Here is a 72,089-nt window from a genome sequence, read left to right as displayed (position 1 = left end):
TATTTTCTTGGGCTCCAAAATCACTGGAGATGGTGACTGCAGCCATGAAATTAAAAGACACTTTCTCCTTGGAAGAAAAGCTATGACAAACCTAGAGAGCATATTAAAAAGCAGAGACCTTACTTTGCCAACAAAGGTCCGTCTAGTCAAAGCTATGGTTTTTCCAGTAGTCATGTATGAATGTGAGAGTTGGACTATAAAGAAAGCCGAGCGCCAAAGAATTGATGCTTTTGAACTGTGGTGTTGGAGAAGACTCTTGAGAGTCCCTTGGACTGCAAGGAGATCAAACCAGTCCATCTAAAGGAGATCAGTCCTGAATATTCACTGGAAGGACTAATGCTGAAGCTGAAGCTCCAATACTTTGGCAACCTGATGTGAAGAACTGACTCACTGGAAAAGACCCTGATGCTTGTGAAGAACTGACTCACTGGAAAAGACCCTGATGCTGGGAAAGATTGAAGGCAGGGGGAGAAGAAGATGACAGAGGATGAGATGGTTGGATGGCATCACTGACTCAATGGACATGGGTTTGAGCAAGCTCCAGGAGTTGGTGATGGACAGGGAAGCCTGGCCTGCTGCAGTCCATGGGGTCACAAAGAGTTGGACACAACTGAGCAACTGAACTGAACTGAACTGATTGTTTTTCATCAAATGTCATCTACCTGAGGATGGGTCAGGGTGGCTCTGGACAGAACCTCTGAGTTCAAGGGAGGAGAGAAGATGATCTGTGAGATCTCTTCCCCTGCTAAGATTTGGCAGATGCTGCTATAGCCGTCAAACCCAGAACAAAGAGGAATGGGAAAAGGGGATGCAGGAAAGAAGTACACCTGACAGGAAGGGCCCAGTGTAAAACCACAGATGGCTTGGCAGCCTCAAAGTTGGGACCATCAGCAACTGACATTTCATTCACTCTACTTCATTACCTTCTTGTCATTAATTTGGGTATCTTGTGACTAGAGTTCTTTCAAAAGGGATATATTTCCCAACTCTCCTGTGGGGAACATGAGCCAGAGGAAGTGGGACACCATGAAGTGACTGTAACCCTGGAGTTCAGCAATTCTCCCCTCAGGGTTACGTTAGAGTATTCAAAGGCCAGCAGGCTTTTCCTGTTGATCTGCAGCAACAAGGAGACCACTATCCAAAACAGTATCCTAAACTGTGCTGAATAAAGTGCTGGTGAAACAGGCATCAGGAGGAGGAAGCAGAGAAACACTGCCATGCTTCAGCCGTACGGTCTTCCAGCCCGCATGCCAGCAGGTTAGAACAGTAAAGCCTGTTCCAGGGGAATGTCATTGCTGCAGCCCTTGGTGGCCATGAAAACTCAACCCTATCCTCAGTGGAGACATTTTGTATGAACAAGGCAGTACACAACTTCCAAGCTCCTGGTTCACTGGGACATTCAGCAGTGCAATAGGGAGGGACTTTGCAGAGATGAACTCAATATTATTGCAATATGCAGACTTTATTCTAAACTACCTTGACATGAGCTAAATCTCCCTTGTAGAATGCATGTGGCAAAATCTTTTTAATTGAGATTAAACAGAAAATCTGAGTAAAGGAGCATACCCTAAAATGTACCTGCATTATTCATAAGAAAAAAATTCATGATTAAATTGTTATTCTGAAAATATATATAAGTAACTAAATAAGGCCACTTAAGAAGTAGAGCTCTTCTTTCTAAGTGTAGCACCCAGTTGTTCCATTAGTCACTCAGTCATGTTTGACTCTCAAGTCACCCCATGGACTGTAGCCCACCAGGCTCCTCTCTCCATGGCATTCTCCAGGCAAGAATACTGGAATGGGTAGCCATTCCCTTCTCCAGGGGAACTTTCCAACACAGGGACTGAATCCAAGCCTCCCTCATTGCAGGCAGATTCTTTACCATCTGAACCACCATGGAAGCCCAGCAACCAGTATTTATTTATGCAGATTTCAAATGTTTCATTTTATCAATGAAAGCTAGTTCTCATTGCCCTTTACTAAAGAAAATCCTTGTTTAACTAATTCTCACTTAAAAGGAATAAAACTAAATTCGTTCCATAGGATATGAATCATACGTTTCACTTTTGGGAGACCATCTGAACACAACTAGTACAAATTGAAAAGGTATCACCATAGGAATCAAATATTGTAAATTTCTGCATGGTTTTGTATTTAGACTAGTTGAAAATAATCTCTGCTTGGCCATAAGTCCTATTCTAGAAACACAAAGATGACATCTGCTGAGTACAAACAGAATATACAAAGACTTGCTTCTTCAGTTCAGTTCAGTCGCTCAGTAAGGTCCAACTCTTTACAATCCCATGAACTGCAGCACGCCAGGCCTCCCTGTTCATCACCAACTCCCAGAGTTCATTCAAACTCATGTCCATCAAGTCAGTGATGCCATCCAGCAATCTCATCCTCTGTCATCCCCTTCTCCTCCTGCCCCCAATCCCTCCCAGCATCAGAGTTTTTCAATGAGTCAACTCTTCGCATGAGGTGGCCAAAGTATTGGAGTTTCAGCTTTAGCATCATTCCTTCCAAAGAACAGCCAGGACTGATCTCCTTTAGAATGGACTGGTTGAATCTCCTGGCAGTCCAAGGGACTTTCAAGAGTCTTCTCCAATACCACAGTTCAAAAGCATCAATTCTTCAGCACTCAGCTTTCTTCACAGTCCAATTCTCACATCCATACATGACTACTGGAAAAACCATAGCCTTGACTAGACGGACCTTTGTTGGCAAAGTAATGCCTCTGCTTTTTAATATGCTGTCTAGGTTGGTCATGACTTTCCTTCCAAGGAGTAAGTGTCTTTTAATTTCATGGCTTCTTATCCCAACGCAAATCTAACCCAGTTTAAGTGTATACACACCATGACCAAGAAACGATACAACAGATTCTCACACTTAAACTTGGTTCTAAATAGCAATAACTGCAAAATGCTATTAGTTGAGAAAACATTAATTCCCATTTCACAGACTTTACTTAAACACATCATTATTGGAATTAGTTAACATATATTAGTGCTTATTATATAGATCATATTTACTGTGTTAGTCTCATACTAACCATACAAAATAGGTAGTCTCATTTTACAGAGTAGGAAATTAAAGCTGAAGAAATTAATATATGGCCTAAGTAAAAGACAGAACTGGAATTCATATTGAGGCAGCCTAATTTTCAGGCTTATAGTTATAATTATTATTTGATTTCTGCTTCCCTTAAGCCCATGGTAGAAAAATACAGAATTCATAAACTCTTAGGTTTGAAAGAGAATTTAAGTGAGTCATTTAATCTAATCCTTCTCCCCTCCCAAACCCACCATGCAGAAACTTCTTCAGTGCCTTTAAAAGAAAGACCCGGCTCTATTGGCTATTTCCAAAACTAGAGCTTCCTTCTTTCAAGATAGTTCATTTCACTGCTGGATCATCACAATGGTTAAATAGATCTTCCTGAATGACAGTACAAAGATTTTTTTCTGACCTCTTTCTCTAAAATTCACTAGCAAACAAGAACAACAAACAGAAACAAAAACTCTAACATCAATAAAATCAGAAAAGTCAAATCCATAAACCCCAAACCACAATGAATGAAGACTAGAATACAAAATATAATGGTAAATGACCCCACAGAAAAAATGTGCTTGACAGAAATGGGATTGGGTGGCCATGGGGAAGGCAGTGAGAAACTGAAAAGCAAGCTAATTGCCCTGGCAGACTCTGAAAAGACTAAAGAATTTCAAGTTGATACTGAGCAAGTGGTGAGGGCTTCCCTTGTGGCTCAGCTGGTAAAGAATCCACCTTTAATGTGGGAGACCTGGGTTCTATCTCTTGGTTGGGAAGATCCCCTTGAGAAGGGAATGGCTTACCCACTCCAGTATTCTAGAATTCCATGGACTGTATAGCCCATTGGGGTCACAAAGAGTCAGACACAACTAAGCAACTTTCACTCACTCGCTAAAGTGGTGACACTATATCAAAAGTAGTAGTAAGGCATGGGACTATAATGGGATCATTTGATGGCTAGTTTTTTTTGTTTGGTTGGGTTTTGTATTCGGTTTTTAATTAGGAGAACACTTAAACCCAAGGGTCCCCAACTTCAAATCACTAAATCAAACAACCTCTCTCCACCTTTTGGAGATACCTGAGGACTGTTCTGTGAGAAACTTAACTAAAAGATTCTGGATTCAGGGATATGAGGCCCAGAGGAGAACAAGATGAGGAACAAATTACATATGGGGAAGGAGGTTAAAGACATGAGTCATCAGATTAAAAAACCCATTAAGTACCCATCACAATAAATGAAAAAGGGCTCACATCAAATTTTACTACTGTGAAACTTCAGAATATCAGAGTTAAAGAGAAGATCCTAAGAGGTTCCAGAGAGAAAAACAAAAGTAGATCTCACAAAGACCCAAGAATAAAAGTTTAAGAACAATTGTTGAGAATGAAAACATAAGGGAATAACGCCTTAAATACTCTTACAGAGATGTTAAAAAAAAAGTTTTATCCAAATTTTTTTTTACATTTTGTAAAAAGATTTATATCTAACCAAACTATTAAATACAAGAGTAGCAAAAAGACATTTGAGACATAAAAAATTTCCCATAAATGCCTTCTCAGGAAGCCAATAGAGAATGTGCTTCACTAAATGAGGAAGTAAACCAAGAAAGAGGAAGAATGGAAATCAGGAAACATGAGAGAGGTAAAGGGAATTCCCAGGATGACAGCAAAGGAAGTGCTAGGACCACAGCTGTGCAGCAGACCAAGAAAGTCACCAAACCAGAACAGAGCAAGAAGTCAAGACTCTCAGGGTATTTGTATGTGGGAGTGATATCACTCAAGAAAATATTAGAATGTATTAATATAGATTACCTGATAGATTTGATCTTGGATGACATTGCAGACAGAGGTATTTTACAGAGTTCTTGTACAGGTTGGGAAGACTGAGTGTTCTTAATACTAAACAAATAAAAATAAAAGGTTATCATTAACTCCAAGAAAAACAGAAAGCTGCAAAAGAATGGAACTATAATCATAGTGTTCTATCTGATTTAGCAATGAGTTTTATTTCAATAATTAAAAATAGAATATGAATTAAAAATTGATTTGTAATTTTCTCAAGAAATAGGGAAAAGGACAGCAGTGTAAATAATTTAATTCTTCATATATCATTATGGGAAAATAAGAGGTAATGTCAAAAACTGATGTATGGACATCAATATAGGCATATGACAGCAATATAGCCATCTTATTCACAAATGAGAAAGTAAATCACAGAAGCAATATCTGTAATAGTTCAATATTTTTACCTGGGGAGCTTTGAGAAGCATGGCAAAGTTAGAGGAAGGGGTAATGGGGAGAGCAAAAAAATATTGTTTCTTGTGATAAGCTTTCTAGTATCATTTGACTTTCAACTATTTTCTTGCTATACTTACAGAACAATGTTATTTTCAAAAAATTAATTTATTCCTTCTATTTAATTTTTATTCTTCAAAGGTTGATTTTATAATACAGCACTGAGCTTTATTAATTTGTCTTTTTAGTTACCTACTCCAGTTCTTTGGGCCTCTGTCAGGTTACAGATATATTCTTGGGAGCCCTTGGTTAGCGTGTTTGTATTCGTTTTAATTGTAATTAATATATACAGGCATACTTCATTCTACTGACTTTTGCTTTATTGTGCTTCACAGATACTGCATTTTTTACAAATTAAAAGTCTGTGGCAACCCTACATCTAGCAAGTCTACTGGTGCTATTTTTTTCTAATAGCATCTGCTTACTTCATGCTTCTGTGTCACTTTATTTAGGTAATTCTCCAAAAATTTCAAAGTTTTTCATTATTATTATGTTTCTTACGGTGATCTATGATTAGTAATCTTTGGTGCTATTATTGTAATTTGTTGGAACACCACAAACCATACCCATATACGATGGGAAACTTAATGGATTAAGTGTTGCTGGTGTTCTGACTGCTCCACCAACCAGCTGTTTCCCTGTCTCTCTCTTTATCCTCAGGCCTCCCTATTCCCTGACACATGATAATATTAAAATTAGGCCAAATAATAACCCTACAATGGCTTCTAAGTGAAAGGAAGAGTCATATATTTTTCACTTTAAATCAAAAGCTAGAAATGTCTACACTTAGTGAGGAAGGCCTGTTGAAAGTCAAAACAGGGCAAAAGCTAAGTATTATGCAACAAAAAGTTATGAATGTAAATGTTCCTGAAGGAACTTAAAAGTGCTATTCCAATGAACATATGAGTGATAAGCAAAACAGCCTTCTGGCCAATAAGGAGAAAGTTTTAGTGGCCTGGATAGAAGATCAAACCAGCCACAATATCCCCTTAAGCCAAAGTCTAATCCAGAACAAAGCCCCAAGCCTATTCAATTCTATGAAGGCTGAGTGAGGTGAGGAAACTGAAGAAGAAAAGCATGAATCTAGCACAGATTGGTTCATGAGGTTTAAGGAAAAAAGCCATCTCCATTGTATAAAAGTACAAGGTGAAGAAGCAAGTGCTTGATGTAGAAGTTACAGCAAGTTATCCAGAAGACTTACCAAATGTAATTCATGAAGGTGGCAACGCTAAACAATTTTTCAGTGTAGACAAAAAACAGTCTTAGTTTGGAAGAAGATGCCATCTAAGATTTTCATAGCTAAGGAGTCAATGCTTGGCTTCAAAGCTTCAAAGGACAGGCCGACTCTCTTGTTAGAAAGAGAAGTTGAAACCAGTGTTCATTCAGCATTTCAAAAGTCCGAGGGTCCTTAAAAATTATGTTAAATCTACTCTGCCTATGCTCTACCAGTAAAGCAACAAATATTAGATGACAGCACATTTACTTACAACATCTGTTCAGTTCAGTCGCTCAGTCATGTCAGACTCTTTGCGACCCCATGAATCGCAGCATGCCAGGCCTCCCTGTCCATCACCAACTCCTGGAGTTCACCCAAACTCATGTGCATCAAGTCGGTAATGCCATCTAGCCAGCTCATCCTCTGTCGTCCCCTTCTCCTCCTGCCCCCAATCCCTCCCACCATCAGAGTCTTTTCCAATGAGTCAACTCTTCGCATGAGGTGGCCAAAGTACTGGAGTTTCAGCTTCAGCATCATTCCCTCCAAAGAAATCCCAGGGCTGATCTCCTTCAGAATGGACTGGTTGGATCTCCTTGCAGTCCAAGGGACTCTCAAGAGTCTTCTCCAACACCACAGTTCAAAAGCATCAATTCTTCGGCACTCAGCTTTCTTCATAGTCCAACTCTCAAATCCATACGTGACCACCAGAAAAACCATAGCCTTCACTAGATGGACCTTTGTTGGCAAAGTAATATCTCTGCTTTTGAATATGCTATCTAGGTTGGTCATGACTTTCCTTCCAAGGAGTAAGCGTCTTTTAATTTCATGGCTGTAATCACCATCTGTAGTGATTTTGGAGCCCCCTAAAATAAAGTCTGACACTGTTTCCACTGTTTCCCATGTATTTCCCATGAAGTGATGGGACCAGATGCCATGATCTTCGTTTTCTGAATGTTGAGTTTTAAGCCAACTTTTTCACTCTCCTCTTTCACCTTCATCAAGAGGCTTTTTAGTTCCTCTTCATTTTCTGCCATAAGGGTGGTGTCATCTACATATCTGAGATTATTGATATTTCTCCCGGCACTCTTGATTCCAGCTTGCGCTTCTTCCAGCCCAGCATTTACTAAATATTTTAAGCCAACTGTTGAGACCTACTGCCCAGAAAAACAGATTCCTTTTAGAAGATTGTTGTTTATTAACAAAGCACCTGGTCATCCAAGTGTTCTGATGGACATGCACTGTGAGATTAGTGTTGTTATCATGCCAGCTAACACAATTTCATTCTTTAGCCTACAGATCAAGGAATAATTTCAACTTTTAAGTCTTATCACTCAAGAAATACATTTTTAAGGCCACAGTTGCTATAGATGGTGATTCCTCTGATGGATCTGGGCAAAGTAAATTGAAAACTTTCTGGAAAGGATTCACCATTCTAGATGCCTTTAAGAACATGAAGTGAAGTGAAGAAGTGAAGTGAAGTCGCTTGGTCGTGTCCAACTCTTTTGCAACCCCATGGACTGTAGCCTACCAGGCTCCTCTGTCCATGGGATTTTCCAGGCAATAGTACTGGAGTGGATTGCCATTTCCTTCTCCAGGGGATCTTCCCAACCCAGGGATCAAACCTGGGTCTCCCGCATTGTAGATAGATGCTTTACCATCTGAGCCACCAGGGAAGTCCTAAGAACATGAGAAGAGGTCAAAATATTAACATTCATGGGAGTTTGGAAGAAACTGATTCCAGCCCTCATGGATAACTTTGAGGGATTCAAGACTTCCATGGAGGAAGTAGCTGCAGAGGTGAGACAGAATTAAAAATGAAGCCTCCATGTCCTGGCTATTATAAATAGTGCTGCGATGAACATTGGGGTACATGTGTCTCTTTCAATTCTGGTTTCCTCGGTGTGTATGCCCAGCAGTGGGATTGCTGGGTCATAAGGTAGTTCTATTTGCAATTTTTTAAGGAATCTCCACACTGTTCTCCATAGTGGCTGTACTAGTTTGCATTCCCACCAACAGTGTAGGAGGGTTCCCTTTTCTCCACACCCTCTCCAGCATTTATTGCTTGCAGATTTTTGGATCACAGACATTCTGACTGGTGTGAAGTGGTACCTCATTGTGGTTTTGATTTGCATTTCTCTAATAATGAGTGATGTTGAGCATCTTTTCATGTGTTTGTTGGCCATCCGTATGTCTTCTTTGGAGAAATGTCTATTTAGTTCTTTGGCCCATTTTTTGATTGGGTTGTTTATTTTTCTGGAATTGAGCTGCATTAGTTGCTTGTATATTTTTGAGATTAGTTGTTTGTCAGTTGCTTCATTTGCTATTATTTTCTCCCATTCAGAAGGCTGTCTTTTCACCAATAAGAAAGCTGTGGTACATATACACAATGGAGTATTACTCAGCCGTAAAAAAGAATTCATTTGAATCCGTTCTGATGAGATGGATGAAACTGGAGCCGATTATACAGAGTGAAGTAAGCCAGAAAGAAAAACACCAATACAGTATACTAACACATATATATGGAATTTAGAAAGATGGCAATGACGACCCTGTATGCAAGACAGGAAAAAAGACACAGATGTGTATAACGGACTTTTGGACTCAGAGGGAGAGGGAGAGGGTGGGATGATTTAGGAGAATGGCATTCTAACATGTATACTATCTTGTAAGAATTGAATCGCCAGTCTATGTCTGACGCAGGATACAGCATGCTTGGGGCTGGTGCATGGGGATGACCCAGAGAGATGTTATGGGGAGGGAGGTGGGAGGGGGGTTCATGTTTGGGAATGCATGTAAGAATTAAAGATTTTAAAATTAAAAAACTAAAAAAAGAAAATAAAAGAAAAAAAAGAAAAAAGAAAAAAATAATAAAAATGAAGCCTAAAGATATGACTAAATTGCTGCAATCTCATGGCAAAACCCTTAACAGACAAAGAATTTCTTCTTATGCATGAGCAAAGAAAAGTGGTCTCTTGGGATAGAATCTACTGCTGATGAAAATTCTGTGAAAACTGTTGAAATAACAGCAAATAATTTAGAATTTTACATAAATTTAGTTCATAAAACAGCAGCAGGCTTAGAAGGAAAGACTAATTTTGAAAGGAGCTCTACTGTGGGTAAGATGCTGTCAAATAGGACTGCATGCTACAGAGAAATCACTTGTCAAAGGAAGAGCTAATCAATGTGGCAAACTTCACTGTTGTCTTATTTTAAGAAATTACCACAGTCACCCATCCTTGAGCAACCACAGTTCTGATAAGTCAGCAGCCAACCCTGAGGCAAGACTCTATCTCAGCAAAAATATTACAACTCACTGAAGCCTCATATGATGGCGAGCATTTTTTAGCAAAATAGTATTTTTTTAATTAAGGTATGCACATTTTTTAAGATAATGCTACTGCACGCTTAATAGAGTATAGAACAATGCAAACATAATTTATATACACTGGGAAGTTATAAAGTTCATGTGACTTGATTATAGCAATATTACCTTTATTTTGGTGGTCTAGAACTGAATTGCAATATCTCCAAGGTATGCCTGTATAAGCCAATTCTGCGTCATCTGGGTAGCTGTCATGTCCATATTAACACATATATCTTTCATTTTGTATCTTCAGTATCATGTGCATATCTAGTTATATCAGCTCAAAACAGCACTATTTTAATAACTGCAGGAACATGAGAAAGAGCAGTAAATGATGTATTTGTATCAAAGGAGGTCCGATTGAAATTATGGCAGGTCATATGAATGAAACTTATGTAGTAATCTGAATAGACCAAGAGTTGATGAAGTGGAGTCATTTTACAAAGTACATTGTAGAAGAATACCATGAACTCAAAAGGACCAGTATTCATGTTGCAAGTAACAGTTCGGGTTCAGCAAAATATTATCTGTCACATGAAAGTAATGTTGTTAGTATGAATTGTATTTATTGTTTTCGTATGATTTTCAAAGTAAGATTTGTTAATTCTATCATATAATAATTAAATATCAGAAGGATATACTTATTTTTATATCAGTATATATTGGTAGAAGTAATAATGCAATAACTTGTTTCAGTCACAGTGAGTTCTTTTTCTTCCTTTATTTCAACATTAAGTTATTCTGTTAAGAGAATATGTACATTACTTAAACTTGAGAAGTACTGATGAAATATTGTTTGTATTTACTAAGAGACTGCTCTGGAATGGTTTGCTACAATCCAATATGAAGTATCACTCACTATGGCCCTCACCAAGCACTCATTAACTTCAAAGGAAGTACTTTTTTCCTCTCACTCATTTTAATTCATCAATTTTATTATCAAATGATACAGTAAACAGCATCATTGTCTTCCTCTCTGGGATTTCTTTATCCTGACCCCCACTTACTAGGTACCCATCTATACCTAATCTATGCCTCCCCTGAACTCAGAGAAAGGGGTGAGAAAGTTTGGGAGTAGGATATTTTAGTCTCCTTTTGCCGCCATAAACAAGTTACCACAAACCTAGTGGCTTATAAACAACACAAATTTCTTCTTTTATAGTTCTGAAGGTCAGAAATCCAAAATGAGTTTCACTGGGCTGAAGCCAGGTGTCAGCAGAATTGCATCCCTTCTGCAGGACTGTGAAAAGAATCTGCTTCCTTGTCTTTCCCAGCCTCTCAAGACTCCTCACATTCCTTGGCTTGTGTCCCTCCATCACTCTGACCTCTGCTTAGATCACCAAGTCTACTTTTCTGACCTGACCCTCTTTCATTTTTAAGGACCCTTGTGATTACATGGGAACCATCCAGTAATTGTGGATAAACTATCTCAAGATCCTTAAGTGGATCACATCTGCAAAGTCTTCTTCACCACGTAAAGCAGCATATTCACATGTTCCTGAGATTAGGGTGTGGAAGCCTTTCTGGCGGCAAGATCCTGCCTAACACAGTGGGTATCAGTATGCCAGCCAGTCTCAAGAGGAGAAGCTCTGATGGAGGAATCCGATTTGGAAAAGTATGGGAACACATTCTCCAGAAACAGGAGAAAAGGGGCACGAACGTAGGTTAAGAAAAAGAACCGTTATATGGTCAATGAAGAGGAAGTTCTTTTTCTGAGGATTAAGGAACAGGTTCAGGATTTGAGAAGGGAGGAAAGACTTGGAAAATCTGCAACTAAAGAAGAAAAAGCAACTGCTTCCCTGGGGCTTATTTGAATAAAGGCAGTTACCTGAGTAAGACACGAGGTCGGAGGTCACACCAATTAGCATGTACATGAAGATGGCACTAAACCCACTGCCAAAAGAGCCATCTAAATTTATATTCAAATTTTACAATGAAACCAAGGAATGACATCAGAATTAAAGTGCTTCTCCTACCTCTTTCTGATATGCCATTGTTCCTCTTTTTCCTTGATTCCTAGTAGAAACTTGACACTAATTAAGCTAGCATATGGGGGGGTGGGGAGGGAGATGAATCACAGGCCACACTGGAAATAAACCAAGAAATAAGAAAACTTGATCTCTGCCCCAAAGAACAACCATAGTGAAAAACTGCACTAGCAAGGGGCATGTGTACAGAGAGTTTAAACTTTTTAAAGGACAATACTAGGAGTCTGCTAAGATCTATCAGCCGCTTCTTTTTCCTAGGACATTTGCCCAGGAGACAGCTACTGAAGCCTCGTGTATTTCTCTCTTGCTGTGTCACAGGATGTTCTTTCTCCCCCATCCCCCCGCCACCCCTGCTCTGCTCTCCCGCTGCATGCGTGTGTACGTGTGCGTTTGGTTTCTCTCTCCCCTGTAAGAGCGCAGCTGCCCGCCAGTCTCCTGCTGCTGCTGCTGCTCTGACTAGCTTTTGCTGCCTCTTGCCTCTCCTTTCTCTTTCTGCTTAGCACCTTGCATTCTGGTAAGTATGACAAACACTCCCCCAGCCCTGTGAGATGTAGGGTGCGGTTTGTGGTGTTCGAAACTTGCAACTTTGAGACTGCCAGTGAACTGCTGAAGAACTTTCCATTGTTTTATTTATAAGTAAAATGTGTTGCTCAGGAAGGGATGTGTGTGTGAGTGTGGTCATCTAATGGGACTGCCAGGACAAGTGAAAAATAAAATTCTCTCTCAGAGGAGGCAAAAGATGGGCAATAAAGTTTGTAGAAGATAAAACTTAGAAATAAGTTCTTGCTGTAAAACTAACTGATAAAGAAAGAGACAATTTACAAATAACAAGAGTTTTTTATTTTTTTTCGTTTTTGTCCTCTTGGGGACTTATTGAGGCTACTTTTAGGAACTGAGTTGTCCTGTGGTTTACAATGACTCAGTTATTGTGTTTTAAAGTAAATGTGGAGCATGAGTTTAAAGGAGATCATGCACTTAATATAAAAAAATCAATGATTATGGCCTCTGATGAATGAAGAATAAATCAAATACAAGCAAAACATTTGTATTCAAACTAACCACACTAAAACTCCTATGGACAGCTGGTTTTAAACTCATTGCTTTGAAGTCTGGTTTACTTTAGAGTTTATTTCATCCTCAGAAGGCCCCCTAACACTTTAAAACTCACATACAGGTTTAAACCAATCAATGTTTACTGTTTTCAATTTGATTTAAAAGGTATTCTCTTCCTTTTAGTTCTAAAGATGAGGTGTTAAAGGCCAGGGCTTCTTTTAGAAGAGCTTAAAATAACTACTGGCTGGACAGCAGGTGCCATGGATCTTTCTCCAAGTTCAGGGGAGGCATAAGTTATATATAGATGAGTGCACCCAACAAGCAGGGGTCAGGATAAAGAATTCCAGTGACGAAGACAATGAAGCTGTTTACTGCATCATTTGATAAGAAAGATGGTAAATTAAAATAAATGAGAGAAAACAGTTCTTCCTTCAAAGTTAGTGAGTACTTGGTGAGGGCCGCAGGTGGGTGGTAATGTCTGGACACTGAATTTTCTGTTCTTGTTGCATTCGAACATTTGACTTCACCTGTCCTGAGAAGGGGAGGAGGAAGCTGTATAGTGCATGGAGCAGTGTGTTTTTTTCACTTTCATGCCAACACAACAGCAAAACCTGTGGATTATTAGGACCCTGTCATAATTTCATGCTGCCAATTAGCAGCACCACCATTAATTATTATTCACAAGTAAAATGTACCATAACTTAAAGGCAGAAGCCAAACATATTGCAGCTCTAGAAATGGTGATAGCCAGCCACCCTAGAAAGCCTGATTCAGCCCATCCCTCACTCCCTATTTCCAAAGGGATTACTTGGGATTATTACATTATACATGGATTATTCCCCTGGTTCATTCCCTCCCTGCTTTTAAGACATTTCTACTTCTTAAAAATTATTGTTATCCTAGAGCTTCTTGACTGAGATGAGAAAGTCATACTATATTGGGGTGTTTTTTACCCCTAAAAGAAAGTCTGTTTTTATATTGGAACAAAAGACAGAAAGACAGAATGTTTGCTCAGTTGCATCTGACTCTTTGTAATCCCATGGACTGTAGCCTGCCAGGCTTCTCAGTCCATGGGATGGTAGATTCTTTACCAACTGAGCCACCAGGGAAGCCCTCATTGGAACAAAATGATATAGAAATTCAAGGAATTGTCATTATATCACCATGTTTCCATACACGTTCACATCTTTCCTCATGTAGTCTTATTTCAAAATTGATGCTGGTTTGAACCTCAAAAAAGTGTTTTTTTCTGATTAATTAGTACATGTCGCTCATCTGGGAAAAGGAAAATACCAGAAAAGCAAGTGTTTCCTGTATCCAGTATAATAATTGATCTATATTAATGGGCTCATGGGTTTCCCTGGTAGCTCAGATGGTAAAGAATCTGCCCCCAGTGCGGCTGGGTTCAATACCTGGGTCTAAAAGATCCCCGGAGAAGGAAATGGCAACCCACTCCAGTATTTTTGCCTGGAGAATTCCATGGACAGAGGAGCCTGGTGGGCTACAGTCCATTGGACTACAAAGAGTCAGACACGACTGAGTGACTAACACACAATGGGCTCATACTAATTAATATGCACTAAAATAGAGTTTAGACTGTTACTGTTATGAGTGATTTTAGTAAGGTCAGTGGCTCTTATACTCAATGTTTTAACTTTAGGAGAAAAGTATCAATTTAAATTTAGACATTAAATGTAGATTAAACATTAAATTAATGTATTTCTAATTACTGTAAATCTATGTAGAATTATAGATGAGAATGATAACACAAATTGGCTATTCTAAGCAAAATGACAGATATGACCATGAAAAATAATACCTTGAATTAATCTGTTAATGTCAATAACAGGAGATACTATTGGAAATTAAAGACCAAAATCAAACATATGCTAAAAGTATGACTTAATTTGGAAATGCTTCTCACAGTTTCTACCCAACTAATTGCAATATCAATGCTTTGTGGAAGTACATTCATTCTGTGTTAGAAACTGTAATCAGTAGGTACCAGTGTGGGGATAGCCTTACCATATGCCTGTAACTGGGTTAACTACATCAACCCTGGCTGTGCTTACCAACAGATACCACTCCCAGTATGGAGAGCAATCAGCCTGGGCAGCTGTCGGGGGAACCACCATCAGCACCCGCGAGGGATAGTTCAGCACTGTCCAGTCAAAATGGCCTGGAGAAGCAAAATGATCAGGACCACTCAACCCCACTCCCAGCACCAGAGCAGGCGGCAGGTATACAGCTGGAACGGGGACCCCACGATATCTCTGAAGAGTTGAACCGACAACTGGAAGACATCATTAACACGTACGGGTCCGCTGCCGGCGCGGCAGGGAAGGAGGGTACCACCATGGTCAAGGAGCAGCCTGAGAACACAGACCCACCTGACAATGAGGATGGAGACGGCGAGGAGGCCCCTGAAGAGGCGGAGAGAGAACCCGCAGCCACTGGAGAGCCATCCACAGCCAAAGAGCCTGTCAGCAACAAAGAGCAAAAACTGGAGAAGAAAATTCTAAAAGGATTAGGCAAGTAGTTACATTCTAATGTATGGTTTTTCTTTGAATTATTCCTAAAATGGGGCACTTCCAACCTTTGCTAAAAGCCATACCTCAAACTTGGATTTTAGCACAATAGCTTCCTTCGGGATCGCCCTACATCTTCTCTTACTATACTTGTCCCCAGCCCCCTCCCCCTCAACAGAACTAAAATGAACTTTTCAGTATGTTACCCATCTATTCTCTGTCCCTTGTGGTTTCCCACTGCTCATAGAACAAAGACCAGACTTCTTAACATTGTCTTTCAGGCCTTAATAGCTAACCCCAACCAGCTTTCTCTCATCAAGTTACCCCCCAAAGCCTCTTTTCTGAACACGCTGCCCTGATTACACCATTACTATCATCACCACCGTCTAGTAGTTGGTCATTCTCATCTTCTCTTTCAGTTCTTTCAACAGGCCATGCTCCACTCCCCGACAGGGCCCATGTCCATTCTATTTTCTCTACCTAGAAATCCCTCCCCACTTCCCAGTTCGGCCCTCTCAGAACTTAACTCATCACTTAGCTCACAACTCAAATGGCATTTTCTTAGTCTCACCCTGAAGTCTTGTTTTCCATTTCAGTTGTACTATATATCTTTTCTTCCTGACATTTACATTTGAGAGTATACATTTATTTTTGTGGTTATTTGATTAATACATCTCGTCCCCACTAGGTCTTCTATCTCAAGAGCAGGGGCAATGTGTGTATTTGGACATCATTGGATGTCTAGCATCTAGAACAGTGGTTGACATGTGCTAGGTGCTCAATGAATATTTCCTGAATATCCGTTATAAGGATGAATGAATGAGTGAATGAATGAAAAGGAAATTGTTCAAAGCAAAGCTAGTAGAATCTAGATTTAAACAAAGTCTAAATACAGGGATGGTTTTGTATATAAAATGATTGTCACTGGATCACTTGAGTATTTCCATTACTACACATATAAAATATTTTTTATTTTAATAAAACTTCAAAAATATATTGATTATGCTACTGCTGAGTCACTTCAGTCATGTCTGACTCTGTGCGACCCCAGAGACGGCAGCCCACCAGGCTCCCCCGTCCCTGGGATTCTCCAGGCAAGAATGCTGGAGTGGGTTGCCATTGCCTTCTCCAATGCATGAAGTGAAAAGTGAAAGTGAAGTCGCTCAGTCGTGTCCAACTCTTTGCAACCCCATGGACTGCAGCCTACCAGGCTCCTCCGCCCATGGGATTTTCCAGGCAAGAGCACTGGAGTGGGCTGCCACTGCCTTCTCCATATTAATTATAGAATGTTGAAAATTGCAGAAAATACTTTCACTTTCATTAGTTCACTGGTTCAGCAAATATTTACTAATGCCTAGTCTTTATGAGGTACACAAAGATAAAAAAAGATCTTTGGTTAAGGACTTTGGTTAAGTCTAGAGAGAAAGTAGACACATACACTAACTGCTATATAGGATAAGTGCTAGAACAGGCACAGGAAATTGTCAGGAGAGCATGGAGTAGGGGGGTTGGAAACACCTAAATGTCTATACAAGAAAGGTGAGAGAGTTAATTTTTTTAGCTATGAGTGAGGGCATGTTACTACCCATATGAGTGTCCTCTGCCTGTCTTCCTTGGTGAAATTTCACTGAAATACTCACTACAATCACTACCTCCTATGTGATACATTCCCTGACAGGCCCAGGTAGAGTTAGCATCATCTTCTGTAGTTCTCCATTAAATTTTCTGCAGCAATCATCTGTTTATATACCTGTATCCCAAGCTGGAGGGAGAATCTATTGAGATAGTGGTCACATCTTGCTCATTTTTGGAAGCTGGTGTGGCGGAGTGAAAGATCATGGGCACTGGAGTCAGAACTGGGTTCAGACTTCAGTGAATAGGTTATGTGCAAACCCCAAAGTATGTCTGTGCTGGCATAGGACCTCACTATGGGGCTTAAAAGCACTGCTGGTAATGCTTTCAAGAAGGGCTAAAAGACACAAACAGCTACTTTACCTACTCAGCATAAAGATTAACTCAGATAATACCAAGTTCTAAAGTGCAAGGTTGGAATCACTCTAGTGTTTTGGAACTTTGGGAAAGAGAATAAAGTTGTTCTGTGTTATAGAGGTATTTTCTGTTCTCCATCCAAGGCATCTCAGAAATAAACTTTTGCATTAGTCATTGTTAAACTTTCCATTGTTGAAAGTTAAGTCGCTCAGTCGTGTCTAACTCTTTGTGACCCCATGGACTGTAGCCCACCAGGCTCCTCTGTCCATGGGATACTCCAGGCAAGAATACTGGAGTGGGTTGCCATTTCCTTCTCCAGGGGATCTTCCCAACCTAGGGATCGAATCCAGGTCTCCTGCATTGCAGGCAGACGCTTTAACCTCTGAGCCACCATAATCACATTGCAAAGGTGAATGATTTCAAGTGTTTCTAACCAGGAAAGATCTTTGGCTTTATCACCCTAAAACTACTTCTACGTAGGAATTTGTATGTGTTATAATGGGGGATAGGTATGAAGAAAGCAGGGGAAAAGTTAAAGATGACCAATTTTTGACTGTCTTCCACGAGTTATTTCAAAATCTGTATTAACCTCATGTGCTGCTGTGTTCAGTAGCTCAGTCATGTCCAACTCTGCAACCCCATGGACTGTAGCCCTGCCAGACTCCTCTGTCCATGGCATTTTCCAGGCAAGAATACTGGAGCGGGTTGCCGTGTCCTACTCTAGGGGATCTTTCCGACCCAGGCATTGAACCTGGGTCTCCTGTACTAGCAGGATTCTTTACCTGATTCTTTACTGCACAGATGCACCTGGGAAGCGTATTAACCACATACTTACTTCCCTGGTGGCTCAGACGGTAAAGCATCTGCCTAGAATGCGGAAGACTCAGTTTCAATCCCTGGATTGGGAAGATCTCCTGGAGAAGGAAAAGGCAACCCACTCCAGTATTCTTGCCTGGAAAATCCCATGGACTGAGAAGCCTGGCTACAGTCCATGGGGTCGCAAAGAGTCAGACACAACTGAGTGACTTCACACTTTCCTTTACCAAATAATCAAAAAAATTTAGAGAAAGAAAAAAATGTCACAATTAATTCTGTCATTTTGTATAAATTACCAAAGTTCAATTGAATGTGTTTATCAGGACCAGTGTTTGTGATCAGAGTGCCCACATGGGTGCACACTAATTACATGCATATAAGCTGCTGATACTTTCAAGCTGTTCCTCTGAAGACTGTCGATATATTCTCTAAACATTGTACTATTTCAGCTACATTATGAGTTAAACTATATTTTTAGGCTAATTTAAATATGTAACCATTGTTTTAAACATCATTTCAATTGCCTGAAAGTGGCTTCAACAAACTGCTTGGCTCTTTATCAATTAAATGACATTATTATGTCATTTAAACTATGGTCTAGACCAATGACTTCAAACTTAACTGTCCATTGGAATCAAATACAGAATTTGTCAAAAATGCCATTCTTGAGCAAAGAGATTCAGAATTGGTAGGTCTGGATTGGGGCCAAGGCACTCTGGGTAATTTTAACAAAAACAGATTGTGGAAACGATGGTTTTATGCTTCAGAAAATGCTTCCTCTACCTTTCTGGAAAAAATATAAAGTGCCAGATGTGGTCTTCTTTCAGAAACTATTCAGAACTTTTACAGAATTTGAGTATGTCATTCAATCCATATCTAAGACATATCCTTAGTCTTTGCTTACATATTTGATCAAAGACCAATCTTTAATTAGTGTATGTTTGTCAGATAACATTTGCTTTATTGATATTTTTGAGATATTGAAATGTTCTGACTCTCTAACCCCAAATTTTCCAAAGTATATGCTTTGGGATATTTGACATTTCAGAGCAAGATAATTTTCCAACTGGCAGAATTCTCTGACCTTTAACATACACAACAGTGAAAATCTCCAATAGTGATGGGCATAGTTTACAATATTTCCTAAATTTATTGGACCAAAAACATCCATCTTTCACAGAACACTGATTAATATATGGGAAATGTCTCTACAATCCAAGCACCCAGGACTTGTTTTTCCTTTACAGGCTGCATATCCTCCCACTAGTAACACACTGTACACCAGAGCAGTTGAGGTAACACTAAAATCTCTTTAGTTGGTGGAGTCACTTTCTCCTTGGCACTGAACAAAATAAAAACAGATTCCCCACTAGACAGCACTATGACCTGTCCTGTTAAAGTCTAAGTATGTCCCTTCCTCCCCTCACCCCATCTTCCAGCTCACAGGTGTCTTATTCATCTCTTCTCTATCAACATTATGTGAGTGGCACAAGTACCACATAGTAAGAAGCACAAAACAATGATAAATGTAATATCCCTTTTGATATTCAGGTTGATAACCGATTGAGTAGGAAATCATGGATCTGAAGCATAAATCTGGGAGAAAAACAAGCTGATCCACAGGTCTATTATGAGCTCAGAATTTATCTAGTCAATGTATCGATTTCTAGATAGGAAAATTAAAGCCTAGAGAGTTTTAAAGTCTGCCCCCAAAAGTTATTCAACTAATTGATGTGATTGTGTAATTAGTCATAAGGAAAGCAAAGTGCAGACCTAAAGTCACTAATGTTCAGGACCAAAGAGAGACTAATCGGTATGTCGGTTGAGAAGCATTTAGCTGAGCTATAGTTCAGTTTAATGGGTTTCATCTTTCCAGTTACAGGGGAGTTTCAGTTCTACCTTCTGAGTAGCATCTTGACTAGGACACTGGTTTTCTAAAGTCTTTTCAGCTATTGACTTACTCTGCCTTAGAACGGTCACCTTCCCAGGTGGTCTGTTTTATAAGATTTTAGCTTGATTTCTAGTTTCACTCTGAGAAAGAAACAAACTGTAGCTTTGAAACAAATGCTAAATTTTCTGGAAGAAATGGTAGAAGACCAGAGGAATTTAGGGGAGAGAGGAATCCACAGAGACTGAAGGGTTCATGAATAGATGCATATGGATGCTCAGACTTAGGTCAGACCCTGAAAAGAGAGGAGGGTTTAGAGGAGTAAGTGAATTAAGGGAAAAATAATTGTTTGCAGTAAAATGATTAGTACTTTCTTCTGACCCAAGTTGGAAATGGATATATTTATTTCTTACTTCTTTTTCTGATATTTTTCTTTTTTATTGTAAGGTTTTGTTTTGTTTTCCCTGGAATAATCTCATTATTCAGTTCAGTTCAGTCACTCAGTTGTGTTCAAATCTTTGCAACCCCATGGACTGCAGAACGCCAGGCTTCCCTGTCCATCACCAACTCCCAGAGATTTCTCAAACTCATGTCCATTGAGTTGGTGATGCTATCCAATCATCTCATCCTCTGCCATCCCCATCTCCTCTTGCCTTCAACCTTTCCCAGCATCAGGGTCTTTTCAATGAGTCAGTTCCTCACATCAGGTGGCCAAACTACTGGAGCTTTAGCTTCAGCATCAGTCCCACCAATGAATATCTAGGACAGATTTCCTTCAGAATGGACTGGTTGGATCTCCTTGCAGTCAAAAGGACTCTCAAGAGTCTTCTCCAACACCACAGTTCAAAAGCATAGTTCTTCAGTGCTCAGCTTTCTTTATGGTCCAACTCTCACATCGACACATAACTACTGGAAAAATCACAGCTTTGACTAGATGGACCTTTGTCGGCAGAGTAAGGCCTCTGCTTTTTAATATGCTATCTAGGTTGCTCATAGCTTTTCTTCCAAGGAGCAAGCGTCTTTTAATTTCATGGCTGCAGTCACCATCTACAGTGATTTTGGAGCCCAAGAAAATAAAGTCTATCACTGTTTTCATTGTTTCCCCATCAATTTGCCATGAAGTGATGGGACTGGATGCCATGATCTTAGTTTTTTGAATGCTGAGGGGTTTTTTTAATATTTATTTTTATTTATTTGGCTTCTCAGGGTCTTAGTTGTGGCATGTGGGATCTAGTTCCCCAACCAGGGATCAAACCCAGGGCCCCAGCACTGAGAGCTCAGAGTCTTAGCCACTGGACCACCAGGGGAGTCCTGAATGTTGAGCTGTAAGCCAGCTTTTTAACTCTTTTCTTCCACTTTCATCAAAAGGGTCTTCAGTTCCTCTTCGCTTTCTGCCATAAAGGTGGTGTCATCTGCATATCTGAGGTTATTTATATTTCTCCCAGCAATCTTGATTCCAACTTGTGCTTCATCCAGCCCTACATTTTGCACACTCTGCATATAAGTTAAATAAGGAGGGAGACAATATACAGCCTTGATGTACTCCTTTCCTGATTTGGAACCAGTCTGTTGTGCCATGTCCAGTTCTAACTCTTGCTTCTTGACCTGCATACAGATTTCTCAAGAGGCAGGTCAGGTGGTCTGGTATGCCTATCTCTTTAAGAATTTTCCACAGTTTCTTGTGATCCACGATCCACACAGTCAAAGGCTTTGGCATAGTCAATAAAGCAGAAGTAGATGTTTTTCTGGAACTCTCTTGCTTTTTCAATGATCCAACAGATGTTGGCAATTTGATTTCTGGTTCCTCTACCTTTTCTAAGTCCAGTTTGAACATCTGGAAATTTACAGTTCAAGTACTATTGAAACCTGGCTTGGAGAATTTTGAGCATTACTTTGCTACAGTGTGAGATGAGTGCAATTGTGTGATAGTTTGAACATTCTTTGGCAATGCCTTTCTTTGGGATTGGAATGAAAACTGACCTTTTCCAGTCTTGGGGCCACTGCTGAGTTTTCCAAATTTTCTGCCATGTTGAATGCAGCACTTTCATAGCATCATCTTTTAGGATTTGAAATAGCTCAACTGGAATTCCATCACCTCCACAAGCTTTGTTTGTGGTGATGCTTCCTAAGACCCAATTGACTTTGCATTCCAGGATGTCTGGCTCTAGGTGAGTGATCATACTGTCATGATTATCTGGGTCATGAAGATCTTTTTTGTACAGATCTTCTGTGTATCCTTGCCACCTCTTCTCAATATCTTCTGCTTCTGTTGAGTCCATACTGTTTCTTCCTTTACTGCGCCCATCTTTGAATGAAATGTCCCCTTGGTGTCTCTAATTTTCTTGAAGAGATCTCTAGCCTTTCCCATTATATTGTTTTCCTCTATTTGCACTGATCACTGAGGAAGACTTTCTTATCTCTTCTTGCTAATCTCATTATTAGGCTCATTTTTTTTTCTTTTTTAGGAAAGCTTTCTTTATAGTTATAGCTAAGAAACTGCTAGTAGTTTAAACACATAAAACTGATTTTTCTTCCTGTGTCTGACACTGTCACCTAATGACCCCATTTCCTAAAATTGTAATGACAGCCTTTCTTATGAGATGATTGGTCTAATCTCTCCTCCACACAATCACACACAGCACTTTAGTCCAGCAAAATTTTAATGGATGTGTAAAAACTAAGCTCTCTCATGTACAAAGTTATGGATTATGTACATGTTTGTCTCCAACTTCTTGGATTTTTTTTTTGTAGAAATCATTTTTGAAGGGTAGATTGATGCATCTGAATGTTAAACTTCTATACAAAATAAGAGAATATGAGAGCAGAAAAAGACCTCAGCAAGTGTGACAATTAAAAAAAAAAAACTGTTCTCATTGTTAGAAAAACTAAAGGGGAGAAGATACTGAACATAGAAAAAGAGATCCACTGGCCTCACTCAAGTGTTTCTATCTTTCCCAAAAGAAACACGATATGGTTTTCTGGTTGATACTCACATTAAGAGCTATGCTAAGCATACATTAAAGGTCATAGGTGACAGTAAGACCTGTCTTTCCTCCAGTTGATCACAAAGTTGTTTTCTGGACAGTGTTTATTTGATTTACATGATATTAGTGTGCACAGGTTGGCTCTGTTTAGTTCCATTATTACCAAGATTCACTAAACACTTGCCATGGACCAAACACTATGCCAGGTTCTAGGCCAGACATGATAAACAGTACAGTCTCCTGCCTTTAATGGATGATCCTCTAACCCAGGACAGCAGTCATCACATGAGCGCCTTCCACAAACTGAAGACCAGGGTGAAGGGATGGCCAGACCAACACAAGCCATCCCTGCTACTATAGAAATCACTCAAAGCCAGGCCTGGTTGGGGAGGGACAGCAGAGTTTATCAGTTTAAAGGAAATGTTATGCCATAGGCCATAATCGGGTTGCTGGTCAGGCACCACTCACCCCCACCCTCTCCCCCGTCTCAGACCATGTCTCTAATCTGAACTGACTCACTGGGCAAAGATAGATGAAACCAGCTGTTAGGAATGAGGTCATTTTTTTCTTTTTTCAAAAGAAGTTTCTTTTTATTTCTCTAGGTTTCCCTGGCATCAAAATTCCACATGGGAGTGGAGTGATTTAGAACAAGTAGACAAATTCTGGATCCAAGCCTTGGCTCTGCCAGTGCTAATTACATAACTTTGGGCTTCTCTGGGCTTTCTATTCTTAATCTATAAAATTAACCAGTTGTCTGGCTGCTCTTTGAAGTTCCTTCTAAACCTAAAATTCTTTGATGCCATTAGAGTTACCAGATTTAGCAAGTGTGAAAAAACAAGCCACCCAAGGAACATTAAATTTCAGAGACACCATTATTTTTCAGTATAAGAGTGTTCCATGTCCTATATTTCACCTGGAAACCCTAATTCCATGATATATTTGCCTCTCCAAGATGAAAGCAAAAATTCCAACAAAGGAGAAACGCCTGTTCTTGTGGGAGAGGTTGTCAAAATTGTTAACATTCTCAAGCAGATTTATATCAGGAAACGTAGGCTCCATTGGGTGGCTTGACTTCTCTATTCAGATTAGACAGGGCAGCTATAATAGGTAGCTGAGGATGAGGAAGCTGCTCCACCTTGACCCTACTGTTGGCAAAGATACGTTCAGTGGTACGTGTGTGTAAGCCTCAGGGTCCGGCTCCTGCCTGCAACCCTCAACCCTGTGGATACTGAAAGATCTACAGGTATCCCTGTGGATACCAAAGATCCAGTCATCTCAGGAAGGCTAACTGGGAGGTTGAGCTCAAAAGACAAAAGGAAGAACAATGGGGAAAGAAAAGAAAGAATCTAAGGCTCACTATCAAATAATCATGAACAGATGAGTTTTTAAACATAACACAAACTCCAGCTGGGAACAGAAAACGAAACTGTCGACAGAGATTAAGGCCTAGGTGGGAGAAGTAAAGATCCGGGGAGGCTAAACTTGTAACCAAAGAAACACAAAAAGGCCTGGGGAAAAGTGTCTTGGCTCCATTTTCTCTATATATTGACTTTATTCTCTGATAGGAAATACGATCAGAGTCATTCCCACACAAACTGCATGAAATGGGCTCACACACAGAAGCAAGACAATTGGTTTCCCTCCCCAAAAAGAAAGAGGCACTAAAGGAACGAAACCAAAACCATGGTCACACTAAACTGTCAAGTTTCTCTGCTTTGGGCTGGAATTTTTACAGCTCCAGGTATTAATGCTGGTTGTTTCATAGTAGTCAGATATAGGCTGGTTTGCTGCTGCTTCTTTTTTTTTTAATAATTAACATGGGGAAGTGGATGATTTACTCTTCCATAAAGTCAGTGGTTTTTTATTCTTCTGAATATTTTCAGAATGTTCATAATCCCCTGGAATATTTAGAATATAAGGGGAAGTAACTAAGAACAAATTCTTGGGATGGAAATTTGGGGACCACTCTTATAGTCTTATAGACTTCCCTGGTAGCTCAGACGGTAAAGCGTCTGTCTACAATGCGGGAGACCTGGGTTCGATCCCTGGGTCGGGAAGATACCCTGGAGAAGGCAATGGCACCCCACTCCAGGACTGTTGACTGGAAAATCCCATGGACAGAGGAGCCTGGTAGGCTACAGTCCATGGGGTCGCAAAGAGTCGGACATGACTGAGCGACTTCACTTTCACTTATAGTCAACATTTATTGAGAATCTACCATGAGCCTGACACTGTACCATACATTTTTATAAACTTCTCAATTAATCACTTATTTTGCAAAGTAGGTGTCATCCCTTTTCCAAGGGAAAAAAAAAAATTACATCTGCATCTCAGACAGGTTAAGTGACTTGTCCAAGGCTGGATAGCAGCTAACAAGTAGATGTGGGTTCAATCCCTGGGTTGGAAAGATCCCATGAAGAAGGGCATGGCAACCCACTCCACTATTCTTGCCTTAAGAACCCCATGGATAGAGGAGCCTGGCAGTCTATAGTCCATAGGGTCACAAAGAGTCAGACATGACCAAAGCAACTTAGCACAACAAGTAGACCACCTGAGATTCCAGCCCTTATCATCTGACTTCAAGTTCAACTCTTAATTTTTAAAATGTCTTTATGGTTTTTGTTTTCTTTTAAGGCAAAGAAGGCAACCTGCTAATGCAAAACCTGAACAAGTTGCAAACTCCTGAGGAAAAGTTTGATTTTTTATTCAAGAAATATGCTGAATTGGTAAGATCTTTGATTAGCCCTTTTGCCAGAAAGATTTAAGCTCTGGTTAGAGCTGAGAAAAGGAGGTTGTTAGCTTTTCAGGTACATCATTATAGACGATGGCTGGTTCCCTCAGGCAAGTCAAAATCAGAATTCACAAAGGCAGAGTTTTTAAAAAGGAAAGAAAGAAGCAGAAAAACTGAGAAATAAAAGCAAAAGGAAGAAAGAGAACAGAGTTGGAATCACTCCACCTTCAATTATGTGCATAATTTGAGAGATGGAACAGCAAATCAGAGATAATTTGTGAAAAGTTGTGAAAATTTAAAAGTTCTTTTTGGCTTTGCAATGAAACAGAAGTACACTAGAAATAAAAAGTAAATTTTCAACCGGTTCTTAAGCACAGGTTTTTTGAGGGAATGGTCTTCTCAAGTAAGGCAGAGGTTGACTGAATTCCACCCCTCAGTTTGTGCAACATTCTCATTTATTCCTGATGAATGCATTCATTCACTTATTCTCCATGATCTACATTCTTCTCCTGTCCCACACAATGGCAAAGCACTTGACATGGATTTTGTTTCCAGTTATAGATCCTCCACATGCAGTTTCCCTCTCAACAAGTTAGGGCCAGTGGCAGGAAGAGAAGCCACTCCCAGACTTCAGAGAATCCGTGAAGTGGACGGTCTCTTCACCACCACTCTTACAACAGTCCACTTGGAAGAAAGAAAAGGGCTCAGCAAAGCCAGCACCACTAGTTTCAGTGTGGCCTCACAAAAACTGACTAAAGGAGTTGCATCTGAGGCCCACGCACCAGCCCTGGGGTGTACAAGACCCACTGTGGGGATGTGGCATTCTCTCAAGTGAGGCTGGGCAATATGCCACCTCGCTCTCATTTCTGCCTCTTTCCCTCATTTGTTTTCACTTACTTATTTCTTTCAGAGAAGCAGTGACAGCCCCCCACCTCCAACCAACAAAACAATTCCTCCTGGCAGTAGGTTGGACTGCCCCTGAAGGCAGATTTACCTCACATCAAAAAAGCTTAAGAGTCAGGGCCTCTCACTTGCATAGGCCCCTCTGAAGCCCTGAAGATAATTCTTTTTTTTTTTTTTTCATCTTCTTTTTTTAAAGAAGGTCTCTAAACCTGAGACCCACAAACCACTCAGGTCACTGGCTGCATCTTATCCCTATTGATGGAGTAGAGTTTATGAGTGGCTTGTTTACCTTCTTTTTCCCTCTGATTTTAGTCCTGTGATCCCTGTGTAGTCTTTGCTTTCTTCCTTGTACATTCATGTACACCGGGACACTGAATTGTCATACAGCAGACCCAAAGAAAGAGCCTTCCAGGTGGCGCTACTGGTAAAGAACCCACCTGCCAATGCAGAAGACATAAGAGACTCAGGTTCAATCCTTGGGTCAGCAAGATCCCCTGGAGCAGGGCACAGCAATCCACTCCAGTATTCTTGCCTGGAGAATCCAATGGACAGAAGAGCCTGGCAGACTACAGTCCATAGGATCACAAAGAGTCAGACACAACTGAAGCCACAGCACAGCACAGCACAGCACAGCCTCAAAGAAATTCTGAAACCCTGAATGACTAGTGACTGTTTAACTCTGCCGACAATGCTTTTAAATTAGTTTTAATCACATAAACCACATCACAATGATATAAGGAAAATGCTGAATACACAAGTAAAAATATCTCTAATCCTACAGTCTAAAACATGAACGCTGACTTATCTTCCTTTTCAGTTCTACTATACAAAGATACCTTTTGTATAGCTACCATCATTAGGTGCAAAGAATTTAGTATCTTTTTTTGGCTCATGTGACAATCATTTTCACATGTGTTCTTCATAATTATATTTTGTCAAAGCTATGAAATTTTCCATTAATTGACTTTATTCTAGTGGTTCTCTAGTTTGGGGACATTTATATTCCTTCCACTGTTTCTGTTACCAAATACTGGTGCAGTGAACATCATCATGCACGAGCTTTGTTCCTTCTCTTTTATGATCCTTGGGAAAAGTTCCAGAATTGGGATTACTAAATCAAGCAGTATAAATGTTTTTAATGGCCATATTGTTTTCCAAAAGAATGGTATAAATTTCTAAAGCAAGTATTAGTGTATCAATTTTATTGCAACTTGTTTAATATTGCCTGTTAACCACTCATGAACAATTTCAGTGCCATAAAACAATAGGTGTCAAAAATAATATTTTTCCCCCAAATCTGACCCCATCCTCACTGGTCTGTCCTTGCTCTTTTCAATAATTACTACATTGATTTCCCTTTAATTTACCCTTCAATTTACTTATTGATACCAAGACCTTTCATATTTAGTTTCTAGCATCATGTCCCATACTTAGATGAACTGGGCATCTTCCAGACTACTACTCTTTATGTTGCTGTAGCCTCACAGCAGTACATCAGAAAAGAATCACTTATCCAGTCTGCCCAAGATCTTTCTTATGAGCCAGGGCTGTTCACCCTGGTCTCCAAGAATTCCCAAACCCACTCACCCTACTAGCCAAGCAGTCAATCCCACAGAGGTTATTTTTTCCAGAAATTCTACTCAGCTCAGTCTTACTATATTTTTGCACTTGTATCATATCCCATAATAAACTTTTAAACTCAAAAGATCATTCTAGAAAAAATAAATAGGAGAAAATTGACCTCAAAATCCTATTATATATCCTTTTAAGAAAGTAAAAATTGTGAAGAATTTCAATCTTTACTTGGAGACTAAAAGCTATTTCCCTACTCACTGATTCAGAAATTAATATAGAGAGTTTCTGGTATTTAAGTGTTAACATAGAATAAATTATTAAATTCAAAAGCTGTGAATCACATTGCTACTCAAGTTCACTCACCCTTACAGATTCTAAATCCTGTAATATCAACAACTGTATTTTATTAATAAATAAGTTCATAAATAAATAAGGATACCTCATGACTAAATTAAGAAATGAACTGGAAGAAATATTTTTTAAAATTTCCTCAATTTATACGTAGTTACAACATCACAAACTACTTGGCATTAATTTTACTTTTTTAACTTAATAATAAAAAAAAGAGAGAACAAGAGAAACTGCAGATAAAAATCCTATATGCCTGTTAGAACTGGACAGAAGGCATACATCTAAATGTATTATTAAATCACAGAGCCAGCATTTGACTGAAGTTGACTCAGTTGTAATGTTTGCTTTCATCCATTAAGAAACACCGTATGCAATCACATAAACTTGAAGTAGTTGAACAAAATTAGTCACACTCTTAGAAAAAATTGTTAGAAAGTTAAGGGGTTTTATTTAGAGCAAAGCAAGATAGACCTAGCTATCTGTCAAATGTGTATGATCCTTCAATAAAACTAAAACATTTAAATGGTCAGTGAGCAAGCACAAATCATCTCTTACAACTTATGAAACATAAGCAAAGTATCCTTCTGATGCTCAGATAAATCTACATGGGGCAGTGTTCCCCCAAAGAGGGAAAGTCTTGCCAACCATGGGACAACATGCAGTGTCTCTGGAGATATTTTGGATATCACAGTTGGGGATGTTACTGGTCTCTAGTTGGTAGGGGTCATCTGCTAAATAGCCTACAATGCACAGGACAACCCCCACAACAAAGAACTGTCACCAAATGTCAGTGGTGCTAAGGCAGAGAAACCCTGACAAATTGTTTAATCTTCCAAAGGAAAAGTCTAAACTAAAATGGCAATAGCAGTAATAATAACATATAAATTTCAAGAAAGGACAACAGTTCATTTAAAGTCCACACACAAGGACAAGAAGTTTCATCCATATCTAATAACTATGGTGCAAAATGAAGTGAGCATGATAAATATATTATAAAATATCACTGACTTTCCAATTGAACCTCAAGAAAGATACCAATTTCAGTTAATATTTATAGTAATATGGATAATATGGACCTAGTTTTTCCTGATGCTAACACTCACTAATAAGTAAAAACATACATAAGTATGAAGATAGAATATCATGAATGAATATCCCCAGCTTAATCTGGCAAAGGTTTATCATGGACGTTTCAGTGTAATGGGAGGGAGGGAGGGAGGGAAGGATTAAAATAAGATGTGAACTGAAGAAAGTGTGACAATCATGTTCATCTAGCTCAAAAAGAACAAATGCTTTTTCAAGATAAGAAATTAAGGTAACTAAGACACATATCAGGGCTTACAGTGTGTGTGTGTGTACCCATCTGTATCTGGCTCTGAGAGGCATCAAGGGCATCTGCAGTCCAAAGAACCCACAAGCTTCCAGGCCTTTTCCTCCTCATTAGCCAACAAGATAACTATCACAGTGAGTACCCGCCTGGCTTACACATCATTCAGATTCTAAGGGAACTCAGTCCAGTGGAGGAAACGGCTCTGAGAAAAAGGCTCCAGCTTGCTCATGGTCACACTGTCAGATCCCAGTCCTACTCCTAGTATGCAGTCTCTGGAGGCTTAATTTATATCAACAAATATTTATGGGATTCTAGTTGGAATGCGGGAGGCTGAACCCACACTTCCCCATTCCAACTAGAACTCCATAAATACTTGTTGCCAAATTTACCAAACAAAAATACAGAATGCCCAGTTACCTTTGCGTTTCAAGTAAACTGACAGCAAATGGCAATACTTTGAATTACTTTTACTAAAAACTTGTTCCCTATTTATTTGAAATTGAAATTCAGCTGGGTGTCCTACATTTTATCTGGCAACCCCTAGCTCAGAACTTTAGCATCCTGAGACAGAAAATCCAGGGGTCCATTGGTTTCATTTTCCATGTTGCCCTCGATACTTTAGTTGTGGCTGCTGTGAGAGGAGGCCCCACCTGTGCTCAGCAGAAACAAGTGTCATGATTTATTCACCATAAGCACGGAGTGTGTGGGGGATGGGCAGAGAGCAAGGCTTGTTACAGATACTTGCCTGTTACAGATACTTGTGTGCTGTTGAGTTGTGCAGTGTCTATTTCGGAAACTTTGGTGACAGATCATCAATCCTGAAATAGTCGAGGAGTACATGTTCCTCTCCCCCTTTCTCACAACCCACACACTTCACCTTCTGTTTACTAGCTGCTTTTTGCTTTCCTACTTTAAAAAAAACCAATACAGTATTGTAAAGTAAAATAAAGTAAGAAACAGTGAAAAAACAAAATATTTGCTAAAGCTTGTTTTGAGAAAGAACTGTGAAAATTTAAATGTAAACCAAGAAGACACACCACTGACCATTTTCCTAAGGCAAGGCATTATCATGAATTCTGAAATATGCCTTTCTATACTGACTGGCTTCATTAGACTCAAGAAAGATAAAACTGTTTCTAGACTGCTGAAAAGAAGATCAAAGTAAAAGAGATCAATAATAATAATGATAAAGGAAAAACCTATAAATGTTATGCTTTTAAATCATATCTACAAGTATTGCCATGGTAACACTCATGAAGTTCATTTGACTCCAGAGGGGACACTGATGATAGCAGCAACTTTTCCAAACAACCAGAGGGTGGTCTTTAGGCATTTGCTCTTCTGCTCCTATCAACTCAACAGAGATTGCTGACATTTTCTTTCACATTTGCACCCCCACATCTAGCTGGATGAACATCGCACTGAGCAAAGGAAGTTAAAACTCCTACAAAAGAAACAGGCACAGATCCAAAAAGAAAAGGACCAGCTACAAAGTGAACACAGCAGAGCTATCCTCGCGAGAAGCAAACTGGAGAGTCTGTGCCGGGAGCTGCAGAGACACAACAAGACACTGAAGGTATGTGTCACCAGGGCCCCAAATAACACACTTTCTTGCATACTTTGTAGGCACAGGCTTCTGCCATTCCTGGTGTGAGTTTTAGAATCAGAGAGATTTGGGTTCAAATATTAGTCCTGCCACTTGCTCACTTGTGACCTGCAATAAATTATTTTACCACCCAAGCCTGTGACCTCATCCACAAAATGGGGATAAATGTCACTGTGTGGTCAGGAAAAAATTAAATGAGACCACATATGTAAGGTTCTCATGTAGTACTCAGTGAATACTAGAACTTTGGTAAACTGTGTGTTACTCCTGTTTATGTTGAGTTTGTTCTGTTTTTTAAGGTAGGACTTAGTTCCACTCTTTAAAATACAAATTTATAAAATACAACATTTTTCTGTCTGAAAATGAAATCTGCGTGACATGAAACAAGTTGACACAAAGCCAACTGACAGAAAAAGGGAAGATTGAGAGCTAAAATGTCAACAGTCATCTGAAAAAAGAAGTTACTCGAAAAAAACACTGAAGCTCTCTAAGCTTAATCATTCAATCTAAAAATAATAGACTGATCACTTCAGTCAGTTTGCATGGGCTTCATTAATCACAGTGTAAGCCTCTAGCAGTGTGGTTAATTTGATTACACACAGACACTAGCTCCATTCAATGAAGCAAGATGCAGAGTTCTCCAAGATAGTACTGCATGCAGCCACAATCCCCTTTCCAGCTGAAGATCCTAAAGCTTTTGACAAACGGGAATTAGACAGCAATATTCCTGTGATATAGTTATTATTACCTGTGTTTAAAAGGAGATACTTTTAAGAAATAGAGAGATTAATATCATTGCTGAGTTTGTACAATGGAATTAGGAAGAAAAACAGAATTGGACAATGAATGGCTCCTCATATTCCAAAATTGGAGGTTTTTGAAGTAGAAAAAGAATATTATTCATTTTGATATCAGTTTTCAGAGGTGCTATCTCCCTGCCTCCAGTCTAGCTTTCTCTAATCAATCTGCCACAATGATCCTTCTAAAATGCCAATCTAGCCATCTTCCTGCGTAAACATTTCAGTGGTTCTTCATTATCCTTAGTGTGGTGTATGAGGTCCTACACGGCCCTTGATTACCTCTCTGACTTTAGCTCTTACCATCTCCACTGCTTACTCTGCTTTGGTCACTAAAAGCTTCAGTTCAGTTCAGTTCAGTCGCTCAGTCATGTCCGACTCTTTGCGACCCCATGAATCGCAGCACGCCAGGCCTCCCTGTCCATCACCAACTCCTGGAGTTCACTCAGACTTACGTCCATCGAGTCGGTGATGCCATCCAGCCATCTCATCCTCTGTTGTCCCCTTCTCCTCCTACCCCCAATCCCTCCCAGCATCAGAGTCTTTTCCAATGAGTCAACTCTTCGCATGAGGTGGCCAAAGTACTGGAGTTTCAGCTTTAGCATCATTCCTTCCAAAGAAATCCCAGGGTTGATCTCCTTCAGAATGGACTGGTTGGATCTCCTTGCAGTCCAAGGGACTCTCAAGAGTCTTCTCCAACACCACAGTTCAAAAGCATCAATTCTTCGGCGCACAGCCTTCTTCACAGTCCAACTCTCACATCCATACATGACCACAGTTGGTAAAGAATCCGCCTGCAATGCAGGAGACCCCGGTTCAATTCCTGGCTTGGGAAGATCCACTGGAGAAGGGATAAGCTACCCACTCCAGTATTCTGGCCTGGAGAATTCCATGGACTGTATAGTCCATGGGGTCACAAATAGTTGGATGCGACTGAGCAACTTTCACTTTATATCTGTAATTTATGTCTTTCACCAAATTTCAGGAAGTTTCAGTCATTATTTCTTCAAATATTTTTTTCTGCCCCGTTCTCTCTCTCTCTCTCTCTCTCGCATTCCCCTTCTAAGATTTTAACTCCATATGGGTTAGATCTTTTGATATTGTCTCACAGGTCCTTGAGTCTCATTTCATGTTTTTCATCAATCTTTTTTCTCCTTGATCTTTAAATTAGATACTTCACACTGACCTATCTTCATATTCATTGGCTTTGTACTCTATTATCTCTATTCTACTGTAAGCCCACCCAGTGGTTTTACACTTCATATTTTGTAAACTTTAACTCTAGAATTTCCACTTTGTTCTTTCTTATAGATTATTTTTCTCTTGACAGCGCCTTTTTATTGAGATATTTTCCTTTTTATCAACAAACATAGTATTTTGAGCCTCAAATTATACCAAAAGACCCACCTTGTAAGAAATTAGTGTCTCAGGCAATATGATTTTAGTAAAGAAATAAGCAGGGTTTGTTATCAGACTATCACTGAATTTTAATGTGGAAAAGACAATAGGAATCATCTAGTCCAAGCTATTCATATGTCTATATGTAAATTAATGAAATTTGTTGACTCATTAAATAAACATTTATGGAATACCTGTGGATTGTGTGCCAGGCACAGCACTGGTTTTAAGATGCATAGTGATTCCTGAAAAGTTGTTTTCTTAGTTATTTCAGATTTTGTCCCTCAATTTTCTTTTTGCATTATTAATTTTCACTTTGAATTTTGTGCATGGTAAAGAAAATTCTACCTCAGACATTGCCCAAATGATTGTTTTATTAGTGGAATCAAATTTTATGATTTCAATAGACTTATTTTTCTCTCATTGAAAAACAGTGTAATATAAAATGCAAGATGCCATTCTATGGGCCAGGAGTGGGTGCTATGATGGTTTGACATGTGTTTAATGCCATGTTAACAGCTATACCCTCTTTTTTCTAGCCAGTGGCCAGTGGAAAATCTCAGACTTGCTGGGTAGCATGGGATGGTCCTTTCATTTACTCATTCATTCATGGATAGAATAGTTATAAATGCAAATAATATCCAAATCATGGACTATAATTCTAACCAGGAGGTTGTTGACTTCTAAGTTAATCAGGAACAATAAGGAATCACTATCATATGTATATTCAACAACTCTTTAACAGATGGCTGTAATCACTTTTAGTGAAATACATATAGTAAGTGTTAGCATTCAAAGTTCAAGGAAATAACATCTCTGATACTTAATTTCTCCAGATTAGGAAGTGTAGATTTCTTCTAAGTATACCTAAGAAATTTCCTAAGAAATATACCTCAGAAAGCAAAGAAGCACTAAAGAGCCTCTTGATGAAAGTGAAAGAGGAGAGTGAAAAAGTTGGCGTAAAACCCAACATTCAAAAAGCTAAGATCATGGCATCTGGTCCCATGACTTATGGCAAATAGATGGGAAAACAGTGGAAACAGTAACAGATTTTATTTTCTTGGGCTTCAAAATCACCGCAGATGGTGACTGCAGCCATGAAATCAAAAGACATTTGCTCCTTGGAAGAAAAGCTCTGACAAACCTAGACAGCATATTAAAAAGCAGAGACATTACTTAGTCAACAAAGGTCTGTCTAGTCAAAGCTACGGTTTTTCCAGTAGTCATGAATGGATGTGAGAGTGGACCATAAGAAAGCTGAGCACCAAAGAATTGATGCGTTTGAACTGTGGTGTTGGAGAAGACTCTTGAGAGTCCCTTGGACTTCAAGGAGATCAAACCAGTCAATCCTAAAGAAAATCAGTCCTGAATATTCATTAGAAGGACTGATGCTGAAGCTGAAGCACAATACTTTGGCCACCTGATGTGAAGAGCTGACTCATTTGAAAAGACCCCAATGCTGGGAAAAATTGAGGGCAGGAGGAGAAGGGGATGACAAGGGATGAGATGGTTGGATGGCATCACTGACTCAATGGACGTGAGTTTGAGCAAGCTCCAGGAGTTGGAGATGGACAGAGAAGCCTGGCATGCTGCAGTCCATGGAATCTCAAAGAGTTGGACACGACTGAGTGACTGAACTGAACTGAAAAAATTTCCACTCAATAAATGTTTATACCATGAATAAATTGTGATTCTGATATCAGGAGTCAGAGTTAGAAAATATATCAATATTGTAGAAGAAAGGGGATATCTAATGATAAATTAAAATATTTCCAGAGCATGTATTTCCAGCATCAGCTTTTATTTTGATCACATTATTCTACTATCATAATAAAGACTTGCACAATTACTTGTCTCAATCAGTATTTCTTTTTAAAAACCCTGTTACATAATTTGATCATGATAGGCAACTAAATGCAGTATAATTTTACTTGCCAACAATGAAGAAAGCTTTCATAATAAAATTAATCAGAACTAAAGGGATCCTAAAATGTCTGTATCACTTGTCAGCAGAGTCTCTATCTTTGGTGTATGTAGAAGATTAAACCCTTTTATTCTAAAAGAATGACAGGAATAAGCACAAAGCAAATAATTCTCAATATAGATACGGGGGAAATTTGGGTACATTGTAAGTAGTTAGCAATGAAAGGGGAATTTTGATTTAGGAGAAAAGAGAACAGAAATGATATAAAAGTTAATTTTCAATTCTTCAATGTTAACAAAGTGGAAGAGGGGAAAATTAGATGTTTCATTTTAGAGTTAAAGAAGATTTGAAACGTCACATTGCTTTCAGATTTAAAATTTACACTGAATATTTCAATTACTCTGTGTGACTCATGGGATGATTGTTCCCTCAAAAAATACCCATCATATTTTTTAAAATTTTTTGATACTTTTGAATTGCTGTAATTCATATATGGCTATCTTAGTTTTCCTTTCAAGCTTTTGGAGGACATTTATTTTTAATAAGAAAAAATATATATTGTAATCATTTATAGGAAACTTGAGGAACACAATTACATGATCAATATGCCATCATTTTTACACAGGAACATAAGATCTGCTGTTCCTCTTTCTGTACCAAACTAAGGGAACACGTGATCTATCCCATCAATCAGTAAGACTGAGTATCCTTTTTTCTAGGCCACAACCAAGAGATAGAACCTTCAGGCTGAATGTCTGTTAGGAAACACTGCAGTTTATTTACTCAGCACGGGACCCGTTGTCTTTAAAACAAGTCTATTTATCACCAGCTATCAAATTCAAGGCCCCTGCTGCACCTGCTCTGAGTGACCATGTATTCACAGTTGAAACCTCAGCTCAAACATTTATGTTGGGGCTGAGCAATGTTACCTCTAGAGAACTGAGGAAATATATCCTACTTACCCTGCACACTATTCTCCCTTCATCAACCAAACTCTGAGGTCTGTAAACCTAGGGGCTTATAAACCAGCATAACAAGAGCGTGCATTCTCTCTACAGGAGGAAACCCTTCAGCGGGCACGTGAGGAAGAAGAGAAAAGGAAGGAGATCACAAGTCATTTCCAGAACACCCTGACGGATATCCAGGCCCAGATTGAGCAGCAGAGTGAGCGAAACATGAAACTCTGTCAGGAGAACACAGAGCTTGCAGAGAAACTAAAAAGCATCATTGATCAGTATGAGCTCAGAGAGGAGGTGAGAACCACATCAGACAACTTACAAACACTCCATATAGGTCTGGGTCTGGTTTGTGAAGGTTGGGAGGTCAGTTAATAACAAAGTTATGACCAGCCTTCTCAACTGATTAATATTTAGGTTTGGACTTCTTTTACTAGCCAAAATAAAAACATATGATGTTACAAAATACCTGGCTGAAAGTCATAGAGGATTTCTTCAAAACTAGAATCACTGCGAAGCAGAGGCAATAAACAAGGGGTAGGACATGAATGGATTTATCCTTGAAAATAAAAAATATTATTTCTCAGCCTTTTTAAACTCTCTCTACAGAACCAAGAAATACTTCATGCATGCCCTCTTAAGAATTACCATGTCATCAAAATTAAAAGTCTGCATTGTATATACCCCACAAATAATAATATATATACTATTATTATATAGTATATATATAATAATTATAGTAATAATGGTATTGTTATTTTTACTTAGTTTGTACCAAGCAATATGCTAAGTATTATACTTTACATACAGTATGTCATTTAACTGTCTCAACAATTTTATGTACTAGATAATAATGTATTATCCACATTTTATAGATGGGAAGCAGAAGCTACAAGATTAAATCACATATCTACAATCACAAAAGCCAAAAAAGTTTGTTATCAATAGTTTACATTGGGGGACTATAAAGATCTTTCATTATTCCAAGATTATATTTTAATATTTAATATGTTTTGAAGATTCCAGATGCCCCCCTCTGGATTTTGATATGTCATATCCCTTTTTCCATCTCACTTAAAATTTTAAATCTCTGCCTTAAAATGTAATATAACATAGTCAAAGGAGCTCTGCTGGCAACATGCTAAGCTTTAATCAAGGAAAAAAAAAAAAAAACTGATAGCAGTTCGGTAAATCAAGAAACTTCTCGCAGTAGGCCATAATTCCATGCTACCATTTTATCTTGTTATAAAGATTAATCCTGCTCCAAAGTGGAGGTTCAAGAAAAAACAAAAGAGAAGGAGCTAAAAAGAGAGAAAAAAAAAAAGGTGCCCATACTCTGCAGAGAGATCATGTATGGGAATGACCTGGTAGACCAGTTGTATATTCCTAGGTTGGTTCTAGGTAAGGCCCAAATTCTACATGTCCTCTTGCCGATGGGACCCCTAATAACCAAGAAATTCTCCACACTGAGGTGGAGTTGGAAGCTTCATTTGACCAAGGTAGTCAACAGGTCAAAAAGCGTGGAGGAGGAAGTAGCATATTTGCATATCAATTCATCTGCAAACCTGAGCCTTGCTTGCCCACTAGAGCAACAGAGTTGATATCAGGGGGCTACTGCCTCAGTCCCAGACAAAGGGCCACAGGCTGTTACCTCAAGGCTTCCCCACACCCTTGAGGCAAGCATGTAGAGAATTCACCACGATAAACTGAATTAATATTGTGGTTAAATGGGATTTTATATTCACAGAAAGAGCCAAAATACCAAGTGATAGTGCTATAGCCCTTGTGATACACATCACTGTCTTTGGAGCCTAGGGTAAACTAGTGCCATATCTAATAGTTGTCATATTTAGAAAAATATTGTTGGGACCTTTTGGTGTTGCATTGCTGAACTCTGGCACCTCCACCTTTTGTAGCCACTTTCATGTAGTGCAAACTGCAGGAGACTCCACCAATTTATGACTTTCGTATAAAACCATAAGTGACACCAATGCCTTTATTCCTCCTCTTTTTAACTCTTAAAACCTAGAGAACACATGTTTATATCAATATTACTTTTTTATACATATGTTTTTCAGCATAATAACTCAACTTGATACGTGCACTTTACTTTTCCTCAGCACCTCGACAAAATATTCAAACACAGAGAACTGCAGCAGAAGCTAGTGGATGCGAAACTTGAGCAGGCACAAGAAATGATGAAGGAAGCAGAGGAGCGACACAAACGCGAGAAGGAATATGTATTTATCATATGCATCTATGTGCTTGTCTGGTCTGTCTTGGGGTCAGAGAACCCCTGAGAATGTTTTTGGTAACGGTCATAGAGTACTAGACTGATGGAGGAAGAGCCTAAGCTTCCCTGGAGAATGACACTGGCCAGCCCAGGAGGAAACACTGTACCTATCACTGTAACACTGTATCATGCATCCATTCACCAAACCTTTGGCAAGCACATTTCATGAGCTATGCCCCATTCTAGGTACTGGCATGTAGTGGTGAACAAGATGGAGAAGTCCACATCCCAGCAAGGAAACTGGAGTCTAACTTGGAAGAAAAAGGCAATAAATAAGCAAGCAAGCAAAGAAGGATAATTTCAGATAAGTGCTACTAGGGAAATAAGGAAGAACCTCAAAGGGGCAGAAGGAGGCCTCCTTTAGACTGGGTGACTTGGTGGGCCTCCTGGAGCAGAGGATGCTTGAGCTGCTCCCTTCCTGATGATCAGGGAGTCAGAGAGGAGGTCCCCAGCAGCAGTGTCTGTAGCAGAAACAAAGGTCCTAATGCTGGAACCAGCTTGACATCCTCCAGAAATAGGAGAAAGTCAGGGTAGCAAGAGTAGGTGCCCCAATGAGAGAAAATTTCAAAATGAAACTGTAGAGGTAAGCAAGGGGCAAACTGTATTGCTTTGTAAGCTTGAAATATAGTTTGAATTTTATTCTAAATATAATGGGAAAGTACTGGGTAGTTTCAGCAAAGGAAGTGACAGGGTCTGCTTTGCATCTGTAAAAGGTGACTTTGGCTGATAGGTGGAAAGTGAACTACAGAGGGGCAAAAGAGCTAGGCAGCAATCTGGGCAAGATCTGATGATGGCTTTGACTGGGGAAGTGGCAGTGGAGAAGGAGAGCTGGACATGGATAAAAGTTAAGTTTTTAACATATAACCAACAAGCCATGCTTTGAACTGGAAGATGGTGACAGTGAAGAAACAGAATCAAGGATGACTCCTGAGTTTTGGTTTAAGAAACTAAGCGGTATCTTTTACTGATATTTTATTAACCCTAAACACTCCAAAACAGATGAGAGAATTGAGGCCCATAAAAGGATATGTGACTTGCTTAAGGTCACACACTGCTAAGTAACCCGGATATGCTGGCTACATCTCCAGTACATCTGTCCCCAGATCCCAAGCTCTGTGATAGTATATCACACTCACAGGTGTGTTTCAGAGGCATGAGTTAAAGCACATGTCTGCTGCTGGGGAGAGACAACAGAGCAGTCATTCAGATTTGGCCATTTAACAACTGATCACGAGCTTTACATTTACCTAAAATCAGACTGGAATCACTTCAGTTTGTCAAAATAGTAATTTTTTTTTTAATAAACTTTGGTTTTCAAACATGACAACAAAAGAGTGAATTTTGGAAAACATAACCTGGTGAGCACTGCGTAATTTCAATCAGATGTCCATGTGCTCTTAAAGATTAATTTATTAAATCCATTTACAACCTAGCTCTCAAAGTAAGAAATAAAGTATTTATTATTTAGATGTAATTATCCTCAGGTAAACTATGCTTCCTATAGAATATCAGTACCTTTGGATTTAATATATGAGGCACAACAGAGGAAAAACCAGGCAAAGATTCTTGTGAGAGAGACTAGGGGACAGACACGGAGTAAACCAATCGTAGCAAGAAACTAAAATGATGCCCTCTTTTCCTTCAGTGATTAAGCAGAACAGCAGATATAAGTCAAAAAAAGGTTCAGTTCAGTCGTTCAGTCGTGTCCGACACTTTGCGACCCCATGAACTGCAGCATGCCAGGCCTCCCGTCACCAACTCCTGGAGTTTACCCAAACTCATGTCCATTGAGTTGGTGATGCCATCCAACCATCTCATCCTCTGTCATCCCCTTCTCCTCCTGCCCTCAATCTTTCCCAGCATCAGGGTCTTTTCAAATGAGTCAATTCTTCGCATCTGGTGGCCAAAGTATTGGAGTTTCAGCTTCAACATCAGTCCTTCCAATGAACACCCAGGACTGATCTCCCTTAGGATGGACTGGTTGGATCTCCGTGAAGTCCAAGGGACCCTCAGGAGTCTTCTCCAACACCATAGTTCAAAAGCATCAATTCTTCGGCACAGCTTTCTTTATGGTCCAACTCTCACATCCATACATGACCACTGGAAAAACCATAGCCTTAACTAGACAGACCTTTGTTTGAAAAGTAATATCTCTGCTTTTCAATATGCTATCTAGGTTGGTCATAACTTTCCTCCCAAGGAGTAAGCGTCTTTTAATTTCATGGCTGCAGTCACCATCTGCAGTGATTTTGGAGCCCCCCAAAATAAAGTCTAACACTGTTTCCACTTTTCCCCATCTATTTGCCATGAAGTGATGGGACTGGATGCCACAATCTTAGTTTTCTGAATGTTGCGATTTAAGCCAACTTTTTCACTCTCCTCTTTCATTTTCATCAAGAGGCTTTTTAGTTCCTCTTCACTTTCTGCCATAAGGGTAGTGTTATTTGCATATCTGAGGTTATTGATATTTCTCCCAGCAATCTTGATTCCAGCTTGTGCTTCTTCCAGCCCAGCGTTTCTCATGATGTACTCTGCATAGAAGTTAAATAAGCAGGGTGACAATATACAGCCTTGACGGACTCCTTTTCCTATTTGGAACCAGTCTGTTGTTCCATGCCCAGTTCTAACTGTTGCTTCCTGACCTGCATACAGGTTTCTCAAGAGGCAGGTCAGGTGGTCTGCTATTCCCATCTCTTTCAGAATTTTCCACGGTTTATTGTGATCCACACAGTCAAAGGCTTTGGCATAGTCAATAAAGCAGAAGTAGATGTTTTTCTGGAACTCTCTTGCTTTATCGATGATCCAGCGGATGTTGGCAATTTGATCTCTGGTTCCTCTGCCTTTTCTAAAACCAGCTTGAACAGCTGGAATTTCATGATTCATGTATTGCTGAAGCCTGGCTTGGAGAATTTGAGCATTACTTTACTAGCATGCGAGATGAGTGCAATTGTGCAATAGCTTGAGCATTCTTTGGCATTGCCTTTCTTTGGGATTGGAATGAAAGCTGACCTTTTCCAGTTCTGTGGCCACTGCTGAGTTTTCCAAATTTGCTGGCATGTTGAGTGCAGCATTTTCAAAGCATCATCTTTTAGGTCTGAACTAGCTCAACTAGAATTCCATCAGCTCCACTAGCTGTGTTCATAGTGATGCTTCCTACGGCCCACTTGACTTCACATTCCAGGATGTCTGGCTCTAGGTGAGTGATCACACCATCGTGATTATCTGGATCATGAAGATCTTTTTTTGTGCAGTTCTTCTGTGTATTCTTGCCACCTCTTCTTAATATCATCTGCTTCTGTTAAAAAAGAAAGATAGTCCCCCTCAGTTCTTCCATGCTGGTCATTCCTGGGTTCCAGCTCTGATATTTTCAAAGTGCTGAAACAACATGTTAAAGCTGGGGTGTGGGGTTCTTCATCCCAAGAACAGGCAGCCTCCTTCCTCCCTCTTCATAACTCATCGTAACAGGGCCCCTGTGGGTCAAGCAGCGGCCCACCATGTACGTTGCTGCCACACAGCTCAGATGACCAGAGTGGGTGCTGCAGGGCTTCTGCACTGCAGCTGCCTCAGTCATCTCTTACAGTGCACTTCTAGACTAACTAATCTTCACTGCTCACTAAGAGGCATAGAGAAACACATATAACCCCCTTTTATAAATGGAGAGGTCAAGACTAACTTGGATAAGGAAAAAGATGCCTCCAAATTTTTAAAAATAATGATTTTATTATTTTTGGTTCCAATAACAAAAATGGACATTTTTTAAAATATATGGATTAACAAAAAGGAAAAAATTTCTATCAGCCTATCTTGAAATAAAATAGAAACTTCTTAACTGACAGCCACCTGACTGACTGACTGGGTTATCCATGACGTTCACCATTCTCTGTAAACATACTGACGAGGCCCACAGCATGTTGGGTCCTGGGGCAAGTTAGCTACTCTGCAGTATCTGAACATGGTTGCCCAAGCTAAGTAAGACCAAGAGTCAGATCTTCGCTCCCAACTCTTTTCCCAGTTATCCTTGGTTTAGCATTATGTAAATCAATAGAATAATGTATAAACTCATGAAATAAATGTCAAAAAGTTGTTTCTATAAAAACTATGCTTTAATGCTTCAAAAGCCTAGATGTAGGCATATAGAAAAAGAAAATGATTGTCAAGTTGGATGCAAGCAGATATAAAAGACTGGAAGAAAGTTGTAAAACTCAAGAGGATTATCCAATCAAGCTGCTTTACAAATCAAATATCTTAGGTCTTCCAGTTCTAGCACTATTGTTTTTTTTTAAAAAAACTATAACTCTTATATGGCATATTATGGATATAATTTTCGTAAAAAACAAAAACCCTCTGAATTCCAATTGGGAGATCCATATCCAAAACAAAGATTGTAGCCCTACATCAAAATTGATACATGAATATACATCTTAAGTTAAAATAACATGTCTTACATGTGTGTGTGTCATTTTTATGCCAAAACAACTTTTCCAATTTAACCCATGAGTTCCAGTTCTGATCATGTTTGACATGGTTGTATTTGAAGGGCTGCCTTACAGTAGAGGCACGAGACTTGTTTTGTAAACTTCATACAGAATTTGGACCAATAGGTCAAATTTCTAACCTAGTGTTTCTCAAAACAAAATCCATGGACTACCAATATCCAAACCATCTTGGGTATTTGCTCCCTGTGCAGATTCTAATCACACCCTACACTTCCTATCATATTCTCTGAGAAGGATCTGCATTTCAACATGCCCCTGAGGAGCTTCTGATGCATACAATGATGGGGAATAGTGGTCTAATATAAAGGAACAGTTAGGTTTAATACAAAGGAACAGTTGCTCATAACAATGCCCCAGGTAGGGATAATCTGAAAATGTTCAAGCAGAGGCTGAATGATAGCTGGGCAGAATTGCTACAGAGGGGTCCAGAATTTCGTGGGAGGTTGAATTTTGTGTGATTCATGTTTGAGTTGGAGACTTTCTTTCCTTTTTTTTCCCCCCATTAGAATCACTAACTTTTAGCTGAGAATAAGACCTTTAAAACTAATTGTTTTGTTAGTTTTCTGAGATTCTTTATAAAGTTCCCCAAAAATTACTTAAGAAGATTATTTAGCAAGCCATTAAGTTACAATAAACGGTAATTTAAAAGACAATTTGACAGTCTTTCCATGCGTTCTCTCTCCTTACAGCTGCTGAACCAGGCAGCAGAGTGGAAACTTCAGGCTAAAGTGCTGAAGGAACAAGAGACAGTCCTGCAGGCTCAGGTGAAGTAGGGGTACAACAATGCATGCAGTGTGTCTTCCTTGCTGTGAACCAAAGATAGTCTACACAAGGCCTTCTACGTGGGAGGGGAAGTGGGGACAGGAGTTAGAAATGAAGAATAACTTCATATTTACTATTTTTAAGTAAAAATAAAGGCACAATGTTATATCTAAGAAAAATAAATGCTCTGCACCAACAACCTCTGGTCAAAAGGTCTGCTGACATACAAATGAGGGTCAACCAAAATAGGCTGGTGGCCAGGTCCTTGCCCATCTGTTCACAGGTCCTCTCTCCCTCCTCCCCCATTAACCTATCAAGGTTAAGGCTTGATGGAACCTGTTCAAATGCACCATCTATAATTCCCAAATGGAGAAGGCAATGGCACCCCACTCCAGTACTCTTGCCTGGAAAATCCCATGGATGGAGGAGCCTGGTAGGCTGCAGTCCATGGGGTCACAAAGAATCGGACATGACTGAGCGACTTCCCTTTCACTTTTCACTTTCATGCGTTGGAGAAGGAAATGGCAACCCACTCCAGTGTTCTTGCCTGGAGAGTCCCAGGGACTGGGGAGCCTGGTGGGCTGCCGTCTATGGGGTCACACAGAGTCGGACATGACTGAAGTGACTTAGCAGCATAATTCCCAATACTGAAAATGTCCTTACTTGTTTGATATTATTCACAGTAAAAGGAAATTAGAAAAATAGAGTCAGCAAAATAGAGTCATGCTGGCCTTGCCAGTGCTGAATGATTAAAAACGGCGGACAAGTTAGAAATCATTTTTATTTGGTTTCATGTTGTTATGAGTATATTTTGATTAGATTATAGGAATTCATATTGCAGGCTCAAAAATAAAGGTTCATGCATCAGCTGGCTCTGGAGGAATGCCAGACTTCTCCCATCTTTCTGGGGCCCTTGGGGCTCTGCTCATCGTGCCACAGGCTGGGCCACAGAGTCCTAATTCCCCGGCTGGGAGAAATGCCCACGTGCTAAAGGGACTGTAAAATCACACAGTGAAAATTCACCAAAAGCGAGAAAATCAGAAGCCTTCCAAAACTGGGCAGCATTAATTTAAGATTTGAATGTTTCACTTATAAATGTTTATGTACTGAGTGCTGAATACTTGTCCATTGTAAATATTAAAAAGTTATTCATTGTATGAACAAACAAGTTCAATGAATATTTGTACCTTTTTTACCTCAGTCGTGTCTGACTCTTTGTGACCCCATGGACTGTAGCCTGTAGGCTCCTCCCTCCATGGGATTCTCCAGGCAAGAGTACTGGAGTGGGTTGCCATTTTCTTCTCCAGGGGGATCTTCCCGACCCAGGGATCAAACCTGGGTCTCCTGCATTCCAGGCAGATGCTTTAACCTCTGAGCCACCAGGGAAGCCCTACCTTTTTTTAAAGGAAAATTTAAAAGAAGCAAAATAACAAATTACATCACTGCATAGACAAAAACAAAGATAACATTTTGATTTCTAACCTTCCTAAAGAACACTTTTCCAATGTGTTTACCAAACACAATGATGACTTGTTTCCCCACTAATATACCAAAACAGTTTTAAAATATTAATTACATAGAAATTTGAACAATATATTTTTTCACTATTAATAGATTCAAAGGACTCAGAATTAAAAGATTAAATTATAAAGTTACAAACTCAAGATCATCGTTTAGGCAGTCACAGAGCACATCATTTCATGGTGTGAGGTAGGTGGCAGGCAGTGGCAGTTCCAGAGCCAGAAGTAGGCAGGGGGAAGGAGGTGTGACCTGACTGTAGTGGGGCAGGCGTTGGTAGGAGGGGAGAATCCAGAGCATCAAGTCAGGGCTTCTGGCTCTATCTCTGTCCCATTCACAGCACAAAGCCTTGAGGTATACAACAGACAGTACTTGAAGCTATTCAGTGTTCACAGCATCTGTTATAAGCAATCTCTACTCTTCTATGCTAAATGAAGAATGCATTAATACCATGAGACTCTGGGCTAGAGAGTGGTTCATTCAGCTGGTATCAGAAAACAGGCCTTTAATAACCTGAAAGGTATGATTTAATGTCCCACCTATACTCCCTCAAGTTTGAAAAAGAAGAAACCAGGGTCTAGACTTGCCAGCGTTCCTTGTTCAATCCTCAAAACTGGGCGGAGTCCAGGGACCAGATGGCTCTTCTGCTGAGAAGCTGTCTGATTCTGTACAATTCACCTAAACCTCCTTGGACCTAAACTTCCTGGTCTGTAAAACAAGGATGCTGCAATGTATCTAAGATCCCAAGCTGGAGTCCTTTGACCTCTTGGAAGCCTATTACTTTTCAGTATTTCCAAAACATAACAGCATATGAGACAGCAGCTGCTATCTAAAATGTAGTTGTTTTTGACATTATAACATCTTCGCTTAGCAGCATGGATGGTAGCTATTCATATAGTTGGTTCAGTTTATAAAAGGAAAATGAGTCTATGTAATATATGCAGTTTGTTTTCAAGTTATGCATCCAAAGCACTTAATTTAGTGTCTGCCCCATAATAAGCATAATTAATTCAACTAATATTTACTGAGCATCTAAGGGCTTCGCATGGCTCTATATGTTAGAGATATACTACTCAATTAAAGAACCAACAATGCCTGCTTAATTAAACTCACAATCTAGTGCTAACAATAATATTAATTAAAATGCTAACGACTAATTAGTGTATGAGTTAATACTAGTGTTATCTCATGGGTTCAGTCCAATTCAGTTCAGTCGCTCAGTCGGGTCCAATTCTTTGTGACCCCATGAATCACAGCACGCCAGGCCTCCCTGTCCATCACCAACTCCTGGAGTTCACACAAACTCATGTGCATCGACTCAGTAATGCCATCTAGCCATCTCATCCTCTGTCGTCCCCTTCTCCTCCTGCCCTCAATCCCTCCCAGCATCAGGGTCTTTTCTGATGAATCAGCTTTTCTCATGAGGTGGCAGAAGTATTGGAGTTTCAGCATCAGCATCAGTCCTTCCAATGAACACCCAGGACTGATCTCCTTTAGAATGGACTGGTTGGATCTCCTTGCAGTCCAAGGGACTCTCAAGAGTCTTCTCCAACACCACAGTTCAAAAGCATCAATTCTTTGGCGCTCAGCCTTCTTCACAGTCCAACTCTCACATCCATACATGACCACAGGAAAAACCATAGCCTTGACTAGACAGACCTTTCTTGGCAAAGTAATATCTCTGCTTTTTAATATGCTCTCTAGGTTGGTCATAACTTTCCTCCCAAGAAGTAAACATCTTTTAATTTCATGGCTGCAATCACCATCTGCAGTGATTTTGGAGCCCAAAAAACAAAGTCTGACACTGTTTCCACTGTTTTCCATGAAGTGATGGGACCAGATGCCATGATCTTCGTTTTCTGAATGTTGAGCTTTAAGCCAACATTTTCACTCTCCTCTTTCACTTTCATCAAGAGGCCTTTTAGTTCCTCTTCACTTTCTGCCATAAGGGTGGTGTCATCTGCATATCTGAAGTTATTGATATTTTTCCCAGCAATCTCGATTCCAGCTTGTGCTTCTTCCAGCCCAGCATTTCTCATGATGCTCTGCATATAAGTTAAATAAGCAGGGTGACAATATACAGCCTTGACATACTTCTTTTCCTAATTTGAACCAGTCTGTTGCTCCATGTCCAGTTCTAACTGCTGCTTCCTGAACTGCATTTAGGTTTTTCAAGAGGCAGGTCAAGTGGTCTGGTATTGCCATCTCTTTCAGAATTTTCCACGGTTTATTGTGATCCACATAGTCAAAGGCTTTGGCATAGTCAATAAAGCAGAAATGATGTTTTTCTGGAACTTTCTTGCTTTTTCCACAATCCAGTCAATGTTGGCAATTTGATCTCTGGTTCCTCTGCCTTTTCTAAAACCAGCTTGAACATTTGGAAGTTCACAGTTCACATATTGCTAAAGCCAGGCTTGGAGAATTTTGAGCATTACTTTACTAGCGTGTGAGATGAGTGTAATTGTGAGGTAATTTGAGCATTCTTTGGCATTGCCTTTCTTTGGGATTGGAATGAAAACTGACCTTTTCCAGTCCTGTGGCCACTGCTGAGTTTGCCAGATTTGCTGACATATTGAGTGCAGCACTTTCACAGCATCATCTTTCAGGATTTGAAATAGCTCAACAGGAATTCCATCACCTCCACTAGCTTTGTTCGTAGTGATGCTTTCTAAGGCCCACTTGACTTCACATTTCAGGATGTCTGGCTCTAGGTGAGTGATCACACAATCGTGATTATCTGGGTCGTGAAGATCGTCTTTGTGCAGTTTTTCTGTGTATTCTTGCCACCTCTTCTTAATATCTTCTGCTTCTGTTAGGTCCCTACCATTTCTGTCCTTTATTGAGTCCATTTTTGCATGAAATGTTCCCTTGGTATCTCTAATTTTCTTGAAGAGATCTTGAGTCTTTCCTATTCTGTTGCTTTCCTCTATTTCTTTGCATTGATCGCTGAGGAAGGCTTTGTTATCTCATGGGTAAGGACACACATAGTGATAGATGAGACAAAGAAGTTCTTTAATTGCCAAAAAGCTTCAGAACCACTGGAAAAGATGATCTCAGGACCCTGTTCAGCCCTAGTTCATGAACATAGAGAATTTCCAGGGCTGTAGAAGCATGGTACTAAACTGAGTTAACCCTGCCTCCTCCATCACTTTGCTTTCCATGGTGCTTGGCTCTCTCTGCAAGGACCCTCTCTTGTCTATCTCTTTTGTCTTCAAGGCATTTTCAAAATTTCAATAATTACTTAAACATCAAGAAGAATATGGAGGCTCTGAATCCCTACATGTAATAATGCTTAAACAAGCTTCTATTGAAAAGTATCAGCACTATATTTTTTAAAAGTTTAAACCCTGTAAAACAAAGTCTGTTGTTGTTCAGCCACTAAGTAATGTCCAATTCTTTGCCACCTCATGAACTGCAGTACCCCAAGCTTCCCTGTCATTCACAATCTCCTGGAGTTTGCTCAAACTCATGTCCATTGAGTCTGCAATGCCATACAACCATCCCATCCTCTGTCATCCCCTTCTCCTCTTGTCCTCAATCTTTCCCAGCATCAGGGTCTTTTCCAGTAAGTTGGCTCTTCACATCAGGTGGCCAAAGTACTACAGCTCCAGCTTCAGCATCAGTCATTCCAATGAATATGCAGGATTGATTTCCTTTAGGATTGACTGGTTTGCTCTTCTTGCTGTCCAAGGAACTCAAAAGTCTGCTCCAGAACCACAGTTATAAAGCATCAATTCTTCAGCACTCTTCTATGGGCTTCCCTGGTGGCACAGTGGTAAAGAACTACCTGCTAATGTAGAAGACGTGAGAGACACAGGTTCCATCCCTGGCTTGGGAAGATCCCCTGGAAGAGGAAATGGCAACCCATTCCAGTATTCTTGCCTGGAAAATTCCATGGACAGAGGGGCCTGGCGGGCTACAGTCTATGGGGTCACAAAGAATTGGACACGACTGAGCTCACACACATGCATGCATGCATGCAGCCTTCTTTATGGTCCAACTCTCATAGCCATACATGACTACTGGAAAAACAATAGCTTTGACTAGATGGACCTTTGTCAGCAAAGTGATGTCTCTGCTTTTTAGTATGCTGTCTAGGTTGGTCATAGCTTTTCTTCCAAGGAGCAAGCATCCTCTAATTTCATGCCTGGAGTCATCATCTGCAGCGATTTTGGAGCCAAGAAAATAAAATCTACCATTGATTCCACTTTTTCCCCTTCTATTTGCTATGAAGTGATGGGATTGGATGCCATGATCTTAGTTTTTAGAATGTTGGGTTTTAAGTCAGCTTAAACAAAGTATATCACAGATGATTTTGCAAACCACTCAAATACTTCCTTTGGTCTGACAACTGAAAGAGTGGGTTAGCTCGTTGCACAGTAGTGCGAGCGCCTTACAGCTTCCGTTCTCAGGGTCAGCTGCCCTCCCGCGTGCCGAGCTGCTAGGAAGCTGTTGTTGGCGAGCTCGTAGGAGCTTGAGACCGTCGTCACCTCTCCAATTTTAACCAGGGGGGAAAAATGGTTGAGGCAGATCGCCCAGGAAAGCTCTTTATTGGTGGCCTCAATACAGAAACCAATGAGAAAGCCCTTGAAGCAGTATTTGGCAAATATGGACAAATAGTGGAAGTTCTCTAAAAGATCGTGAAACCAACAAATCTAGAGGATTTGCTTCTGTCACCTTTGAAAGCCCAGCAGATGCTAAGGATGCAGCCAGAGACATGAATGGAAAGTCCTTAGATGGAAAAGCCATCAAGGTAGAACAAGCCACTAAACCGTCATTTGAAAGTGGTAGACGTGGACCACCTCCGCCTCCAGGAAGCAGAGGCCCTCCCAGAGGCCTTCGAGGAGGAAGAGGAGGAAATGGAGGAACCAGGGGACCTCCATCCCATGGAGGGCACATGGATGATGGTGGCTATTCCATGAATTTTAATATGAGTTCTTCCAAGGGACCACTTCCGGTAAAAAGAGGACCACCACCACGAAGTGGGGGTCCTCCACCCAGAAGATCTGCCCCTTCAGGACCAGTTCGAAGCAGCAGTGGAATGGGAGGAAGAGCTCCTGTATCATGTGGAAGAGATAGTTAAGGAGGTCCACCTCGAAGGGAGCCCTTGCCCTCTCGTAGAGATATTTATTTGTCCCCAAGAGATGATGGATATTCTACTAAGGACAGCTATTCAAGCAGAGATTACCCAAGTTCTCGTGATACAAGAGATTATGCACCACCACCAAGAGATTATACTGACCGTGATTATGGTCATTCTAGTTCACGTGATGACTATCCATCCACCAAGAGGCTATAGTGATAGAAATGGCTATGGTTGTGATTGTGACTATTCAGATCATCCAAGTGGAGGTTCCTATAGAGATTCATATGAGAGTTATGGTAACTCACATGGTGCTCCACGAGGGCCCCTGCTATCTTATGGTGGAAGCAGTTGCTAAGATGATTATAGCAGCTCACATGACGGACATGGTGGAAGTCGAGACAGTTACTCAAGCAGCCAAAGTGATCTCTACTCAAGTGGTCATGATCGGGTTGGCAGACAAAAAAGAGGGCTTCCCCCTTCTATGGAAAGGGGGTACCCTCCTCCACGAGATTTCTATGGCAGTTCAAGCCGCGGAGCACCAAGAGATGGTGGCCATGGAGGAAGCCATTCTGATAGAGGGGGAGGCAGAAGCAGATATTAAAAACAAACAACTTTGGACCAAAATCCCTGTTCAAAGAAACAAACAAAAGTGGAACCTGTTCTATCATAACTACCCAAGGACTACTAAAAGGAAAGATTGTGTTACTTTTTTTAAATTTCCTGTTAGGTTCCCCTTCCATACTTTTTATGTTCTTATGAGGAAAGAAAGTAAAACATGTTTAATCTTTGCTTTTATGACATTGCTTTCAACAAGCAAATGGAATGTTAAGTGTGTTAAGACTTGACATGTGTACTAGTGGTGTAATCTTACAAGTAAAAGTGTCCCTAAAGGCCACTTCCTATAGGATTTTCCCCAGTAAATGATGAGGCAATTAGTTTATCTTACACAAAATATCTAGTCATCTAAAATGGAGAGATGAATCCTCCTGCCTATATATACAAGCTAGCTATTAGAGGGTGGTCGGGGTATGCTACTTTTAGGATTTCAGAGTGTCTTCAAGCTGAAATCTCAAATGTTCTCAGTATGAAAAACCTGAGATCAGATGCATATATGTAAGGAAAGTGCTATTCGCCCAGTAAACCCAGAAAAAAAGCAAATGGATAATGCTGGCCATATTTTGCCTTTCTGACATTTCCTTGGGAATCTGCAAGAACCTCTCCTTTCCCCCTCCCCAGTAAGATCATTTAAGTGTGTGTTAAGCAACTACAGAATACTAAATAAAAAGTTTGGCCAAAACCAACCATGAAGCTGCAAAAAAAAAAAAAGAGTGGGTTAGTAGAAGGGAGACATCTTAGTCCCCATCTCTATGGTCTGAGCAAAGACAATGTAAAGGACAGATTGTGTTTTCCTAGCTGGAAGTCACTTTTCAGTCCTAAAACAATAGCTTGCCAGTCTGGGGCATGATTCTCACTTAGGGAAGAGACGTCTGGCTTTCAATTATACAAACCAAGGCAATAGAGTAAATGTCAGAGATGATCAATGGAATACAACTGTGGCTACAAACAGAGTGTTCATTCGATCAATAAGGCTGAAGATGGTGGTAGATGTGGAAAGTCAGCAATATCAACACAACACAGAATTGCAGACACAAAATACTACCCAAGGGGAAAGATCAGTGAGTCAACTCTCAAAGACAGGTAATCACAGTCTTTAATCTCAGAAGACCTCACTGTATTTATTTAAGATGAGAGGCAATTTCTCTGCAACTGTAATAATAATTGGATTACTTCCCAAGCCAAATCACCTAAGTTGGCTAAGACAATTCCTAGACAACTTTATGTTTCATATATGCTATGAATGTTTGTAATTAAAATTTCAGTCAGTTCAGTTCAGTCGCTCAGTCATGTCTGACTCTTTGTGACCCCATGGACTACAGCACTCCAGGCTTCCCTGTCCATCACCAACTCCTGGAGCCTACTCAAACTCATATCCATCACGTTGGTGATGCCATCCAACCATCTCATCCTCTGTTGTCCCCTTCTCCTCCCACCTTCAATCTTTCCGAGCATCAGGGTCTTTTCTAATGAGTCATTGGCATTAAATGGCCAAAGTATTGGAGGTTCATCTTCAGCATCTGTCCTTCCAATGAATATTCCGGACTGATTTCCTTCAGGATTGACTGGTTTGATCTCCTTGCTGTCCAAGGGACTCTCAAGAGTCTTCTCCAACACCACAGTTCAAAAGCATTAATTCTTCAGCACTCAGCTTTCCTTATACTCCAATGCTCACATCCATACACGACTACTGGAAAAACCATAGCCTTGACTAGACAGACCTTTGTTGGTAAAGTAATGTCTGTTTTTTAATATGCTGTCTAGGTTTGTCATAGCTTTTCTTCCAAGGAGCAAATGTCTTTTAATTTCATGGCTGCACTTACCATCTGCAGTGATTTTGGAGCCCAAAAAAATAAAGCCTCTCACTGCTTCCATTGTTTCCCCGTCTATGTGCCATGAAGTGATAGGACTGGATGCCATAATCTTAGTTTTCTGAATGTTGAGTTTTAAGCCAATTTTTTCACTCTCCTCTTTCACTTTCATTAAGAGGCTCTTTAGTTCTTCACTTTCTGCCATAAGGATGGTGTCATCTGCATATCTGAGGTTACTGATATTTCTCCCAGCAATCTTAATTCCAGCTTGTGCTTCATTCAGCCCGGCATTTCACATGAGTACTCTGCATAGAAGTTAAATAAGCAAATGACAATATACAGGACTCTGTATAGAAGTTAAATAAGCAGAGTGACAATATACAGCCTTGAAGTACTCCTTTTCCTATTTGGAACCAGTCTGTTGTTCCATGTCCAGTTCTAACTGTTGCTTCTTCACCTGCATACCAACTGCTCAAGAGGCAAGTCAGGTGGTCTGGGATTCCCATCTCCTTAAGAATTTTCCACGGTTTATTGTGAACCACACAGTCAAAGGCTTTGGCATAGTCAATAAAGCAGAAGTAGATGTTTTTCTGGAATTATTTTGCTTTTTTGATGATCCAGCAGATGTTGGCAATTTGATCTCTGGTTCGTCTGCCTTTTCTAAAACCAGCTTGAACATCTGGAAGTTCACAGTTCACGTACTGTTGAAGCCTGGCTTGGAGAATTTTGAGCATTACTTGGCTAGTGTGTGAGATGAATGCAATTGTGACAGTAGTTTGAGCATTCTCTGGCATTGCCTTTCTTTGGGATTGGAAAGAAAACTGACCTTTTCCAGTCCTGTGGCCACTGCTGAGTTTTCCAAATTTGCTGGCATATTGAGTACAGCACTTTCATAGCATCATCTTTTAGGATTTCAAATAGCTCAATGGAATTCCATCAGCTCCACTAGCTTTGTTTGCAGTGATGCTTTCTAAAGCCCACTTGACTTCTCATTCCAGGATGTCTGGCTCTAAGTGAGTGATCACACCATCATGGCTTTCTGAGTCATTAACATCTCTTTTGTATAGTTCTTCTGTGTATCCTTGCCACCTCTTTTAATATCTTCTGCTTCTGTTAGGTCCTTACCATTTCTATCCTTTATTTTGCCCATCTTTACATGAAATGTCTGTAATTTTCTTGAACAGATCTCTAGCCTTTCCCACTCTATTGTTTTCCTCTATTTCTTTGCACTGATCACTGAGGAAGGCTTTCTTATCTCTCCTTACTATTCTTTCAAACTCTGCATTCAGCTGGTTATATCTTTCCTTTTCTCCTTTGCCTTTAGTTTCTCCTCTCTCCTCAGCTCTTTGTATGACCTTCTCAGACAGCCATTTTGTCTTTTTGCATTTCTTTTTCTTGCGGTCGGTCTTGATCACTACCTCCTGTACAATGTCATGAACCTCCATCCATAGTACTTCAGGCACTCTGTCTATCCAGTTTAACCCCTTGAATCTACTTCTCACTTCCACTGTATAACCGTAAGGGATTTGATTTAGGTCATACCTGAATGGTCTAGTGGTTTTCCCTACTTTCTTCAATTTAAGTCTGAATTTGGCAATAAGTAGTTCATGATCTGAGCCACAGTCAGCTCCCAGTCTTGTTTTTGCTGACTGTATAGAACTTCTCCATCTTTGACTGCAAAATATAATCAATCTGATTTCAGTATGGACCATCTGGTGATGTCCATGTGTAGAGTCTTCTCTTGTGTTGTTAGAATCAAAATTTGTGCTCAGTTAAAAGAATGCATGTGTCACCCAGCCCATTTAAAAGTAAAATATTGGAGCAGGAGTTGTTGTTACTAACCCTAGAGTAGTTTGTTTCTATTTTTGCCTCTCGTAAGAATCCTGAGGATGACCTCTGAATGTTCTTTCCATGCTTCTCTGATATACCAAAGTGAAAGAGTGAATATGACACATCAGACACGCATCATGTCAACATAAAAGTCAGAAGGAAAATACGACCAAACAAATATCCATAAAGGAAACAGGAAGTGTACATTTTTAGTTAGTATATAAGTAAAGAGTGTCAGTGTTGGTTACCTGAGAAAAGTATAGTTCACATAGATTTTGCCACCTATGACAAAAAGGTCAAACTGTAAGAAAAGCAGAATATTTAAAAAAAATCACTAGAAGGAAAGGAGGAAATGGAGAGCTATCGTTTAATGGGTTATAGAGTTTCAGTTTTGCATGATGAAAATTTCTGGAAATCCATTTGCACAACAATGTGAATTTACTTAACAATATTGAACTGTACACTTAAAATGGTTAAGACAGTGAATGTTATGTGTATTTTACCCAATTTAAAAGATAAGAAAGTTGAGGGTCACTAGAAAAAGGCCAAAGTGGTGATGAAGTGAGACACTAATCCTCAAACTCTGGTGTATCTGTCTTCTCCATGACACAAGAAAACATCGAGGAGGAAAACAAAATCCATCCAATTTATACATCAAAAGAACACTCAGCCTAGAGAAGAAGACAGCTGGCCAGGGAGGGTGTGGTTGCTCCCGCTGATCTTGTCAAGGTTGCATGCATGCATGGATGCTTGGTCGCTTCAGTCATGTCCAACTCTTTGCGACTCCATGGACTGTACCCCACCAGGCTCCTCTGTCCATGCAATTTTCCAGGCAAGAATACTGGAGTAGGTTGCCATTCCCTTCTCCAGGGGATTTTCCTGACCCAGGGATCTCACCTAGGTCTCCTGCGTCTCCTGCATTGCAGGCGGATTCTTTACTGCTGAGCCACCAGGGAAATCCCCTGTTAAGGTTTCGCAGGTGAAATGGATCACACACACGGCCCCGCCTTCCCCTCTTGTCTACAGCCTGCAGCTAGCTATAGGACTGCAAGATAGAGTTTGGGAGGATCAGCTCAGGAGACCATATCTATACAACCACTGTAATTCTAATGGAATTACTGAAAAGTTGGGAAAAGAAAGAGGAGAGTAAAGAAAAGAATTTAACAGGAGACTTGGTCCAAGATGCAAATGAATGGATTTTGTGATAGGTGAAGATCAGCTGGGATGTTTGTTCCCCCAGGCAGGCAGTCCCACAGGGGCTTATCCTCAAACTGAGGAACCTGACCTATTCATGCACCCTGAAATCAATTCAGTGAATCCTAGCCACTTGTCTGTGGAAAAAATGAAACAAATTTATTAAATTAAACAGAATAGGTCAAGAGTGCATTGCACATAATGAGTTAGTTTTGACCCTTAAACAACACACATTTGAACTGTGAAGATCTAATCATGCATGGATTTTTTTTCCAATAGCAAATACTATAATACTGCAGTATCTGACATTGGTTGAATCTGTGGGTAGGGAACTGTAGAGATGAGGAACTGGGAATACAGAGGGCTGACTATATATTATACACAGATTTTGCACTTCATGGAGGGTCAATGCCCCTAACCCCCTGCTTTGTTCAAGAGTTAACTGTGTTGTCCTTTGAACTCTAAAAGCTTTCCTGGCCATGAATTCCCTGATGACACTGTACCCAGTCTTTTTCAGTCTGTATGGCAAGGAATCATGAGAAAACTTTTAGGCCACTAGAGTTACTGCAAATTTATCAACTAGTCACATTGTTAATGACTGATTTCAAAATGCTGATGAGCTGTTGTTTCAACTTTTCTTTGGAAAATCTGTTTCTTATGAAAGGATTTATGTTATTTTACTGTTCTTGTGTACTGCAGCAAAGTGAAAGTTGCTCAGCTCTTTGCGACCCCATGGACTATATAGTCCATGGAATTCTCCAGGCCAGAATACTAGAGTGGGTAGCCTTTTCCCTTCTCCAGAGGATCTTCCCAACCCAGGGATCAAACCCAGGTCTCCCACATTGCAGGCAAATTCTTTACCAGCTGAGCCACAAGGGAAGCCCATGCACTGCAGTAAAACCTCTGCTATTCTGAATCATGTGAGAATGAACCATTCTAGATGAGCTAATTTTCTTGGTTCTAGGAGTTGTTTGCTTCCCACACAATCCCTCTGAAGTCCCATTCCCAAGACTGGGAACTCTCCAACCTACTGGCTGTGACTATCATTCTTATGTGCTTTTGAAAAGACAGTCCTACAGGTCCTACCAGTCAGTTGCTGCCCAACTGAGGACTTCAGGCTATTCCAGACATTCAAGAGTACCAAAGTCTCATTTGAATATGGAAGAGTTCCATGTCAGTAAACTAGAATCATCCATATTAAATCTCCACTCACTCAAAACATGCCATCCTAAAATTATTTTCAAAAGTAAGATTTTATTATCACTGTCAATAACAATCAAGTATTTTTACAATCTTGCCCTACTCCTACCCCAAATACAAGCCCTGAAATGTGGAAGTACAGAGGCTCTTCTCAATACCTGCATCCATAAGATATTTTTTGGTGCAAATTAGAAAAATGCACTTCTTCCTCATTATTTCCATTAAAATTGGTATCATCGTCATCATTGGTCAGCTGCTAAGTCGTGTCTGACTCTGTGATCCCATGGACTGCAGCATGCCAGACTCCCCTGTCCTTCACTATCTCCAGGAGTTTGCTCAAATTCATGTCCATTGACTCAGTGATGCTATCTAACCATGTCATTCTCTGCCGCCTTCTTCTCCTTTTGCCTTCAATCTTCCCCAGCATCAGGGTCTTTTCCAATGAGCTGGTTCTTTGGATTGGGTGGCCAAACTATTGGAGCTTCAGCTTCAGTCCTTCCAATGAACTGGTATAATTTCTATTAAAAATTGGTATAATATACTCATTTCCTTCAAAAGGAACATTTAACTGCTATTGGCTAGAACACTGTATTCAAAAACACACAAAACCACAATGTCAAAAAGGGAAATGACATGTGCTTATAATGGCACAACCACATAACGGCAGTATCCCTAGTCCATACCTGGTCCATATTTGTCTTCATTCTCCCTTCCCTCAAGACCAAGCCCAGGGCTCACCTTCTCTACAAAAATGTGGCTTATATGATCACCTGCCACATTCATCTCATTCTCTGATCAGTACTTAACTAATCTGGTACTTTGTGTTCACTGTTCTGTAATCAAGTTGTCTTTGGGATTCCCTCAAAAACAGCAGATACAGGTTAAATGCTTTTGTACATAACAGTCCTTGCAATGTTCAGTCAGAGCTCAATAAATGTTTGTTGGTAAAAGTTATGATACAATGAAATGGTGATGATATATTTTATTGTGTCATTTGTCTTTAAATAAGTACTTCAGTCATACTCACTGACCTAGGCTGATCGCAAAGTAAATAGAATTGAACATATCACTAACATTGTATTGAGAATTCTCCTAAACCATTTTCCTTTTCAAATAACAAACAATGACAGGTGGTTTTGTTTTGGAAGCATTCCTAAAACAGGAAAGCAGGCCTAAAACAGATCTACTCTTTCCCCTGTTTACAGCTTACTCTCTACTCTGGAAGGTTTGAAGAGTTTCAGAGCACACTGACAAAAAGCAATGAGGTGTTTGCCACTTTCAAACAAGAAATGGATAAAGTGAGTATTGCTTATCTCCCATGAAATACTGACATTTTCTATTTTGACAGGCAATTTTCCTTTGGGTTCATTTTTCTCTCGCTAAGATATTTCAGTGCATTTCATGAAGTAATGAAACATTTATACATGCAAATGAGATCTGAGCTGTATTTTATTGGTTAAATATCTGGCGGATTAATTTTAGGAAGAATCCAAAAACACCAGGATACATTTTCACCCTGAGGAAGAATATTTTCTTTTGCTAGTCCATGGAGAGGTTTAAAAAGAAAAGAGCTAGCAATATAATATTGTTTATGCTGAAATAAAAATATCAAGTCTTCTAATGATTAAAAAAAAAAACTTTCATACAAATATGCAAGAGCAGAATGTTAGAGTAGAAAATACCATTTCATAGAATATTCTCAGAAGAGAATATATGTAATATGATATAACTAAGACAGTCTTTAATGAGAAGTCTGAATTCAAATTCTGGGCACGCTCTTACTCATCAAGTAGCAGTAAACAATTCACTTAACTTCTCCTTTATTAAAATGCTATTTCTCTTGCCTATGTCACAAGATTGTGAAGTTCAAATAAGTTAATGTATTTTTAAGGATTTTAAACTTTTTAAAAGTCTTTTACAAATTGTATTGTTTGTTGCTGTTTTAGTTGCTAAGTCATGTCAGACTCTTTTGCAGCCCCATGAACTGCAGCCCACTAGGCTTCTCTGTCCACAGATTTTCCAGGCAAGAATACTGCTGTGGGTAGTCATTTCCTCCTCCAGGGAATCTTCTTGACCTAGGGATCAAATCCCAGTCTCCTGCATTGGCAGGCAGATTCTTTACCACTGAGCCACCAGAGAAGTCCACTTTTACAAATATAAGTTGCTAATTTTATTATTGGATGTAATGTTCAAATTATTTAATTCATTGTTTTCCCAAAACAAAATCAGCATCAGAACTGTTTTTCTGAACAGGCACTAGCATTAACCTCTTTTAAGTATAGAAAATATTCTTTAAAAAAAATTTTCACAAACATATATGATAAATTTCACCATTCACAACCAAACTTAATAGGTCAACATTTCTTAAAAGTTACAACTTTCTCACTCCAGAAAGGATTCATCCATTTTAAAAATATTTTTGTAATTACAGTTTTAATTTGGAATAAATATTAGAGTATAAAAATATTTATTTCAAAATTAAATAGTTTTAAGATTTAGTTAAATTTTAGAGCAAGAATTTTTATCTGAAGTTCATTTATAGACTTTCAGTAGAATTAGCAAAAAAAAAAAATTGATATGCATACTGCATTTCTTTAGGTGTAGTCCCATCAGTTCAGGTCCTTCATTCAGTCAGGTCTGACTCTTTGCCACCGCATAGACTGTAGCATGCCAGACTTCTGTGTCCACCATCAACTCCCAGAGCTTGCTCAAACTCATGTCCATCAAGTCAGTGATGCCATCAAACAATCTCATCCTCTGTTGTATTCCTGCCTTCAATCTTTCCCATCATCAGTGTCTTTGCTAATGAGTCAGTTCTCTGCATCAGGTGACCACAAGTATTGGAGCTTCAGCTTCAGCATTAGTCCTTTCAATGAATATTCAAGACTGATTTCCTTCAGGATTGACTGGTTTGATCTCCTTGCAGTCCAAGGGATACTCAAGAGTCTTCTCCAACACCATAGTTCAAAAGCATCAATTCCTTAGTGCTAGCTTTCTTTATGGTCCAACTCTCACATCCATATATGACCACTGGAAAAACCATAGCTTTGACTAGACGGACCTTTGTTGGCAAAGTAATGTCTCTGCTTTTTGATATGCTGTCTAGGTTGGTCATAGCTTTTCTTCCAAGGAGCAAGTGTCTTAATTTCATGGCTGTACTCACCATCTGTAGTGATTTTGGAGCCCAAGAAAATAAAGTCTCTCACTGTTTCCATTGTTTACTCATCTATTTGTCACGAAGTGATAGGACCAGATGCCACGATCTTTGTTTTTTTGAATGTTGAGTTTTAAGCCAGCTTTTTCACTCTCCTCCTTCACTTTCATCAAAAGGCTCTTCAGTTTCTCTTCACTTTTTACCATAAGGGGGTGTTATCTGCATATCTGAGGTTATTGATATGTCTCCCAGCAATCGTGATTCCAGCTTGTGCTTCATCCAGCCCAGCCGTTTCACATGATGTACTCTGCACAGAAGTCAAATAAGCAAGGTGACAATATACGGCCTTGATGTACTCCTTCCTCGATCTGGAACGAGTCTGTTGTTCCATGTCCAGTTCTAACTGTTACTTCTTGATCTGCATACAGATTTCTCAGGAAGCAGGTCAGGTAGTCTGGTATGCCCATCTCTCAGAATTTTCCACAGTTTATTTGTGATCCACACAGTCAAAGGCTTTAGCATAGTCAATGAAGCAAAAATAATGTTCTTCTGGAATTCCCTTGCTTTCTCTATGATCCAACAGATGTTGGCAATTTGATCTCTGGTTCCTCTGCGTTTTCTAAATCCATCTGAACATCTGGAAGTACTCGGTTCATGTACTGTTGAAGTCTGGCTTAGAGAATTTTGAGCATCACTTTGCTAGTGTGAGATGAGTGCAATTGTGAGGTAGTGGCATTGCCTTTCTTTGGGATTGGAATGAAAACTGACCTTTTCCAGTCCTGTGGCCACTACTGAGTTTTCCAGATTTGCAGGCATAGAGTGCAGCACTTTAACATCTTTTAGAATTTGAAATAGCTCAACTGGAATTCCATCACCTCCACTAGCTTTGTTTATAGTGATGCTTCCTAAGGCCCACTTGACTTCACATTCCAGGATGTCTAGCTCTAGGTGAGTGATCACACCGTCACGGCTATCTGAGTCATTAAGATCTCTTTTGTATAGTTCTTCTGTGTATTCTTGCCACCTCTTCTTAATATCTTCTGCTTCTGTTAGGGCCATACCATTTCTGTCCTTTATTGTGCTCATCTTTATATGAAATGCTCTCTTGGTGTCTCTAATTTTCTCGAAGAGGTCTCTAGTCTTTCCCATTCTATTGTTTTCCTCTACTTCTTTGCAATGATTACTGAGGAAGGCTTTCTCATCTCGCCTTGCTTTCAAACTCTGCACTCAGATGGGTATATCTTTCCTTTTCTCCTTTGCCTTTAGCTTCTCTTCTTTTCTCAGCTATTTGTAAGCCCTTGTCAGACAACCATTTTGTCTTTTTGCATTTCTTCTTGGGGATGGTTTTGATCACCGCCTCCTGTACAATGTTACCAACCTCCATCCATAGTTCTTCGGGCACTCTTATCTATCAGATCTAATCCCTTGGAATCTATTTTTCACTTCCACTTTCCACGCTGCTGCTGCTGCTGCTAAGTTGTTTCAGTCGTGTCTGACTCTGCATGATCCCATAGATGGCAGCCCAGCAGGCTCCCCTGTCCCTGGGATTCTCCAGGCAAGAATACTGGAGTGGTTGCCATTTCCTTCTCCTCCACTTTCCATAGATTTCATTAAATTCTTAAAGGGGCTGATGATCTTAAAAAGTTAATTAACTATTAACTCAGTTAAGAAATGATGAAACAAAAAAAAAAAAAAAAGCACTGGAGGCTCATGTAGCTTCTCTACAGAGCCCAGAAGCCAACAGCTTGGGCCTCCAAGCAGACCCAACCTTAGGCTTTTTGACATGAAGCAACCAGTGCCCATGTGTAGTTAATCCAGGGTAATTGTCCCTGAATACAAGCCCTGTCCTTCACATCATCCAAGCAGAGAAGAGATTCTATAACCAGGAATGCAGAGTAGTTTCAGATTTGCAAAAGTTAGGCTGCATTTTATTCATTTCTGTATACCCTACACCCAGCCTCTGCCTAGCCACCAGAAGGCACTCTGCATATGTTGCATTAAATGGAAATGACTCCAGCCCTACTCCTCTGAAAACTTACCTGAATCATTACTCCATCTCTCTGAACCTTAGTTTCCCCATCTATAAAGTAGAGTTGAAAACAGAACCTTCCTTGGGGGACTGTCTCAAGGATGAAATGAGTAACGCATGTAATCACATTCTGTGAATCCTACTGCACTCTACAAATAAGAAGGCTGAGAAAACTGAAAGTTGCTTTTTTGTGGCTACTTCTCAGATGTGCCCAGATATTATCAACATTTTAATAGCAAAAAAGCTGGGCCAACTTTCTCATTAACAGTCTTGCATTCAATACAGTAAATAATCTAAATTTAAAGCTTATTCTTGGAACTCAATAAAGTTATTCTTACTTTTAAACAAAAGAAGACACAATGACAAAAAAAGAAGGACCTAAGTAGTTTTCTTTCTCCTGAACTGGCTCTGGTGCAAATAAGTTTGCTCACCACTGACCTAGATGATTCAGAAATGTATCATGACTCTTTCCACTCAGTCTTCATTCCTTGACATTGGATTTTTGCTTGCTTCAGCACCTAGTAATGAAGGGACTTTTTCTTGATGTCACATATGGAACTGATAGTTTCTCTGATATATTAACTGTTCAGAATTAACATTAAAACACTATAATTTCTGTAGACCACTAAGAAAATGAAGAAGCTGGAAAAGGACACAGCCACATGGAAAGCTCGGTTTGAGAACTGTAACAAAGCTCTGTTGGACATGATTGAAGAGGTGAGGAAGCTTTTCCCTTTGCTCATATTCCCTTGTCAATACATTTATACGCAGGAAATAATTATGCCCCAATAGCACAAATGATGACCTCTGAAGAGCTTAATTTTTTTCTAGGGTGTGGTATATGATACTCTAATAAAAAATAATCAGAGCAAAAGTAATTTAGAGTTGGGTCCAGACTCATAAAGAGCATAGTGACCCTAAGTCACATGCCTACTTGTTGATTCCAAAGCTGTGCCCAAGACAGCACCACACCTGCTGGACTGTGAATTCCTCAAAGGCAGGATGAGTGTTTTACCTGTCTTTGAATTTCCCCAGTGCCAGACACATAACAGATGCAGAATAAATTTATTAATTGATTCAAGCATACTGAGAGAAAACACCAGTCCAAGCACCCATGGTATGTGCTAATTTACAGACAGATGTGCATGTACATTGTTTAATTCCTCCAACAGGCATTTAAATACTGATATTATGTCAGGCTCTGGAGGTTTTGAGATCATAAAAAGCAAAGATACATGACCCTTAACGTGAGCAGCAGGGCTTACAGGTGAAAAAAAAAGTCTTAAAAGGTACAGAGTAGCACAAAGCACAAGGGTGGGGGAGGGTGGGGGGTGGAGAAGCAAGATGATTCCATGCACAACACACCAACCTTTTCTAGAGAAAAGGAGAACTTAATAGTTTGAGCAGCATCATGAAAGAGTGTGGTTACTTTCTCTGGATATAATTACTGTTTTAACGATTCATCCCAAACTGCAACCAATTCCAAAGAGATGTGCTTATTATTCATAAACAGAAATCAAACAGTTGCTGGATTAGCATATAGCAGTTTCTCTATAGGACAGATAAGGCATTGCTGACCAAATCCCAGTCCATCTCAGTCATTCTGCCGCAAGCCTCTGCTTATTCCTTCTAAGTCTTAGAAGCAGAAAATGCATCTATTTTAAGATTTTTAGAAGCCTTAGACCAAAGCAGAAAGAAGCTTTGCTTTCTTTCCTTTAAAAAAAAAAAAAAGTGGATTAAAATTCTACTGAAGTCTCCAACATAATGCAAAAATAGAAGTGATGTCCCTGACCAAGTATCTGTTCAGCCACCACCCTGTGGTCAGAGCCTAACAGACAAATTCCTGGATTAACGATTTTGATTGTCTCCAGAGAGCATTTTACTTTACTCCAGTAAAACCTGGCAGTTTTACTTTTCACACCGTTTTGTTTGTGTGTGTGTGTTTAAATCACAGAAAGCGTTGAGAGCTAAAGAATATGAGTGCTTCGTGATGAAAATTGGAAGGTTAGAGAACCTCTGTCGAGCTTTACAAGAAGAGAGAAATGAACTCTATAAAAAAATCAGAGAAGCAAAAAAGCCTGAAAAGGATGACCAAGGTCAGCACACCTCTGATGACGAGCCAAACACCTCTGTGAATGAAGAGGCTGACGCAGAGGAAGCCAACAGCGTTCACAAGGCTGTGCAAAATCTTGCGGCGGCCTTCATGATAATGCATTGTCCAGAGTCAACCCTTGACGTGGCCAAAGAAATCCACCCAGAAGTCGACAGTCTTCCAGGGGACTGCGACACAGCCCTCAGGGGGCTGGAACAAGCTCCTCTAAGTCCCGCATGCCATTCAGAAATCCCCCTCCCTCCCCCAAATCCTCAGGCTGAGGACAAGGGAGTCAGTGAGACAGAACCTACCCTCAGAACAGAGACAGGAGCTGAGGCCCAAGGCGATGGTCTTCCTGGTGCAGCACCGGCTGATCAGCAGAACCGGAAGCCAGAGGCAGCAGCTTCCAGTCAGACCCGGAAGGCCCCAGCCAAGCCCTCCCTACCGGTGGTGAAGGCCAATGAGCAGCCCTGGAAGCCAGAGGCAGCTTCAGGTCAGGCCCAGGAGCCCGCAGCCAAGGCCTTGCTATCGGTGATGGAAGTGAACGGGCAGCCCCGGAAGCCTGAGGCAGCAACTTCCGGTCAAGCCCTGGAGCCCCTAGCAGAGACCTTCTTATGTGTGATGGACGCCAAATGTTCCACCCCACCACCTGCAGTGGGAGCACACCTGCCAGCTAGGGAGTCTGGATGTGAGCCCATGGGACAGCCCCCACCAGCAGCAGAGGGGCTGCCAGGAGGGGCCTCAGGTGGACCCCCACTGCCCAAAGTGGCTGACACCAATCTGGAAGGAGTAGACTAAGCCTCCTCTGCCTTTGGAGGCTGTTCTTCCTGACTTTCCATCATCATGGTAACGGGATTACCTCCTGAAGGAGACATTAAGGGCTAGGGAGGTCTAATGGAAGAGGCTTAATTAGAATCAATACAGTTTTAAATATTATGTAAAGTATCTTCAGCCTTTGCTATTTGTTCTCAATTTATAATTGATTTGGAGCTTTTCTGTTTAACATTGGTTGATAGTATAATTTTCCCAGATGACAACAAAATATACAGCATAGCAAATCTATATTAATTTGCCATTAAGATGGTACTTAATTCAATTTCTTAATCAACAGTAAGATTTGGTGTTTAAAGACTTCCACTACATAAATACTGAAAATGTAATGCTTTATTTCCATAGAGTTTAATAAGTTCCACAGTAAGTTAAATGGATGATCGGTTTCCAGTTAGACATTATATACATATAATAATATATGCATATGTATGTATGCTTATCATGTATATGTGTGAATACATATATGTATCTATGCACATATATGCATGCATATTTTATATATATGTATGCAAACAAATATTGCATACACATTTCTCTTACCTCTTTTTGGCTTTCTCTCATGCAAAATATTTAGATGCTAATCAAAAAAAATTATCTCTTACTTGCACTTGGGACTACAGTAGATTAATGTTCTGTGAATCAGAAATATGTTCAGAACACAAATATTAGGCCATATAATGTTGGGCAAAAATAAGTAATCCAATGGTAGGTCAATAAATTCAGCCAACGGATTAAGTGACAAAACAGAATTGAGTTAGACTGCAAGGCTATAGAGAGTGCATGGACACAAAGATAGCCAAAAGAGGCCCTAAAAAGGGGGGAACAATCACAGCAGTGGACTGCTCACCTCTTCCAGCTGCTTCTCCTACACAACTCAGCCCATTGCTTTGCAACCCGCTCATGTGGTGAGGCAGCTTCCTACAAGGAAAGAGTTGGAAGTGGGAAAGGGAACTAGGGGGTGGAGGCATTGAGGGCCCTCAGACTTGAGAGGCTGTGCTCTGATCCCCTGTCCCCTCCCCCCCACAGCTAGAGGTCTCAAAAGACCATATTCAACTGACCCTGCCAACTCATCAGTTGCCTTTCTGAGAGAGTGTCTACCACTCTTTCCAGAGGGTTCCCCACTACCTCCTGCTGTAACTTTCGTGGTCTAAATTCTCAAAGCTTCTGCTCCTTCTTTCCAATCCTCTCCTTTGCAGCAGAAAATTACACTCAGCCCTCATCTCAATTATGGCTTAGTAAAAGCTATTATTCTTCTGAAACAGAAACCTACACAGGGTCTCAATATGAGTGATGAGGTGTACAAGCTAACATATTTTCTGCTTTAATGAATACTGTACAGCCAGAAGTACAAAGCAAAGGAAAAATGGATTCCTACTCAAAATGATTTGAAACATGCGTGAAGATTCAGGAGATGCAAAAGCTAGAAACACCTGGGGTTGTCTACACGAGTATTACATTATCACTGCATAATAAGAACCTCTAATACTGACAGCATGAATTGTTGTATCTGTAGTAAAGAGAGGCTGCAACAGAGAAATAGGAAAAAAAAGAGAGGGAGGTAGGAAAAAGGAAGAGAGAAAGGGAGGAAGAGGAAAAAACATCTAACCCAGTCCTACCTTGAAAGTAGAAAAATGGACAGAAGCAAGATTCTCTACTACTCATCCAAGAAATCATTCTTCAGTGTTGCACATGGCTGTCTGCTAAGGCTCACAGAGTACTTGTAGGTGGCAACCGTATGCTGTAAGCATTGTAAACTGCATAAAATTTGTTTGATGCAGACAGTGAGAGTCATAACAAAATGCTAGTTGGGAAAAAAATCAGGAAAAAAGCATATTGCTATTTGAGAACCCATGTATTTTTAAAGGCTTAAGATGTTATAACCACAGGGTATCCAGCCAAATTCAACATTAACTGAAAATCTTAGAGATTTAAATGTTCATTTAACTCAGAGCCAAATATGCACTAGAACAATCTAGGAGGGTCTCCTTCCTCTTTATTTTCAGCAACTGAACTTCCAAGAATGGGTAAGATTAGATAATCATAGTAAAGTCTCAGTCTGAATGTTTAGCAAGAGGAACAGGCAGGAGAGGAGCCAAAATCTAGTAAATCAAATATTCTAATACCCAAAGTTCATTTTTGTAATCCAAAAGCTTTCATGGCAACACATTACTCATGACAGTGTATATCTTGGGCAAAATTTCAGATACAATAACTTGCCTAAAATTTGCAAGGCTTAATATAGGCTTTGAAATAATTATTTTAATATTCAAAGAATGTTTTATTATAGTCCTTTGGCCTTACTAATTATAACAATAACTCATAAGACCCAAAAGAATAAAGAATTTCTCTTCTTTATCAAGGTCATGTAACCAATTCTAGAGGTGGTAAGTCTGCTTTCCAGAAACACTGGAATTATTGGTGGTTTCTAAATTAAATAACTATAATTTATGTATTTATTAAAAAGGTACCTCTCTTCCCACATGCTCCTGTAGTGGTTTTCTTTTAAAATTTTTTATTTATATTTATTTTTACCTTTGTTACTCCTGTGTTTCAGTATTACCTAACACAGATTGTGGTTATATTCTCTTGGTTGAATTTTTAGTCTATGAATAGGATGTACATGAACACTTTGGGAATCTTGGTTTGTGTGTGAGAGAGAGGAAAGAGGGAGGGAGGAAGGGAGATGGAGAGAACATGACGACTCACATCTAATGAGAGCAAAGAACCCAGTGGATGGCCATCACTGCTTCAGACCTACAGTCAGTGCCAATCTCCCCTGAAACTAGGTTTCCACAGGTTTCTCTGCAAGGTGCCCTCTCTGAAATACCCTGAGGGAGGGAGTGTACAAAGGTGTCAGCTTATTTTCCTTTCTCTACCCAGTTCCTCTAACTGCCTTAAGCATTTTCTCTAGTAAGACCAGAAGAGGCCCATTGTTCTGCCTTTTGCTTATTCCCTCTCCCCAACCCATCTTGATCCAGGAGGGGCTTCTTGAACACGGCATTTCCTAGCACACTTGGAGAAGAGGATTGCTTAACTAGAAAGCAAAGAAAGATTAAACCTTGCCCTTTTTGTATTGTATAGATACACACTTTTAAAATATCTCCTTTTTCTGAAATGATAAAAGTATTATGTGTTCATTGCAAAACTGAGGTTGCTTTTCAATAAGGCTAAGATATACCATTAGGAGAGAGATCATTTCAGGAAAACTTCCTTAGCCCCTTCTCTAACCAGTAGTTACATCCAGTATTTAGAAAAAAATAAAAGTAATTAAAATGTAAAGAATTCTCTAAAAGAAGATATGAAATAAAAATGATAACTCTGGTCTCTAAAATTTGTTCCCATCATGAGTAAGTAAGTAAGCAAGTAGAGTATATAGGTTAAATTTGCACAAGGCTTAAATAATTGCCATTTCTGAACCTTAAAATTTAAAGTTATCATTAGCTTATCCATGAGAGCACGCCATGAGAATAGAAACATTCACAAATGATAGCATTAAAGGTTTTCCTTAGCACTGTTCAGTTGTATCCTCAGTACCTAAAGTTGAGTCTCCTTGGTGGTATCCCCTGATAGAAGTTCCACAGATAGAAGTTCCATCTGCATCCACTGATGCAGATGTGTGTGAATACACACATGTATAAAATTGACCTAGATTTAATTCTGTTACTATGGGTGAGTCTTTGCACCTGTATTTTAAAAGGATACTTAGCATCATTTTTCCTGGACGAAGTATAAAAAGGAATCATTTCCTGCATGAATAAGGATATTTGATAGAAACATTTAACTAGCAAAAGAAACCTACAAATTCATTGATCCATGGCATAAAAACTATTCATAGAAGCTGTTTCACTCTATCAGGAGATGAGAAATGAGATAAATCATTTCAGCAGGACAATCAAGGTTGGTGAAATCCAAGTGCAATCCTTCCTGCTGGATATTAGTGCCTCAGACTTTCTACGAACACCAACATGCATCTCATTTATTTATTTGCAATATATAACAATATTTTTTGAATGAATGAAAGAAGTGTTTATTATATTTTGAAATTTTATCTGATTCTTTTTTAACCCCAAATTAATTTTTTAATTAAGTCCATTTAAAAAAATGTTAAACTGTTATACAATTTTTAGAGGTTTCTTTCCATTTGCAGTTATGTTAAAATATTGGCTATGTTTTAAATTTTAACTTTGAATTTTTTAAAGGTGATGTATCATAATGTTAAATTGCCTCATATCATAATTAAAACATACCTTAACGTAAGGTATGTTATCTCATTATCTCAGAACTGATAGCCAGTGGATAACATCTTACAACAAATGCCACAAAACCACCATAAGAAGCAAAGCAAGAAGCCATGTGTTAAGAGAGGGACAGGAAGAAGGAGAGAGAAAAGCTATTATATAAAAGAAAAAATAAAAATATAAAACTTTATGAAGAGCAGTGAAGGAAGTGGCACATCAGTTGGTGGTCCCCTTTGTAAAAGCAGAACATCAATGAAGGGCAAGTACCGTAATGACATTCACACATCTCCACATGGTAACTGCAACTTGGGGAATTTTTACAAACGTGTTTCTCAGCATCAGGTTTTATTGTCTTCTCATTTGCCTTTCTTTTAAAATAATAAACATGTTCTTTTTAGTATTAAAGAGTATAGAACATTTAGAAAACAAAAATTTCCCATGAGTTCATCACACTAACAACCACTGTCAGTATTCACTATATAATGGCGTATTTTAAATTATCTTTTTTATTTAACACTGGGAGGGCACAGTAGTTCAAGTGAGGGCAATAGCTGTTAATAGCCACCAGATCTGTGCATTCACACTGTGTATTCAAATTTTATATGCTTACCTGGAAGCTTATTACATTATGGAATAAGCATGACTATGCAAAGACAAATACACAGCACACTTATACGTTGTTTGGAAAAGTTATGCAATGCAATTCACGTAAACATTCCACCATTTCCAAGTAAATCTCCTGGACATAGGCTAGAGTCAGATGTCTAAACCTAACACAGCTCAAAAATTATATAAAAATCAGAAACCTACTCTAAAGAAATACAAATGCCTTAAATAACAAAACAAGAGAAAGTCAAACTCAAGTTGATGAAGTGACAGGAAACATATGATAATACCATCAATCACTGCTAAATAAAGGTCAATGTTCTCAAGCAAATCTAATTTCTTCAAAGTTAATGAGACCGTTAGTGGTTTTGTTGTGCTAATGAAATGATGGTTGCCGGCACTAGCTATAGTATATCCATTAAGCTGGACAAGGCTAAAAACCACTGTAAACCTGAGATTGCTCTAATATCTACCAGGCAGATGCAAACAGCCATGGAATAGCCAAGAATCCCATATGCTAAGAAAATCAGAGTCCAAATTTATAAAAAGAGTATGACAGAGATGCCTTTCATCACATCTAAAGTCACGTGGTTAAACATGTATCAGTTGGAATACTACCAGTGTGATAGCATAGGCAAGATTTAATCGAATATAGCAATGCTCTACCCAAACCAGTGTAATTCCTCATAACTATTGTAATATAGTCTATACTACAAGTAAGTCTTTGTTTTCTTAACATTCTTATCAAAGAGTCATTCCCTGGAATAAAATCACTCAAGTCCAATCAAAGTGAAAAATGTAGATAGCACTAATCCAGGAATCAGGCTGTTGAGTCTCTTGTTCCTGTTTTGCTGCCCACTTGCTGTGTGACTTTGGAGAAACCACCTACCATTGAGGGGCCTCAATTCACTCAACTACAAAATGATTACCTTGGATTTATCCATGATATTAATGTACTTTATGATTAGATTTTTTGTTGCTGTCTCCTTAGTTGTATTTGAAGTAGTGTTGAACACAACTGAGCGACTTCACTTTCACTTTTCACTTTCATGCATTGGAGAAGGAAATGACAACCCACTCCAAGTGCTCTTGTCTGGAGAATCCCAGGGACGGGGGAGCCTGTTGGGCTGCCGTCTATGGGGTCGCACAGAGTCAGACACGACTGAAGTGACTTAGCAGCAGCAGCAGATGATGATCTCTGAGGGTTTTGGCATCTCTGATTAAATTCTCAAAAGACTTCAGAAGTTATGTGTGTCTTATGCTCTACAGGGAGGTTTTAGTCTAAGAGATCTGCACATCACCTTGGGCACGTCTATTTGAAGTTAGGCAAGGGGAAAGAGACACGAAATTACTCTAATAAATTGTTTTTAATTTTAAAAGACAAAGCGTTAAGGGGTTTGTTGATTTTTCTCAACAAATATTGAAGTCCTTCTATGTGTGAGGTTCCATAGTGGCCACTGGAATGGCAGTGGCTACAAGGCTGAACCAAGGATTTCAGGACCACCCACACCTTAACTCTATCTGCTTGCAATCAGAGCACCTGGTCATCTAACTCAGACTTGAGCATCCCTCCCACTACTTGTCCCACAAATTTCAG

The 72,089-nt window shown here is 39.7% G+C and overlaps 1 protein-coding gene, 1 long non-coding RNA gene, 1 other non-coding gene and 1 pseudogene across 4 annotated transcripts in view; 2 read left to right on the top strand and 2 right to left on the bottom strand.

The window, feature by feature from the left end:
- The window catches only part of LOC121820193 (uncharacterized), an 11,915-nt gene extending 4,797 nt beyond the window's left edge, over window positions 1-7,118 (bottom strand). For both annotated transcript variants that reach the window (XR_009601530.1, XR_006060641.2), the window contains exons 1-2: window positions 6,828-7,118; window positions 4,858-4,944 (exon numbers count right to left, since the gene is read on the bottom strand). This is a non-coding gene — a long non-coding RNA (uncharacterized LOC121820193). The remainder of the gene's footprint in view (window positions 1-4,857; window positions 4,945-6,827) is intronic.
- A 5,178-nt stretch (window positions 7,119-12,296) lies between these two features.
- TXLNB (taxilin beta) lies at window positions 12,297-68,129 on the top strand. The gene is made up of 10 exons (XM_027972501.2): window positions 12,297-12,422; window positions 15,040-15,492; window positions 25,801-25,892; window positions 31,462-31,632; window positions 36,840-37,034; window positions 38,858-38,977; window positions 44,216-44,290; window positions 58,748-58,840; window positions 63,347-63,442; window positions 64,680-68,129. Exons 2-10 carry the CDS (start codon window positions 15,054-15,056, stop codon window positions 65,613-65,615), a joined length of 2,217 nt encoding a protein of 738 aa, XP_027828302.2. The 5' UTR covers window positions 12,297-12,422; window positions 15,040-15,053; the 3' UTR covers window positions 65,616-68,129.
- TRNAS-GGA (transfer RNA serine (anticodon GGA)) lies at window positions 45,603-45,674 on the bottom strand. Its single transcript has one exon. It is a non-coding gene; the product is annotated as a tRNA-Ser (tRNA).
- LOC114116106 (RNA-binding motif protein, X chromosome-like) lies at window positions 50,174-58,504 on the top strand (annotated as a pseudogene).
- Window positions 68,130-72,089: the final 3,960 nt, after the last annotated feature.

The sequence above is a fragment of the Ovis aries genome, chromosome 8 (genome assembly GCF_016772045.2).
Source record: "Ovis aries strain OAR_USU_Benz2616 breed Rambouillet chromosome 8, ARS-UI_Ramb_v3.0, whole genome shotgun sequence".
Taxonomy (NCBI): domain Eukaryota; kingdom Metazoa; phylum Chordata; class Mammalia; order Artiodactyla; family Bovidae; genus Ovis; species Ovis aries.
The sequence above is the reverse complement of the archived record's forward strand: the minus strand, read 5'-3'. Positions and strand labels throughout refer to the sequence as shown.

Excerpts from the sequence above, each read along its gene's own strand:
- TXLNB (XM_027972501.2), top strand. The coding sequence starts at position 15,054 with ATGGAGAGCAATCAGCCTGGGCAGCTGTCGGGGGAACCACCATCAGCA. Across the intron at positions 31,633-36,839 it reads GACACAACAAGACACTGAAG|GAGGAAACCCTTCAGCGGGC; the intron begins GTATGTGTCACC and ends TTCTCTCTACAG. Across the intron at positions 58,841-63,346 it reads TCAAACAAGAAATGGATAAA|ACCACTAAGAAAATGAAGAA; the intron begins GTGAGTATTGCT and ends TAATTTCTGTAG.